Genomic DNA, 72,089 nt, shown 5'->3' on the forward strand with positions numbered 1-72,089 from the left:
TCCGAATGAGAGGTAGTGGAGGGGTATATATAGGCATCTCCATAAATCCAACCGTTACAACATTATTGCCCAACTCAGTGACACCAAAATGAATGTGGGTGGTACCGAGTTTCACTAAATGGGGCAAATTTTGAATTCTCGGTGACACTGATATATAAATACCGGTTGTACCAGTTTGATGACCTAGGGCAGTTTCCAAATCTCGGTGATACCAATTTCAAACTCAGAAATTCATATTCTTGAAATAGAGATATGAGGGAGTTGGTCACTGACTTTTGGTGGCACCGATATGAAAGTTGGTGGTTTCGAGCGATTAGGGTTTGGCAAAGGTTCTTTCACTAGGAAAATCGGTAGGGCCAAAATGGAATTCCCGGTGGCACCGATTGTGATGTGAAGGCTTTGGAAAGAGATATTTGTGAGTGAAATGTTCAGTATTTTTGGTGGCTATTCGTAAGCACTTGATAGGACAATCCATCTGTCGGGGAAACCGACACCTATAGGAAAATCGAGGAGTCCATTGATCGTTCGGCGGGGAGAGAGAGGTACGGCGTGACGAGCGGAGCTAGCGATCAACACTGGCAAGGTATTTTGCCCAGGTTTGGGCCGCTTGGTGCGTAAAACCCTACCTCTGCTTTGTTTGTATTATGTCCTTACTGTAGGGTGATTTTCTACAGTAACTTAGTAGGTGATTAGGGAGTCTCCGATCCCAAAAGTCCCACCTCTGAGAATGAGCCTTGGGCCACCTTTTATAGGCAAAGGGGTCACCAACAGTGTGCTCACGGGGTGCATAGTGAATAGTGTTCACCGCTCTTCTTCTTTGGTGGTGTCAGGGGCAGTAAATGCCTTGTCTGACCCCTGACCTACCGCAAGGTGGTCGTGACACCTACCAAGTTGAATCGACACCTGGGTCTTGTGCTGGCAAATGAGGGATGCGCTGGAGCGGTCGGATTGTGGTAGAAAGGGGGGAGGACACCTAGCGAGCGGAAGGGGCTTGCTGGCGTGGAGTCTTTGTCGGACGACTGGGTCACCTTCCCAGCAAGGAGGGCTTTCCGGGAGCTTGAACACTTTCCCGACAAGGAGGGCTTGCCGGGATCCTCAACAATCTGTGTGATCCTTCCCAACAAGGGAGGCTTGTCGGGGTCTTGCTAATGTTTGGGAGTTTCCCGGCGAAGTGGGCTTGCTGGGGCCTTGCATTTGGAGCCCTTGTACTCCATGCCCGTGAAGAGAGGGAAAGGCATGGCGTTGGTGGGTCTTGAATCGCCTTCCTGCAGTTCTTCCCTGTGCACTGCTGTCAGGGGCGTTGCCGATGCCCGTGCACAAGTCTGGGGCACAAGGGACCCCAGTCTCTAGTGCACCGACAAGAGCCCCCGGGCCTGGGCCACGCATGTGCACGGGGTATTGTTGGGCTAGGCCCAAAGTAGTGCATGGGCTTCCTTGGCAGGGGATTCTGGAGTTTCAGAGCCGTTGTAGACGACCCTTCCCCATGTTGCACATTGAATGCACGAAGTGGGGAGGCGTGGGCACAGTGGCCAAGGTTGCCACGCGCATGTGAGCCGTTGGTTGGGTATGCAAGGGTCGGCCAGTGCGCCCACCTTTCTTCTCATAAGAAAGGAAAACACAGCCGCACAAGCCCTTCATTCCTTCCCAGTTCTATTCAATCCCGAAAACGTTGCCCCATCCCTCCTACAGCTGAAGTTCCCTCCCCACCTCCACCTTTGCCCCTGAGGCTGCACTCCGAATGGCCGCAGCTTCCGCAGTTGCCATGGAGCCTAAGGGAACAAAAGGCAAGAAGGGGAAACCTGTCGTCGCGGAAAATTAGTTGGCGAAGATGCGGAAAGAGCTCGCCTATCTCCCCCAGGCCCCGACGCATTATTCCTGAAGGAGCGCTATCAGCAGATGTGGGCAGCCAAGACAAAGGCGCATCTGGCCACCCAATTGACCCCGGGAGAAGCTGGCAGTGCTCCAAGTTCTTCATCGACATCATGCACTCCTACAGCTTCCACCTTGTGGAATTCACGCCGAATGCGTTGACATGCATGTGTATATTCACGAATCTCTTCGAGAATTTGGTTGGGATCAGCCCCAACACCGCCTTCTTCCGCCACTATTTCATTCCCCACATCCAGGGAGGGGATGCTCTTTCGGGCTCCATCACTTGGATTCCGAGGACAGGATACAAGGAGATGTATCTGGATGGGGCCCTTTGGGAGAAGTGGAAAGAATGGCGCGGGGGTGGTGGAGAAGTATCTGCCCTTCTACGAGCCGAGGACCGCCAAGATTGACCCCCGCGACAAGAATTGGAGCAACCTCGACCCTGATGATAAGAAACTGACTGTCGCCGTCAACAGGATCCTGCGTCTTAGGGCTGCGGGGGTGACGATAGATATGGCGGGTGCCGACTTTATCCGCAGCCGTATCGCCCCCCTCCAGAATAGGGGAGGAAGGCTAGCCTCAGCCTTTGTGAATGCCGTGGACATCATGCGACTACGGACTGGTTGCAACAACAATCTGACGGTGATGGGGCATGCCTTCATTTGCCAGAAGTTATTCAAGTCGGACATGAGGGCTCGGCTGCCGCATGGCGTCGTACCCTTGTGCAACGATTCTTCCTTAAGTTCACTCCTGGCAATGATGCCAGAGTGTAATGCTCGTGGCGTGGTTGCGACTTGGATCAAGCCCAAGGAGGAGGATGTCTTGTCCTTCTTTGACTGGTTGTCGGAGAAGCCCATCAGAAAGAGACCGGCCTCGTCCGCAGACCACCGACGAGGAGGTGGCGTACATCGCTAGCCGGGCCGAGGAGAGGGCCCTAGCCGAGGCAGCGGGGAGCGTCGGCTTCTATGACGAGGGAGCGCCCTATGAGGAGGCCTGCAGGAGGAGGAGCTTGCCGGAGAGGCCAGCAGCTCTATGACTGGGGGTCCTTCGAAGGGACCGGCGCTCGACGCAGAGGAGGAGGAGGAGGAAGAGGAGGGACTCTAGCTTGCCGGAGGCCCAGGCGAGTGCTTCGAAACGCTAGCTCTAACATCCCCGTCCGGCAAACTCCGCCTGCCACGCCCGTCAAGCGTTCCAGATCCGCGCATCCCACGACAGATGCCGAGGAGGACATGGATTTTGATTTCTCGGCCTTTAGATCGAGGGAGGACGAGGAGTAAGTGTTTGACTTTTACCCCATTTGAAGCCCTCGCCTTGTGCTCTTACTCTTCAGGTGCCGGTTCTTTTTCTCAAGGACACGGAGACGTTGGTCGAGAGGATGGCAAAGAAGGCCAAGGCGTCGGTAGGGGGAGGTCCTTCGACGAGCACCTCGGAGGAGCTACCGGTAGCTTCCACCACTCCGGTGTCCAGCCCCCGGCAGATCCCCCAGCGGGAGTCGCACAGGCCTGGGACGCCCGAGGACGAGCCCCGGGCAACCGATGTTGTCGAAGAGGGGACAGCTGCCCCTCACCAGCTTGACGAGGGTGAGTGTCCTCGCAAAGGACGTCTGAAAGTTTCTCCACCTGTTTTCTTGGATGTTTGCCTCGTTCTAATTGTCTTTTTCTTTATCTTGTACCCCAGGCTTCTCCTCCGCGGAGGAGATGAATGTCGACTTCATCATAGAGGAGACCGCGCGGGATGCGGCCGCTGAGGCCGATGAGGTTGCCGCGAGCGAGTCTACTGCGGAGGCGCGGGATCGGGCCACCCTGGAACCAATAGAGGATTTCACCGAGGGTCCCGGGGCGTGCACCGGTGATCCTCCTACCGTTGAAGGTTTGGGGGCAGCGCTAGATGAGGATCCCCCTCTTGCCGATGAGGATGTTGGTGGCGACCAGCCTCCCACGCCAGGTCCTCCGCCAGCCAGGGAGGATGCTAGAGGCGACCAAGCTCGTACGTCTGGGCCCGTGCCAGCCCGTGAGTATGTTCGCGCCGGCGAGAGTCGGTACATCAATCCGCCAGGGGTGTGCCATACCAGGATAGTCGTGGAGGGGGAGAGTTTTGACGCCGAAGTCTCCACCAATGTCGGGCTTGAGATTGTGGATGGATTGGGGGCCTGCGGTGGGAAGCTCAGTGAAGAGCATCTCTTCATGTCCATGAGGGACAATGTTAGCTAGCTCTAGGTCCTTTACCAGGCCTGAAAGGAGAAACTGGCTTCCGGGTGGCGTTTGTCGAGGCAGTAGAGGAGGCCTTCGAGAAGCGCTTCGAGGAGACACGGGCGCACTTCGCCGGAGGCGCGTTAAGGTGGATCACAAAAAGCTGAGGGGCGAGCAGGACAAGCTCCTCCTGAAGTCGTCTGACATCCGAAAGGAGGAGGAAGAGGCTCGGCGCCGTATCTCCGACGAAGACGCTCGCCTTAACGTGCTTCAGATTAGCCTCGAGTCCCATGAGGAGGAACTTGTCGATCGCCAGAAGGCGCTAGATGGCAGGCTCCGCGCCAAGGAAGAAGAAGTTTAGAAGCTCATGGTGCGACATACCCAAGAGCTCATGGATCAGCATAAGGACGCCCTTGGTGCCTAGGCCTTGGAGCACGCTGATGAGTTGCAGGAGGTTGCCGAGAAGGCTGCCGGTGCTGAGGCTGCCAGGGAGGAGCTTACTGGAAAATTGAAGAAGCTGGAAAGGTAACTTGAAGGCCTCAGCAAGAAGATCTCCGCCCTCGCAGTAGAGAGAGAACATGCTCTCACTAACTTGATGGAGACCTAAGCTGTCATTTCCGACAAGATTGCTCAACTCTGCTCCGCCAACGTCTCCCTTGCCGCCTTGCAGGATAAACTGACCCCTCTAGACCGGGCTCTTGAAGAAAGCAAGGCCCGCGAGGAGGTCTTGGCTCAATAGCTCCTTGGCATGACGAAGCATCTCGAGGCCGCCTCTGCCGTCCGTGAGGGTTATCCGCGCAGCATGGAGTTCTGGACTGAGCGTCTTGTCAACGTCGCGGAAGGGATCACTGCGCAGCCGTCTTCTATGTATATCCAGGGTTTTGGTTATTCCCCGGACCTGGAGGTGTCTTCAAGCGCCAAGCTCACCTTGTTCTTCAAAAGCGCAATCGACGCTTTGAGGCAGATTCGGGCCAGCGAGGTGGCGCGCCTGGCGAACGAGTCTCGAAGGTTGTGCTGGGGCGCCCTCCTCAAGGTCCTCACCAACTTGGCGTACAAGAATCCTGGCATCGCCTCACCCTGGGGCATCTGCCAAAAGAGGCGAACCTCAAGGAACTCGAGAATCTGGTCAAGCCTATTGTCGACAAGGTGGACCAGATCAAGAGGGTGCAGGGCCTACACCGGGATTAGTTCTTCTGCTGCTGAGATTCTCAACCGAGAGATGTTGTACCTTGTTTAATACTGTTAGTATTGTAATATACATTTTTCAATGAGTACTACTTTCGCCCCTTGCTGTTTTTGCATGGTTCGTTCTTGTGTTCCGCTGAGGGTTCGCTAGCTCAATTGGCTTTGCTGCAAGCGCTCCTGAGGGGTGGCTTTTTCCAGAGTCGTCAATGCCGGCAAGGTGCCTTGCTTTCCTCTGGATTTAACCATAGGTTGTCGAGCACGCTCCCTAAGCGGAAAGGGCACGCGAGGTGGGCCGCTTAAGCTATCAGGCACGCTCCGAGACATCGTTTAGGAGGCCTGCAGTGGAGTTCCCTTGCACACAAGTTTACCATACAAAAATTTGTTGGTGACATGTAAAGGGTCGTGTCTGCCCGAAGGCTTACTTGAAGTTTTCGCAACTTATCTTTAGGCCCCGGTTCTTCTTTATGTCTTGGGTAGACCGTCCTTGTTCTTTCTGTTGCCGTGGGCGTCCCCACTATCTCCCCCCCGGAAAATTTGTGCGTGGGGTTGCATCTATCTTTTCAGAAAAAGAAAGAAGAGAAAATATGTGTCGGGACCTCGGCAATCCATTAGCTCAGCGTTTCACAAAATCTTAGATTATGCATGTATATGATCTAACATGGAAATCTAAATGATGCTGCGGAATGCTATGTTTTATTCAACTGCGCACAGGGTCTTTGCCTGGCTTTGTACAAAGGATCACATGCAACTTCGACAAGACTTGTACAGAGGGTGGTCGCCGGGAGGCCCGACGACCTCTCCCTACGGGTAGAACTTTCGAAGATGTTCAATGTTCCAGGAGTTGTTCACCGGTGTGCCATCTTCGGTCTCCGGGCGGACAGCTCCGGGCCTGGTGACTCGTACTACCCGATATGGGCCCTCCCACTTTAGCGTCAACTTGTTTGAATTATTGGCCGACTCAACGTGCCGAAGAACAAGGTCGCCTTCCTCAAGACTTCTGGCTCGGACCTTGCAGCTATGATAGAGACGCAAGGCTTGCTGATAGTGAGTAGCTCGCAGAGCTGCCTGAATCCGGGTCTCCTCGAGGAGCACTGTGTCGTCTTGGCGCAATTTTTCTTCCTCAAGCTCATCATAAGAGAGCACTCGGGTGACCCAAAAATGAGTTATGTGGGAAGAACTGCGTCCGCCCCGTAGATCCGGGAGTAGGGTGTCTTGCCGGTGGCTCGATTTGGCGTCATTTTGATTGACCAAAGAACCGCCGATATATCATCAATCTAGTGCTTTCCATGCCTCCTCAGCTTGTAAAAAGTTCTTGTCTTGAGCCCCCGGAGTACCTCGGCATTTGCTCTTTTAGCTTGCTCGTTGCTCTTTGGATGGGCAACAGAAGCAAAGCATATTTTGTTGTCGAGGTCTTGGGCGTAGTGCATGAAGGCGTGGCTCGTGAACTGGGTGCCATTGTCTGTGATGACCCTCTTCGGGCCTCGAAACGGCACACAATTCCTTTGAAGAACTTGACGGTTGACTGGGCGGTCACCTTTCTTACCGGCTCCACCTTTGGCCACTTTGTGAACTTGTCGATTGCAATGTACAAGTACTCAAAGCCCCCAATAGCATAGGGAAAAGGGTTGAGAATATCAAGCCCCCAGACCGAGAATGGCCAGGAGAGAGGGATCGTCTGGAGAGATTGAGCTAGCTGATGAAGCTTCCTCGAATAAAACTGGCACGCTTCACACTTGGTTACTAGTGCAGTCGCATACTGGAGGGCCGTGGGCCAGAAGAAGCCTTGTCGGAATGCCTTGCCGACAAGGGCTCTTGACCCAATGTGGGAGCCACATATCCCCCCATGTATCTCGGCCAACAGCTCCATCCCTTCCTCTTGGGGAATGCACTTCAATTTCATACCATTCAGTCGCCTTCTGTATAGGGCATCATCCATGAATTGGTACATGCTGGACTGACGGGCTACTCTTTCCACTTCTTCCTATCCTGCAGGCAGGTCCCTAGTCTGGAGGTAGTGGACTATGTGTTACGCGCATGCCGAAGAGTGAGGTTCGATAGCAAGGACTAAAGGCATCTCCTGTGTCGGGATGGTGTCTTTCCCGCCAGGCTGTGTATCTCCCCCGGCAACTTCCTTTCCGGCAAGGTCCTTTCCGGGGTCCCTTGGAAGGTCCACCATAAAGTACTTGCCAAAGTTTAGCCTTCTCCTCTTTTCCGCCTTGGTGGATGCTGATACAGAAGGTTGAGTTAGTCGTAGCACAAAAGTTCCCGGTTCCACAGGTAACTTAAGGGCTGCACACTTCGATAGGTCGTGAGCGATGGTGTTTTCGGCACGGGGGACATGCTCCGCCTGTAGACCATCGAAGCGCTCTTCCAACTTCCTCACTTCCTTGACGTAAGCTTCCATCAACGGGCTCTGGTAGTCCTTGTTGACATGTCGGACTACCAATTTAGAGTCTCCCCTAACGATGAGCTTCCTGATCGCCAGATCTTCCGCGATCGTGAGACCCACAAGCAGCCCTTCACAGTCAACGGTGTTGTTGGTGGACTTCTCCTAGGGAAGGTACATCTGGATTATGTATTTGAGGTGTTATCCAGTAGGTGCAACTAGTAGCACGCTGGCTCCAGCACCTTGCAGTGAGAATTCTCCATCAAAGTACATGATCCATTCTTGGTTGGATTCCTTTCTCGGGAGGGTTGATTCGGGTATTTCCTCGTCTGGCGTCGGGGTCCATTCGGTAATGAACTCTTGAAAGTGCGTTATATCGACTAGAGGGGGGTGAATAGGAGATTTTTAGAACTTCATCACTGAGGAAATTCCTTTTGAGGAAATTTCTCACTGATGACTAACTTGCAGCGGAAACAACAAAGGATCAGGGGTGCAAAGTATGACTACAGCAGTTTTCAAGATGAGGAATACGAAAAACATTATGCATAGTACGCAGGCACAGAGAAAGTAGGTGAGGATTAACTCGCGTGAAGAATTTGAGGTTGAGGATTTTCAGAGAAAGTCTTCAGAAAATTCTTCAAAGAGTAAAAATAAAAATCTTCAACATACAATATTGAGGAATTGAAAGAGTTGAAGAAATAGAACCCGTATCACAGTGAAGACAATGGTTGATGACCGAGTTCCAACTGTTGTGACAGTTGTACGTCTGGTTTGGAGCGACTTGGTATTGAAACCAAAGGACACACAGTCCCAGGACACACAGTCCCTACCGTATTATCCTTTAGCTAAGGACACACAGTCCTCGCCCAACACTCGTGGTAAGTCTTCAGGGCAGACATCCAAGCCCTCACAAACTTGGTTAACCGGCGATCCACAATTGATTGCTGGATTGCTCTAGACCATTACGCCTAACCGTCTGGAGGATGCACAGTCCTCAAAGGTAAAAGGGTTCAGTCCCACACATGAACAAATTCTTCAGTGATGCTCAATCACTTGGTTTTTGGTTTGTGGTTTGGTGTTTGGGGTATTTCCTCACTGATGATTTACTCTCGAACACTCTGAGGAATTTGGGTTGCTCTAAATGACAAGTTTCAGTTTCTCATGGAGCAGCCAACCCGCTAATGGTTGTGGGGGTGACTATTTATAGCGTGGGAGCATCCCGACATGATTTGACATTAATGCCCTTATATAATATGACCGTTGGTGTGGATAAGATCGGTGATGTGGCGTGAATTGAGTCAACGGTCGCGACCCTTAACTGTGAGAGTCCTCATGTCTCTCATATTCCTCACTTGAGGCTTTTGGTAGGATTAGGCTTGGGTTGAGCATCATGAGGAAATTAATTCCTAAGTGTTACCTCGACCCCCTTTAACAGTACGGTGTTCCTATGACTCAATAGTGAAGAAAATGAAACAGAAAGAATAAATCTTCACGCTTCAAAGTCTTCGGATTGATTTTCTTCAGGACACACCGAATTCCTCATTTTCAATATCTTCATGAGGAATATCAATTTCATCGCAATTTCTTCGCGATCAAAGTCTTTAGCAGAAGACCAATTTCTTCAGCCGAAGATATACATTTTTAGGGGTTGATATTCATTGAATATTTCAAACTCCTCAGCGACTTATAGATCCTATGTACACTCATGAAAACATTAGATACTTAACCTATACGTCTTCAAACCACCAAAATTATTAAGGGGCACTAGATGCACTTACAATCTCCCCTTTGTTGGTGGTTGATGACAATTAGGTTAAGTTTTCAACGGGGATATAAATATGAAGTGTAAATACTGATTTGAGGAATTTGAAATGAAGCTATAGAGAGACTCCCCCTGAAGATGTGCATATCTTGAGGATTTTGCTTTTCACATCAAATGCACATTGATGATTTATATCATGGAGATCTCCCCCTGAGTCTTGTAAATCATGCATACATATGAAATATGAAGAATTTGAGAATGCATGATGAAAAATGGTAACTGACGAATTTCAACATGCGTGCATTAATATTTTGAGGAATGAGCATGCGACGAAAAACGTTCAAAAGCGTCAGAGTACCATCGGGCTTAAGTTACAACTCATTACATAAAACACTTCATAAGAACCAAGAGTTTGTAACTTAATAATGTTCATAAGCCCCAAAATATATCCCGCGTGAAGACTAACTTTTAGATTTCTCCCCCTTTGTCATCAAGTGACAAAAAGGGACAAAACTGAGGACTAACGCCCCATGAAGACTTTCACTTCTTGGGTGATGAAGAAGACGCATGAGGATTCTTGGAGGGCTTCTTCCTTGGGCCGGTGACAGTGTCTTCTTGATCCTCATCAGACTCTGTAGTGCGGAATGAAGAAAAGGAGCTGTCCTCAATATCCGGAACTGGGATTGGCTTGATTTTCCTCTTGGGAGGCCATGACCAGTCGAAGTCCTGAGTAAATTCCAATACATCAAGTTCTTCTTGAGTCTTGAGATGAGCCAAAGTGGCCCAGGTGCGATAAAAAACCTCATCAAGATAATAGTGATTTTTCTTCACTACATTCTGAGTCTCATTGAGGGTTTTCACAATGGCACTGAACTGACGTTTGACCCATTTGTGATTGTGATCGACCTTCTGATGAATACTGAGGAGTAGTTCTCTGTTAGTCATCACCCTTGGGGCAATTGGGCTTGGCGGCTCCTGAGTTTCAGTGTCATCCCATGAAGAACATGCATCTAGTTCACGAAACTAGCCATCAAGGGGCCGATGACCTTCATCAATGACAGATTTTCCTTCTCCTTCAACAGGCTCAAAAGTCTTCTTGTTGTCTCTGATAGGAGGCATATATCCAATGTGATTATTGAAATCAGTATGATACTTGATGTCTGACCAGCATCTAATGAATCTCATGATCCATGGAGCGTAAATCTTCAGGTCAAAGCGTGACATAGCATTGTCAGCTAGAGTCCTCAGGAAGAAGTCGTGAAGGTTTATTGGGATGCTATGGATGATGTTGAAGAGGATATTCTTCATGATGCCTACAACATCTTCTTCTTCATCATGGCCCTTGATTGGAGCAATGACACTACACAGAATCCTGTAGATAGTCCTGGGTTCATACTTCAAATCTTGAACCACAAAAGTTGTTCTTGGAGGCTGATCCTTGGGCAAAGGCTTCATGAGGACTTCCATCAGCTTATTGGGCAACTCCCGTTCATCATACATCTTCACAACATGTTCTGAGGGAATTGAAACCGAAAGTACTCGCAGCAGCTCATTAGCAGGGGCCTTGTAGTGTGTGTGCTGAGTCATCCAGTCCAGTAGCCAAGTGTTGATATCCTTCGTGTCTCCAGAGATGTGCAAAGTTGCGTAGAATTGAAGAATGATATCGATGTTCCAATCACAGATATCAGTGCAAAGTGGCAGTAGTCTTGCTTCATGAAGAACATTGAGGACTGGGGCAAAGCAAGGAATTTCTTCCAATTCAACATGAGGTATATGCGTGTGCTGAAATATTTTGTTTCTTCCGTAGAGTATAGATGCATAATAGTTGAGTTGAGTCCTTGTCCATAACTTCATGTGCCTGATGCGAAGCTTGTCATAAGGATTGTCGCCGATAAAATACACACGTTCTTCATAGAACGCTTCCTTCTGAAACTTTGGCCTCTTTGAAATAGGCTGATTTTGCATAGGCTGAAGATTATACTGCTTCCCTTGAGGAGATACTATCATTGCAGTCTCAGTGTTGACCACCAAAATAGTAGTTTCAGTATTGGGTGCAGGAGCATTTTCTTGAGCCTGTACCTTAGGTTGAGGATTTTCTTCAGCCTGAACCTCAGGTTGAGGATTTGCTTCAGGTTGAGGATTTTCTTCAGGATGAGGATTTTCCTAAGGTTGAGGATTTTCCTCGGGCTGAGTTTCTTCTGGGTTTTCCTCAACTTGAGGAATTTGCTTGGAGGAGGAGGCAAAATCTTCAGTTGTTGCAGCTGATCCTTGTGCAGTTTCATCGGGCCTCTTGTGAGGAACGAAGGACAGAGGAATGTCATCAATTTGAATTTCCTCATCCATGGTTTCTTTAGAATCAACGTCCTTCATTTCCACATCAACCGGGATCTCCTCATCTTCTTCAGGAATGACATAGTCAATTCCGAAAGGGACCATAGTGTATGATGGAGCCATCTTCAAAGGCACAACACCTAGTGGAGCAGTTTCATCAAGAGTCTTTTGACGCTTGGCCTCTGATGATTCTGGAGTTAAAGAAGCTTTTCTTTTCTTTGCTTCTTTCTCAGCAGCCTTGGTTTTTGATATGTCTCCAACGTATCTATAATTTTTTATGGTTCCAAGCTATTATCTTGTAAACTTTGGATGTTTTGCACGCAGGAATATGCTATTTTATCTCGTTTTTGGGACTAACCTATCAACTCACTGCCAAGTGCAAGTTTCTGTTTTTTCCGTGTTTTTGACATTTTTCAGAGGAGAATATAAAACGGAGTCCAAACGGAATAAAACATGCGGAATGATTTTTTCCATAACAGAAGGCACGCAGGGGACTTGAGAACCAAGGCAAAGGACCCTGGGGGAGGTCACAAGAGGAAGTTATGGATAGTATCGGGGGGTACTAGCCATGGGAAAGTGAGAATACAGTAATCTAACATCAACCTAAATAGAAATCAAGTTTACTACAGTACCTAAAGAGTTGGTAGTTTGTTTTCTTATGCTAATGATATCACGAGTTTCTATTTATGTTTTGTGTTGTGAAGTTTTCAAGTTTTGGGTGATGTTCTCATGGACAATGGGATAAAGAGTGGAATGGTCTTAAGCTTGGGGATGCCCAAGGCATCCCAAGCCTAATTTAAGGACACCAAAAAGCCTAAGCTTGGGGATGCCCCGGGAAGGCATCCCCTCTATCGTCTTCAATCCATCGGTAACGTTACTTGGAGCTATATTTTTATTCACCACTTGATATGTGTTTTTCTTGGAGCATCGTGTACTATAGGAGTCTTTTATTTTTGTTGTGCCAAAATCATCCTTGATGCACACCTTTTGGAGAGAAACATGCACTCATCGTGAATTTGCTACAATACTCACTGAGCTTCACTTATATCTTTTGGGTTAGGCAATTTAGCTCGCATGTGCTTCACTTATATCTTTTGAGCTAGATAATTTTTCTCTAGTGCTTCAATTAAATCTTCTTAGAGCATGGCGGTGTCATATTTTTAAGAAATAAAAACTCTCGATCTTCACTTATATCTTTTTGAGAGTGCTCTCTCTCAGTAACTTGGTAATTGGCTTGTGCTATGAAAGTAGTCCTAAAGATGATAGGCATCCAAAGAGGATATAATAAAAACTTCCATAATTCAAGTGCATTGATTAGTAAGAGAAGTTTGATTCCTCACAATTAGTTTTGAGACATGGATTTGGTAATATTAGAGTTATGTTAGTAGGGTGTTGTGAATCTAGAAATACTTATGTTGAAGTTAGTGATTCTCGTAGCATGCACGTATGGTGAACCGCTATGTTAGGAAGTCGGAGCATAATTGATTAATTTCACTGTCATCCTTTGTGTGGTGTTCGGGATCGCGCGATGGTTAACACCTACCAACCCTTCCCCTACGAGTATGCGTTTAGCACTTTGTTTCGATTACTAATAAAACTTTCAGAATAGGTATATGAGTTCTTCATGACTAATGTGAGTACATGGTATAGATGCACTTTCACCTTCCACCATTGCTAGCCTCTCTAGTACCGTGCAACTTTCTCTGATGCGCAAACCCACCATATACCTTCCTCAAAACAGCCACCATACCTACCTATTATGGCATTTTCATAGCCATTCCGAGATATATTGTCATGCAACTCCCACCGTTCCGTCTCATGACTTGTGCCGTCACTTACATATTGCCATTGCATGATCATAAGATAGCTAGCGAGATGTTTCAATGTCATACGCTAAGCTAGATCGTTGCACATCCCGGTACACTACCGGAGGCATTTCCTATAGAGTCATCATTGTTCTAAGCATTGAACTGTGAGTAAATAAAAGTGTGATGATCATCATTATTAGAGCATTTACCCATGTGAGGAAATAAAAAAAGAGGCCAAAGATGCCCACCAAAAAAAATAGGCCAAAGAGCCGAAACAAAAAAAGGAGATAGAAAAAGAGAGAAGGGACAATGCTACTATCTTTTTCCACACTTGTGCTTCAAAATAGCACCATGTTCTTCATGACAGAGAGTCTCTTGTTTTGACACTTCCATATACTAGTGGGAATCTTCATTATATAACTTGGCTTGTATATTCCAATGGTGGGCTTCCTCAAAATTGCCCTAGGTCTTCGTGAGCAAGCAAGTTGGGTGCACACCCACTAGTTCTCCTTTTGAGCTTTCACACACTTATAGCTCTAAGTGCATCCATTGCATGGTAATCCCTACTCATTCACATTGATATCTATTGATGGGCATCTCCATAGCCCGTTGATACGCCGAGTTGATGTGACCATCTCCTCCTTTTTGCCTCACAACCTGCACGACAGTCTATTCCACCTATAGTGCTATATCCATGGCTCACGCTCATGTATTGCGTGAGAGTTGAAAAAGTTTGAGAAAGTAAGAGTGCCAAAACAATTACTTGGCCAATACCAGGGTTGTGCATGATTTAAATTCGTTGTGTGGGGATGATGGAGCATAGCCAGACGATATGATTTTGTAGGGATAACTTTCTTTGGCCTTGTTATTTCAAAAGTTTATGATTGCCTTGCTAGTTTGCTTGAAGTATTATAGTGTTCATGTCAATAGTAAACTATTGTTTTGAATCTTACGGATCTGAACATTCATGTCACAAGAAAGAAGTTACAAAGGAAAAATATATTAGGTAGCATTCCACATCAAAAATTCAGTCTTCATCACTACCCTACTCGAGGACGAGCAGGAGTTAAGCTTGGGGATGCTTGATACGTCTCCAAGGTATCTATAATTTTTTATGGTTCCATGTTATTATCTTGTCAATTTTGGATGTTTTGTATGCATGAATATGCTATTTTATATATTTTTTGGGACTAACTTATTAACTCAGTGCCAAGTGCCAGTTTCTGTTTTTTCCTTGTTTTTGACCTTTTTCAGAGGAGAATATTAAACGGAGTCCAAACAGAATAAAACTTGCGGAATGATTTTTTCCATAACAGAAGATATGCAGGGGACTTGAGAACCAAGGCAAAGGACCCCAGGGGAGGTCACAAGCCCCCTACTTCTTCCGCCTATAAATTCTCCAAAAATTTGAAACTGTGAGAGAGAGCCACGAAAATACTTTTCCGCCGCGGCAAGCTTTTGTCTCCGCAACATCCCATCTGGGGACCGATCTGGTGCCCTGCTGGAGTGGGATTCGAACATGGAGGGCTTCTTCATCAACACCATTGCCTCTCCGATGATACGTGGGTAGGTCACCACAGACCTTCGGGTCCATAGCTAGTAGCTAGAAGGCTTCTTCTCTCTCTTGGATCTTTAATACAAAGTTCTCCATGATCTTCATGGAGATCTATCCGATGTAATCTTCTTTTGTAGTGCGTTTGTCGAGATAAGATGAATTGTGGATTTATGACCAGATTATCTATGAATATTATTTGAGTCTCCTCTGGTCTCTAATATGCATGATTTCGTATCCTTGTAATTCTCTTCGAGTTGTGGGTTTTGTTTGGCCAACTTGATCTATAATTCTTGCAATGGGAGAAGTGCTTGGTTTTGGGTTCATACCGTGCAGTGTCCTCACCCAGTGATAGAAGGGGTAGCGAGGCACGCATCATGTTGTTTCCATCAAGGTTAAAAAGATGGGGTTTATATCTATTGCATGAATTTATCCCTCTACATCATGTCATCTTGCTTAAGGCGTTTCTCCGTTTGTTATGAACTTAATACACTAGATGCATGTTGGATTGCGGTCGATGTGTGGAGTAATAGTAGTAGATGCAGAAAGTATCGGTCTACTTGTCTCGGACGTGATGCCTATATGTATGATCATTGCCTTAGATATCATCATGACTTTGCACGGTTCTATAAATTGCTCAACAGTAATTCGTTCACCCATCGTAATACTTGTTATCATGAGAGAAGCCTCTAGTGAACACTATGGCCCCCGGGTCAACTTCACATCATATTTTCAGCTCTACACTTTTACTTTCTTGCACTTTCCACCTTCAGATCTCACCTTGCAATTAATCGTGAAGGGACTAACACCCTTTATAGCGTTGGGTGCAAGTTTGTTTGTTTTTGCGGAGGTACTTTGGGGACTTGTCTTGATACTCCTACTGGATTGATACATTGGTTCTCAAACTGAGGGAAATAATTACTGCTACTGTGTTGCATCACCCTTTCCTCTTCAAGGGAAAAACCAACGCAAGCTCAAGAGGTAGCAGTTTTCTTCACGTCTGATGCAGACAGAACCATTTCCTTCACCTTTGAGGATTGAGGTGAAGAATTTTCTCTTCAGGAGCTGGTGCAGTATCAGTCCTGGCAATTTGCTCAGCTAAAACGTTTTCTTCAGCTGGAGCAGATTCATCAGCTGGCATGGATTCATCAGTTGGTATGTCCTTAGTTATTTCCTCAATAACGGGTGCATGAGCACGACTTTCTTGAGGCATTTTCTCAGCAGGGGTTGCTTCTTCTTCATCTTCTTCTGTGAGCGGAACAGAATAGCTAGGCTGAGAATGCTCAGGCTCCTTTGGTTCTGCTCGAGGAGCAGCCTTCTTGTTGTATTCATCAACTGCATTGGTTGCAAACTTGATGAAATTGGTCTTGAGACTTTGACGATCAGATAGTTTGGTATACTTGTCGGTCAAAGTCTTCAGTTCCGCTTGGGTTGACACAAGAGCTTCAGTCGTCAGGTTTAGGAGATTCTGTTTGAGGAATTTCTCCTTCTTTAGCTTTGCAGCCTTTGCTTGCTTGGCTTGCGTCTCCTTCCATTTGGCCTCATTGATGAATGTGGCCACCATATGGCTGATACCGGGGGGAAGCTTCAAGACATCAATGGGTGTGTTAGGGTCATTATACCAGACATTGATGTAGTCTAGCAGGACCTTTGGGTCCATGTGAAGAGGAATAGCGTTGTCTGAAGTTTGTGCAACGTGTTCCTGCTTGTTTCGGATGATGGCTTGAAGAGTTTCATCATCATATTCATCACTTCCTTCTGATGCAGAAGGAACTTTGATGACTTTGCTTGGGGTGGGTCTGATGCCTCTTCCAGTAGTCATTTTAGTCTTCCAAGGTGTTGGTGAGGATTTGTCTCCGAGCTCGTGGCAGATGGAACAGAGGAGCTGGAGTGAGCAGGCTGTTGCTTGACAATCTGCTTGTGTTCAGGCTTTGATGCCTGTGTGGATGTTGAGGGTTTTGGCGCACGCGCTGGCGCAACCCTCTGAAGAAATTGCTCTTTAGCCTTTGAAGCCTTTGGTTTCTGTGGCACATGCTTCACTTGAGGAATAGCTGTGCCTAAAGCTTCAGCAGCAGAGGAGGTGGCTGCAGTAGCAGCAGCAGATTCCTCATTGAATTTTCTCACTGCAGCTTCTGCTTTCTTCTGAAGCTTTGATAAGTGTTTGTCTTGCTCCTCAGGATAGTCATCAATAGTTTTTAGGCTTGAAGGATGTGCAACTTGATGATCCTAGAGAGGAGGCCTTTTGCCAGGTGGCTTAAGGGCGAATTTCTTCGCATACTTTGGAGTGAAGAAGCGGTATTCGTTCCACTCCTTCGCCCACCTGTGTTCTATCTTTTGAAGCCTGATTTTCCTTTTCGGCATTGGTTCTTGCTCATCTGGCATGCAATAGTCAAGGTATGTATCCTCAGGGATATCAATTGCAGTGTTTTGTTCAAGTTTCTTCCCACCCTTTAGCTTTTTCTCATCTTCCATTTTCTTCGGCTGAGGATTTTGCTGAGGAATTTGCACTCTTGAGGATTCTGATGACACTAGCAAACTTTCTTCGAGAAATGTTGCAAATGGGTTAAGTTGATGAGAACCTAGAGATTCATAAGCTGACATTTTGTACCTGTGAACAGAGTATAGGTGCGAGGAATTTGGAGAGGTCATATATGTTCTCAGATTTGAAGAAATTGAAAAAATTAAAGTTGAGGAATTTGACCAGTGGATTGAGGAATTTGTCTAAGCACTCTAATCTTGGGTTCTAGAGTTGTACAGATTCAAAAATTTGCACAATTGAGGAATCACGTGAAGAATTTTAGTTGCTTAGTGAAATTCATCAAGTGTTTGAGGAATAGAGTGTGTGAGGCTGATAGACACTTAGGAAAAACAGATTTCTCGAATCTAAGGTAAAATAGTTGATCGAAAGGGACCGTAAAAATAGGATTTTATTTACCCTATATAGCAAGCACGAAGAACAGAGGTAGCAACAGTAGAGGCTCTTCGGTGCGAGTCCACTGCGCCCTAACTTGCTAGCAGAAGACGGCTACGACGGCAGCGGATGAACATGTTCCGCTTCCGACGTGAGCTCGGCGACGGAGAGGTCGAGGTAGTAAAGCTTTTCCTCCCCGACGATGAGATTTATAGCGGTGGCGCTAGGTTTTGCTTGTGGCAGAGAGAAGGTCAAGAGAGAGAACGAAGAGTTTGGACAGAAGGGGTAAGGGCATATTTATAGCTCAGGTGAAAACTGTCCGACCGATTCTTTCGGACCAAACTACCCTTTCCTATTCGTCTTTGCACGACACATGTAGCCTGAGTTTAAAGAGGTGGAGATCGTGCTTATGTGATCGTGGGAAGTGGGGATGAGTTACTGTGTAAGAATTTAAAATTATTTTTGAAGATTTCAGGATTTTGTTGCAAAATCATCAGGTGACAAGGACACAGTGAGGATTTTGAACAAAGTTTCAAGTAGAACGCATATGAAGAATTGAATAGACTGGGTGAGTAAAGCATAAGGGGGAAGTAGGGTCCGATCACATTCACTTAGATGAAATATCAGATTGAAGAAATTGCTAAAAGTGAATGATGTTGAGGACTTTGAAATCACAGTCTATCTATCTATCTATCTATATATATATATATATATATATATATATATATATATAGACAAATAAAAACCATCAAGTGTTTTGAAGATTTTGACTTACTTGAGGATTTAGTGACAAAGCGTCAGGTTGATGAATTTCAGCTTTGAAGAAAAAAGAAGTTTGAAGAAAATCAACTTTGAAGAAAATCAACTTGAGGAATTTCAAAGTTGGGTGGTGGCGTGACCCACCGTATAAGAATGATGATTTCAGGCACCGCGTACAATTGTTGTAGGGCCCTGAGAACCAAATTCGTCATTAATTTCCTCACACTAAGAGTGATATTCTTCATTGGTTGAAGAAAATCGATTCTTCGTGTGTTGCACATCTAAGTCATCAATTTTGCATAGGTTTTATGATGTGTGCACATTTTTACAAAATATTTGAAGATTCTAAGTTATTTAACTCACACCGCAACTTGCAAAACCTTTTCTCATCCAAGGGCTTGGTGAAGATATCCGCTAGTTGATCGTTGGTCTTCACATGGTCGATGATGATATTGCCCTTGAGAACATGGTCCAGAAGGAAATGATGATGAATCTGGATGTGCTTAGTCTTCGAGTGTTGTACTGGGTGTATGGAACCTTGATTGAACTTTCATTGTCGCAGTAGAGAGGCACGTTCCTCATGTTGATGTCGTAGTCCTTGAGGGTTTTCTTCATCCATAGCAATTGAGAACAGCATGATCCAGCAACAATGTACTCAGCTTCGGCAGTGGAGAGAGAAAGGCATTTCTCCTTCTTTGAGGACCAGCACACTAATGATCTTCTAAGGAAATGATGCGTGCCAGAAGTTGATTTGCGATCCACACGGTCACCAGCATAGTCAGAATCAGAATATCCCACAAGATGAAGATTTGAGCCTTGGTGTACCATAATCCTAGTGTTGGTGTGTGAGCTAAGTATTGAAGAATATGCTTCACAGCCTTATGGTGTGATTCCTTCGGTTTTGCTTGAAAACATGCACACATGCAAACACTAAGCATTATATCTGCCCTAGATGCACATAAATACAGTAAAGAGCCAATCATTGAGCGATATACCTGCTGATCGAATTCATTACCATTTTCGTCAGTGCAGAGATGGCCGTTTGTAGTCATGAGAGTCTTGGCTCCTTTGCATTCATGCATGTCGAATTTCCTCAGAACATCATTGAGGTATTTCTCCTATGATATGAAAATGCCATTGCGCTGTTGACGAATTTGAAGACCTAAGAAGAATTTCAGCTCCCCCATCATAGACATCTGATATTCTTCACTCATCATGTAAGCAAATTCATCATTGTAACGTTTGTCAGTACAACCCAACACGATGTCATCGACATATATCTGGCACACAAATAGTTCATTATCATAGGATTTTGTGAAAAGAGTTGGATCGAGTGAACCAGGTTTGGAACATTGCTTCATGAGGACTTCCTTCAATGTATCGTACCATGCCCGAGGGGCTTGCTTGAGACCATAGAGCGCCTTTTTGAGTCTGAAGACTTTGTGTGGATTCTTTGGATCCTCAAGACCTGCGGGTGAGCAACATATACTTCTTCCTCCAGCTTAGAATTCAGGAATGCACTTTTCACATCCATTGATATAAGATAATGTTATGATGATTAGCATAAGCAAGTACTATTCGAATAGCTTCAAGTCTAGCAACATGTGCAAAAGTTTCATCGAAATCATTTCCTTCGACCTGTGTGTAGCCTTGGGCTACAAGTCGTGCCTTATTCCTCACCACTTGACCATCCTCATCTTGCTTGTTTTGGAAAATCCACTTGGTGCCAATGATATTGTGCTTGAGAGGATCTAGTCGTTTGACGAGCTCCCACACGTCATTTAGCTTGAATTGAAGAAGTTCGTCTTGCATGGCTTGAATCCACTCAGGTTCCATGAAATCCTGAGCAACTTTTGAAGGTTCTATGATAGACACAAAGGAAGAATGCCCACAAAAGGTAACTAAGTGTGAAGCTTTTGAGCGAGTGAGAGGACCTGACGCATTGATGTCATCGAGGATTTGATCAAGTTCTACTTCATTTGCAATGCTTAGATGAACTGGTTGAGGATTTCGTCTAGGCTGAGGAATTGGTTCTCGAGCAATTTTCTCAGGAGCATCTTCTTGATTTTCATCAATATTGGGAGTGATTTCTTCAGCAATTTCCTTAGTAAGAACAATGTATTCAGTAGCTTTGAGCTTTATTGCTTCCCCACGCGATAGCTTATCTGGATCAGGAGGCAATTGCTCTCCTTGCGAGCCATTAGTTTCATCGAACCGCACATCTACAGTTTCAACAACCTTGTTGTGATAGGTGTTGAGGACTCTGTAGGTGTGCGAGTCCTTTCCATAACCAAGCATAAAACCCTCATGTGCCTTAGGTGCAAACTTTGAGCTATGGTGAGGATCTCTAATCCAGCATTTTGCACCAAAGACTTTGAAATAACTTACATTGGGTTTCTTGTCAGTGAGGAGTTCATATGAGGTTTTCTTGAGGAATTTTTGAAGATATACTGTGATAACCCGAGACCGACGTTCCATAAGATTCCCCCTTTAGTCTGTGGTTGCCGTGTGTTTATTTTTATTTGTCGCATCATCATGGCATCATGCACATCATCTGAATTGCATCAGCATTTCGTTGCCGCCAGTTTTCAAAACATGCATCCATTATTAATTGCCAGTTCTCGTTGTTGCCCGTTCTGAGCCCAACCACACTTGCACGCGCCCACGGCATCGTCAAAAAAACCTGCTTTTAAAAGTGTGTACAAAACTTTCTGTGATTGGGTTGAAACTTGACGCGCGGTCTTATTTAGATATAGGTAGGCCGCCTGTCAAATTTCGTCGCAATCGGAGTCCGTCTGGTACCCGAACGGTCGACTGTAGCAGCATCGTATTCGGTCTATCGTCGAACGTGTTTCGGTGTTTTAAATCATGTTGCCGCGCCGCGCTATTTCCCTCTCATCCCTACATAGCCCATCTACACAACCCGTTAGTGCCACCTAGCCACTTGCTCCGTTAATGGTCGTCGGATCGCGATAGGACGGACGAGGTCCACCCCATCATAGACCAACCCTATATAAGAACCACCCCATGGAGAGACCCCTCTAACTTCACTAGGGTTCCCCCTAGTCATTTTTGCAGCCACCCCCCTCAAAAACCCCACCTGCTAGCCCCATCTCCTCTCTCCCCCGAAATCCCGTCCCAAGTCAGATCTGGACCATTGGATTTCCATCCACAAGCCCAGATTCGTCCAAAACCCCTCCTACCGGACATGTCCGTGGCCAAGTCGGACATGTCCGGGTGACCGCAGTGCCCTTGCTCCGGATCGGGGAGGAGCCCCTGCCCGAGCAGAGCAGTCGCCCAGGCGTGCGTAGGATCCGCTGCCTGCTGCCTCCAGCACCTTTGCCCCGCCGCCGGTCACCTTCCGTGCGCCGCCCCGCGCCGGATCTTGCCGCCCCTCAGCCTCCCGGACGCGTGCCGTCCCGCCCTCGCCAGATCTGTAGGGCGTTGCCGCGTCTGTGCCTCGAGCGAGAGAGGAGGAGCCTCCCCGCTCGACCCTTCCTTGCACTCGCTAGCCTCGGACGTTGACTGCCCCGTCGCAGCACCTGGTCGCGGCCCAGGCAGCGTCCCGCGCCACCCCCTTGGTCCACCAGGCGACCCCAGGTCTCCTACAGGCCAGCAGCACCCCCCCCCCCCGCGCGCGCTAGATGGGCCTCGCGCCGGCCCAACGCCGGCTCCCAACGGCCAGACCAGCTCCAGCAACCGAGGACCAACCTCCTCCTCTCCAGGCCGGACCCAGAGGCCCCAAGGTGTCGTGGTTTTGTCACGGCAGATGTTCTCGTGAGAGAACTTAGGTGTGAGGCCATCGCAACCATGTGGCACCTTGAAGGGGTTGGTCAGAATCGAGAGACGCGAGTTTACCCAGGTTCGGCCCCTCCGATGGAGGTAAAAGCCTACATCCTGCTTGTGTTCCATTGATGGAGATGATGATCTCGATTACAAGGGTGCAGACTCGCCACCTCTAATCTCGTGGGTGTCTAATCTTTCTATCTCATGATTTGTCTTGTCTAGACCTAAGTTGTGAATCTTGTCCCTCTTGGGGCGCCTTACCCCTCCTTATATAGGTGGAAGAGGTAGGTTTACACGTAGAGTCCTACTAGGAGTAGGAATAGGACTAGTCTCTCTTGAATCCTAATCCGGGTCTTGTTTCCTTCTTGTGGGAGTCTTTCCTCTTCTTGGGCCTTCTCTTGTGAGTCGGCCCTCCTGGCCTCTCTATGAGTCGCCCTATGCCAGGGTGCACGCTGGGCCTTGGGCCTTCGTCATTTATCTAAGTCGTCTGTGGGGACAAGTATGAGTCGCCCGCCAGGTCACTGCTGAGTCGCCAAGTCCTTTGGCGGGTCATACTCCAAGCCGGGTTATACTGCGGGGTATATCCCCGACATTAGCCCCCGAGGTTAGCTTGAATTTATTCATGGTAAGCTCCTTAAATAAGAATAATAAATAAGTTAATGGACCGGCTTGCTCCTCTGGCCGGCTTGATTTACTGAAGTGGCTCCTTGAAAAATCCGGGTTTCTTCGAGCCGTCTTCACAATCATCTTGTTGGTACGTGTCCTTTGTAATAAAATACATATGCCATTGAGTCGGCCTCCAATGCTTTGGCTTGATGAAAATTTGGGAAATAAGAAATCCACACAATGTTGAACTAGCTTCTCTTGCTTCGGTGGGTTATGATTGATAATGGCGGGTCATGGTTGACAATGGTGGGTCATCATTATTAGTAGTGCCCCGTCAAACAACTGAACTCCAATTGACAAATCCGTGTGATGTTGAGGCGGTCTTTCAGTGCTTCAACTAGATAAAAATATGTTGAACCGGTCTCCCAATACTTCACCTCCATGACAGAATGAAATGTGCTCTTCAATTTTTTGATATATCCATATTACCTGTAGCCCCCAAGGGCCGGGTCATCAGGGTGTGATGGGCCGGGTCTTCAATTTGAACCTCATGATCTATGAAACAACTTAGTGCTGTAGCCCCCAAGGGTCGGGTTGTCTTGCCTGAAGCAACTTGGGACTTTAGAAATTATGATCTCAATAGTGTAGCCCCCAAGCGATGGGTCGATTGCTTGCGACGACTCGGGACTTCCACGTTCTTCTCCTTTGAAAATAAAACATCATATGATGTAGCCCTCAAGGGTCGGGTCATTATGCAATAATGAGCAGGGATTTCCTTGAATCCATATTTGAATAAAGAACGACCTGTAGCCCCGAGGGTTGGCTTATCTCCTTCAAATAGTTGGGTATGTTGATGATGTGGTGATTTGAAAAGCTGATTGCATTAGCTCCCAAGTGTCATGGTGCATGCTTGCAGTGACATGGGACTTTCATAATTTGATGTAATCTTGATTTGAATAATGTAGCCCCCAAGTGCCGGGTTGTCTGCCTGCAGCGACTCGGGGCAATTCCTTCCACTCTAGAATAAAATCATATCCACTCTGTGAGCTGATGATGCCTTTGTAATAAAAGAAATCCTTGACTGTGGTTGCAATGTAACCTAGCAAAAACATCCTTGAGAAATCCATAAGTGTTGTAGTTTACTACTAAGCACAAGTTGAAGAAATCCAAGGGCCGGTCAATTAGATAACCCGACATTTATATATGATAGGGCGGCTCTTCAATAATAGACAATTATTCCGAGCTGGCTTAAAAACCCCAATCGTTTAACACTGGTTATGATAAACCATCACGAAAATGCAGCCAAATTGGCTATTCAAAGATTTATTTGGACCTGCAATAATTTATGCTTTGACCCAGTTTTGAAGACCGAAATGATATGTATGTATGATGCATGATGCAATGCTAGATGATGCATGTATATGATATGATAAGTATGGCATTAAGCTATTTTAAATAAGCCAGCTCAGTGAGTCACGGTGGCTAGCACCTCAGTGGGTAATGGGTGATAACAAATAGCAATCGACCCAAGATAGTTTAAGGCGAGTCAGAAAAAAGCCTGAAAAACCTTGTGACAGTACGAGGAAGGTAAATAAATAAAAAATAGCAATTTCGTCGGCTCATAAGGTCGCGACAGGATGGGGCGAGTCAGAAAGCTCAAACGCCACCCAAGAATGATTTTTTGTCGGCTCATAAGGTCGCGACTGGATGGGGCAAATCAGAATAGCTCAAGCGCGCATCCTAGATGATGGTTTCGTCGGCTCATAAGGTCGCGACAGGATGGGGCGAGTCAGAAAGCTCAAGCGCCACCCTAGATGATGGTTTCGTCGGCTCATAAGGTCGCGACAGGATGGGGCGAGTCAGAAAAATCAAGCGCGCACCCTAGATGATTTCATCGGCTCATAAGGTCACGACAAGATGGGGCGAGTCAGAAAGCTCAAGCGTGCACCCTAAATGATGGTTTCGTCGGCTCATAAGGTCGCGATAGGATGGGGCGAGTCAGAAAGCTCAAGCGCCACCCTAGATGATGGTTTCATCGGCTCATAAGGTCGCGACAGGATGGGGCGAGTCAGAAAGCTCAAGCGCGCACCCTAAATGATGGTTTCGTCGGCTCATAAGGTCGCGACAGGATGGGGCGAGTCAGAAAGCTCAAGCGCCACCCTAGATGATTATTTCGTCGGCTCATAAGGTCGCGACAGGATAGGGCGAGTCAGAAATCTCAAGCGCGCACCCTAAATGATGGTTTCTTCGGCTCATAAGGTCGCGACAGGATGGGGCGAGTCAGAAAGCTCAAGCGCCACCCTAGATGATGGTTTCGTCGGCTCATAATGTCGCGACAGGATGGGGCGAGTCAGAAAGCTAAAGCGCGCACCCTAAATGATGGTTTCGTCGGCTCATAAGGTCGTGACAGGATGGGGCGAGTCAGAAAGCTCAAGCGCCACCCTAGATGATGATTTCGTCGGCTCATAAGGTCACGACAGGATAGGGCGAGTCAAACAAGCTCAACCGCCACCCAAGGAAGACTTTTGTATCAAAAGCTCAAGTATTTAGACCGGCTTAATTTTTCTGTAATGACCCGGGGTTCTTGAATTATTCATCCCAGTTGAGCCTGCCGAGCCATGTCCATGTAGCCCCCGAGTCTTAAGTCGACTCAAGGAGGCGGCTTGAGAGTCTCCATACTTGATTGTGGCATAAACCGGCAGAGAAAAGATATTGGTACTCGCTCCATCTCCGAGATATAAAGCCACTGCACCGGCATGTTGATGTTGTCCGGACCATGAGGGTGGCGACTTGCGTCCTTCTGTTGGGCGGCTCGTACAGGCGAGCATTGGCCGGCAGGTTGATGTAATCCGGGCCGTGAGGGCGGCGTCTTGCGTCCTTCTGTTGGGCGGCTCACACAGGTGAGCACTGCACCGGCATGTTGATATAAACCGGACCATGGGGGCGGCGACTAGAATGCGAGAGTTGTCTGGCGTTTTGGCATGGACTCGAGAATCGGCCGCGACATTGTAAACCGCCTTTATTCATGCGGACGTGAGAGTTGGCCATGATATTTTAAGTGGCCTTGGTCGCGCGGATGTAAAAGTTGGTCGCGCTATTGTAAGCCGTCTTGGTCGCGCGGACGTGAGAATTGACCGCGTCATTGTAAGCCGTCTTGGTCATGCGGACGTAAGAATTGGCCGCGTCATTGTAAACTCGGATTGATGTAGCGTGGATGTATGCCAGCGCGTGATTAACGTGAGCTCCATATCCGCAATATTATATCGTCTTTGTAATGACCGCTTGTTCTGCACAGAACAATATCATGGACGAAGTAATTGTTTTCAAAAATAATAATAATATGTGTATTGATAAAACAAAATGGATAAATATCACCTGATGTTTTTTCATGGCAGATGATGTGTGCACATATGACTGCATTGATCATGGGTCAGATGGATTATAATCTCATAGTATCTTGAAGCCGGTCTTCTTCTTTCTCTACTCAGCATGCTTGTTCTCCCTTTCTCTTCATACTCTGACAGCCGACAGGGGCGCCGGGCGAGGTGAACCCGGAGCAAACCCAGCACGGAGCGGGTCGAACGGTGATGGGGCAGGCGCGGCGAGGTGAGGCGAGGTCGAGCCGAGCGACTACGGCTGCGGTAGGCGTGGCGTCCGAGGCCGGTGGGCGATGGCAAGTCGTCGAGCACGACAGCAGCATAGGCGGGTCGCGGTGGTGGCTCGACTGGAGAGGCTTGTCAGCGCCGACCCGCGGCAAAGGCGGAAGTCTCGGCGGCGGCTCGACCGGGGTGGTTGACGGCGCCACCCCGCGGCCGAAGCGGAGGAGCAGCCTGGTGGCTCGGTGGATGCGGCGAGACGAAGTGGAGCGCGGCGGCAACACATGCGGCTCATGGTGGTGACTCGGACGGGGCGGCTCGTCGACGCTGACCCGCGACAGGGGGTGGAAGAGCGGCCCGATGGCTTGGTGGACGTGACGGCGGTGGCTCGGTGAGCTGGCGTGGGCGAGCTTTGTCTCCATGGCCTTTCACAGCCACCGCGTGCACCTCATCGGGTCTGCCCTTCTCTCTTCTTCTTGATGTATGATCGGGTTACTCCGTGATGGATGGATGTGGTGTGTGGACGACGAGGTGGCCATGGCGAGGCGCAGCAAGACGAGGCGAGGCCACTGCGGTTTGACGCAAGGCGAGTGGAGGCGAGCCAGCGTGCTGGAGCGCACACGCGGGTGAGCAGAGGCGAGCCGGCATGGCTTGGATCTGGTCTGCCACATACATCTATTTTGTTCGTCTAGACTGCGAGCTTCTTTTTTTTTTACTTTCCTTTTGTATGACAGAGCAGATTTTGCTGGAGTCCGTGACCATGTCCATCTCCTGGGCAAGCGGGCCAGGATGAATCTGCTGGTATGCTATCTGTGTGGAGACTGCCGCCGTCTTGGACTCTGTCATCGGATTCTTTTGTGACTTTCAACCTCTTGTTCTCATCGGATTGCTAGTAATGTAACCAGAAAACAATTGCAGCCATCGCTTATATATTTGTCAACTCTAGTATACTTCTTGGTCACGTGTTTGCATAGTTGTACTAATACGAGGAAAAGGGTTAATTCCTTTGCCCTTGGAGTTTTGGATGCTTGCGTGAAGTAGTCTGCCGTTGTTTGATCTGATGGCTTGATGGTGACATCCGGCTGATAGCGTCGAAAATATCCTTGTGTAGATCGATCAAGTGCTTGGACAGAGACTTGCTTCGGCTTGATCTCACCTGGACTAGCAGCGATATAACAGATCGCCTAAAAACTTGAAACCAGTACGTGCAGCAACACAGGTTTGATGGATCGGAATAAATCGGATACACCTTGTATATGAACGTACGCGGACGGACACCTGCCGGATTTGGCTTCTTGCAGCTGCTTTAGCAAAATCGATCTCCGACTGAATTCGTTGGTATGCCCAGACGCGCGTGGCCGCGGACATAACCTTAATCTCTCTTGAACTTAAAACTCATATTGTCAACTCCAAATCAATACAAATTCTAATCACAAACAATGAGCTTGCAGGGTTATCCAATGCAACTGATCTTTGCCGACTCTTGTTCATCCGATCAATCGCGAGCTCCTTGATCCCTAGAAATTTCCCTCCAAGAACACAATACCACCGTACGATCTGTCTCATGTGGACGCCAACTGTCGTGGTTTTGTAACGGCAGATGTTCTCGTTAGAGAACTTAGGTATGAGGCCATCGCAACCATGTGGTGCCTTGAAGGGGTTGGTCGAAATCGAGAGACGCGAGTTTATCCAGGTTCGGCCCCTCCGATGGAGGTAAAAGCCTACGTCCTGCTTGTGTTCCATTGATGGAGATGATGATCTCGATTACAAGGGTGCAGACTCGCCACCTCTAATCTCGTGGGTGTCTAATCTGTCTATCTCATGATTTGTCTTGTCTAGACGTAAGTTGTGAATCTTGTCCCTCTTGGGGCGCCTTACCCCTCCTTATATAGGTGGAAGAGGTAGGTTTACACGTAGAGTCCTACTAGGAGTAGGAATAGGACTAGTCTCTCTTGAATCCTAATCCGGGTCTTGTTTCCTTCTTGTGGGAGTCTTTCCTCTTCTTGGGCCTTCTCTTGTGAGTCGGCCCTCCTGGCCTCTCTATGAGTCGCCCTATGCCAGGGTGCACGCTGGGCCTTGGGCCTTCGTCATTTATCTAAGTCGTCTGTGGGGACAAGTATGAGTCGCCCGCCAGGTCACTGCTGAGTCGCCAAGTCCTTTGGCGGGTCATACTCCAAGTCGGGTTACACTGCGGGGTATATCCCCGACACAAGGTGAGCCTTTCCCCTGAGCCCACTATTCCTCGCCTAGTCATAAAATAGCTATGTTGCGCCTCTTATTTCGGCCCGTTTTGTATTTAGGATATTATCCCCCCGAATTTAATAATTTCAAGGAATAGGGTATATTTCAAACGCGTGTAACTTTTTAACCCTGACTCGGATCGCGATGTATTGTATATGTAAAACGTGTAGTTTTTCACGTACATTAATAATTTGTAACTTGCATGCATGTTGGAGGTAGTTTGACCCACCAAATGCCTAGTTTTGCATGTTGTCCCAATAGGGAGTTGATCTATATTTATTATTCGCGCCTGTCCGGATTGCTCGAACTCCGTAGATAAAATGCTCATGTTTTTAGGGTCCCTTTGCCAAATATTTTAGAGTAGTTGTTTGTATTTTTGTATGTAGGATTCCATCACTAGTTTTTTATACCGCGTTTAGGACGTATTCTCGCATATACGTGTGGCGATATTATTGTTTTGCAACGCCACATGTTATATATGTTTTCGGGATAGAATTTAACTGTGCATTTAGTTTTAGCTTTCGAGCAAGTTAGTGCGCGTGATATTTTGCCATGTTGCCCTTTTGTTTATTTTGTGGGATTTAATCCGTGCATGATATGAAGAAGTTGTCAACTAGAGGTTTTCCCTTGGATGTGTAGACTAGCTCGTGGTAATTTTGGTTGCAATAGATATCCATGTTCAGGTGTGGTTTGCTTGCTCTCAACATTCTAGGAAATAGTGCTGATTTGGAGTTGCTGAAATATTTCTAAGTCTGAGATCTGTTATATTTTCTTGTTGTCTTTGCATGCGTTTATCTGGTGTTCTATAGCTCTTTTGAGGTTGATGCAATGGAGTTAGTTGTAGACTTTAGGATTCTCTAGCATGCTGTCAATTTTCATGCCGTTTGGAGTCCTGTAGCTTATGGTTTTGCTGCTGTCAATATGCCTTCAGAATGAAAACTGCACTTTCATAAACTGTGGTTTTCACTAAGTCTGAAACTGTGTGTGAGAAGCCATTTTGTGACTTCTTTTCCTAGTGATCCATGCTTCCATGCTAAATGTTATTAGTTGTACGTTGTAGTGCATCTTTCCCTCTATTGTCTCATGCCTTGTTTGAGCAAATTGGTTTTCTGTAGCTCGTAGTTGTGGGGTGTAGAAAATGCTATGTGGCTGATTTTGGCAGATTGTAGTGATTTCTTGTTTAGCTCGTAGTTGTTGAACCGTTGCTCCGTTTTGATTAGAATCTCGTTTTGTTTCATAATATCTTGCTAGTTGTTTGTTTTGAAGTACTTGTGACTTTCGCTGCACACATATTGCATTCATGCCATCACATGTTGCGGTGTTCGTATCTTTTGAACCATAGCTCCGTTGGAGATGTTCTCTATGTGTAAATTGGTTGAAATGACGTGTAGTATCACGTGAACATATTTTTTCTGTTTAACAAATACTTAAACATGCTAGTTCAGATCTATACAGAATTATAAATTAACATATGGGGTCATCTCGGAGTTGCTATATGTCATTTCCGACCTTATTTAAAGTGCCTAGATAGGTAGTTTAATTACGCTTCGCCTCTTGCCATGTTTAATCACATTTAATATTTTTGTGTACTTAATCGGGATAGAACTAAATAATTCGTATGTGGAGTTTCGTCAATATGCAACTCGTTGCATATTGAACTTCACTTAATGTGTAGTGTTTGATTGATGTGATTTGCCATGCCATGTCTTGCATATATGTTACCCTTCATACATCATATGTGTTGTGCATCGTTTGGTGTATTTCATGTCTTGATGCTTGTTTCCGGTTTGCTTCGTCTTGATAGAGTTGCGCAAGCGTGTCGGAATGTGAGGACCAGTTCGACTACATCGGTTCGTCTGCTTCACGGAGTCTTTCTTCTTCCAAGCGAGATCTCAAGCAAGATGACCATTTCCCCAGATATCATTACTATCATTGCCATGCTAGTTTTACCGTTTCTGTCGATATGTCTCATTGCCTACCACATGTTAAATGCCAGCCTCCCAACATTGCCAGGACAACCTTCAACCTGTTCACAACCTAGCAAACCACTGATTGGCTCTGTTACTGCTTGCTAACCATGTGTTACCATTCCTAGTTGCAGGTGCAGTTGCTTCCATGTGATAACATGGGTTCCTTGTAATATATCCCTATTAATGCTATTTAATTAATGCACCTATATACTTATTAAAATGTGGAAGGCTCCGCCTTTCTAACCTCGTGTTTTGTTCCACCTTTGCCCCCTTAGTTTCGGCTACCGGTGTTATGTTCCATAATTGAGCACTCCTAACACGATCGGGGTTGTTATGGGGACCCGCTTGATAATTAGTTTTAGATTAAAACTGGTCTGGCAAGGCCCAACTTTGGTACTACATTTTCCTAATAACTAATGAACCGCATAGGGAGTAATTAACCCGAGGCGACTTAATGAACCCTCGGGCCAGTGCTCCTCACGAGTGTTGGTCCAACCCAGAGCACTGTGCGGGGACAATCCAGGGCAACTTGGGCGATTTCTATCAGGCCACCGTATGCTTAGCTTATCCGTCTTGTACTAAGAACGAGATACGCGGCTCCTATCGGGATTGTCGACACAGCAGGCGGCCTTGCTGGATTAGTTTTACCTTTGACGAATGTCTTGTGCATCGGGATTCCGGTGAAACTTTGGGTAATCTCAGAGTTGAGGTTTTCCACTAAGGAGTCCGACGAGATCGTGAGTTTCGTGATCGAGCATTTCTATGCGGTTTGTGGTAATTTGTGATGGACTAGTTGGAGCAACCCTACAGGGTTAAATCTTTCGGAAAGCCGTGCCCGCGGTTATGAGCTAACGTGGAAACTTTGTTTAACACTGGTTCTAGATAACTTGAAGAGAACTTAATTAAAATATGCCAACTGTGTGCGTAACCGTGACTCTCTCTTTCGCGAGTTCCTTCTCCGATCGAGGACACGGGTGGGGTTATGTTTGACGTAAGTAGGTGTTTAGGATCATTTATTTGATCATCAGTAGTTCACGTCCGCTGTGCGTAGATCATCCCCCTCTTTATTTCCTGTACTCGGAAGTTAGCCATTAAATAAATGCTTAGTCGCGTGCTGCAGCCTCACCACTTAACCTTACCTCACCCATTAAGCTTTGCTATTCTTGATACCTTTGGAAATAAGATTGCTGAGTCCCTTGTGGCTCACAGATTACTACAACACCAGTTGCAGGTACAGGTAAAGGTTATTTGATGTGAGCGCGTTGATTGTTCATTTGGAGTTGCCTCTTCTTCTTCTTCTTCATCGTTCTAGGATGGGTTCCAGGCCAGCAACCTGGGATAACAAGGATGGACGACGTTCTTCTGTTCTCGTTTGTTTTCATCTGTAGTCGGACCCTCCTCTTCTTCTTGATGTTTATGTATTGTACTGATGTGACTCTAATGTAGCTTGAAGCGAGTGTAAGCCAATTCCATATACTCTTCTCTTCATTACATGTACTTGTAACGATATCCATTCTTGCGAAACGACGAGATGCGCTTCTATCGCTGACAAGGCCCTCATGCCAAATTAAGGATAGGGTCACATCTTGGGTGTTACATATACCCTGTTGATTATATGGCAAGCAATGTTGATTGCTTCAGGCCAGAAACGATGAGGAGTCTGATATTCTTCAAGCATGGTTCCTGCCATCTCAACCAGAGTCTTGTTCTTTCTTTCAACGATGCCATTCTGCTAAGGAGTATAAGGAGCAGACAATTCGTGAGTAATACCATGTTCATCAAGATAATCATCAAGATAAGTGTTTTTGAATTCTGTTCCATTATCACTCCTGATGTGTTTGTTCTTGACGCCGAAGTTCATTGAGGCCCTTGAGGAAAATCGTTTGAAGACTTCCTGCACTTCAGTTTTATACAGACTGTTGTGCACCCAAGTATATCTAGAGTAATCATCAACTATAACAAAGCCGTATAGAGATGCTGAATTTGTTAGAGTGGCATAATGAGTAGGTCCAAATAGATCCATGTGAAGCAATTCAAATGGACGAGTAGTGGTCATGATAGTCTTCGAGGGGTGTTTGGATCTGGTCATTTTTCGAGCGTCACAAGCACCGCAGAGGTGGTCCTTGAGGAATTTGACTGATTCAATGCCAATGACATGCTTCTTCTTTGCCAATGTGTGCAAGTTCCTGATGCCTGCATGACCAAGTCTTCGATGCCATAGCCAGCCTTCTGAGGTTTTTGCTAATAAGCAAGTGGCTGTTTGAGGACCTGTCGATAAACCAACAATGTACAAATCCCCTCTTCTAACACCTTCGAATACTTTGGATCTGTCAGATTCCATGATGACAACACGTCTATATTTTTCCAAGATAGCAACCATATCAAGATCACAACACATTAAGACTGACATGAGGTTAAACCCAAGGGATTCAACAAGCATCACTTTGTCCATGTGCCTGTCCTTGGAAATAGCCACTTTGCCAAGTCCCAATACCTTGCTTTTACCTTTGTCAGCATAAGTGATTTGCTTCAGGGGTGATGGAGTTAGTGGCATTTTCATGAGCAAGATTTTGTCACCAGTCATGTGGTGTGTGTAGCCACTATCAAGAACCCACTCAATACTCTTGGGTTTGTCATCCTGCAGATGAATTAGTACAACTTACCATCTCATATGCTTCACACTTGAAGAATATGATATTAATTTCATCAGATAGGAATTTCATCATAAACAGTAATTTTGAGGACGTGTGAAATGTTTTCATTTCATCAATGTTAGCTTGCGTCCTATCAAGCATTTTCCTCAAGTCTCCAGCAAATTCTTCAGATGATGATTTTCATCTGGAGACCTGTCCTGCAGAAGTGATCAGTTCAATTTCTTCACCACCCACATCTGAAGGGGTGGTAAAGAGTTCATCATCCTGCGAGCACCATATGATAAAGGGGGCATTGAAGCTAATGCACTTATCTTCACAGTAGGGGGGTTAGAGTACTCAAAAGAACATAATGATTTGAAGAGTAATGCTCATATTCATATCCCTTGTAATTTCCCTGCATATTAGAAGCATTAGCACGGGTACTAGCATAGTTTTGACCAGTTAAGGATTTTGATCCTCTTGAAGACTTTGGTCCAACTGAAGAATTAGATGTGGGGTTCAAATTCTTCACAGGTGATGTCATTAAGACATTCACCAGAAGATTTTGAAGGCAACTTTTTGGGACCCATATTTTCCTCAGGGGTGGTCCATTCCTGAAGTTAGGTCCAACATATTGAGCAAATACTTCACCTGATTGATTTTTGAACAGTTTATAGTTGGAGTCAAATGACTCATCTGAGCAATAGTATAATTGACATGCAAAGCCTATTAGATTGGATGGATCAATAGGAGGCCCTTTGGCAGCAACCCAAGAGGTTTTGGAGTACTGCTCAGGTTTCCAGTATGATCCATTAGCATTCAATTTCCTCTCAAAGGCAATTCCTTCTTTCCTGGGGTTCCTGTTCAAAATCTGCTTTTTGAGCACATCGCAAAGGGTTTGGTGCCCTTTGAGACTCGTGTACATGCCTGTCACATACAGTTCCTTCAGCCCTGCATTATCATCAGTGAAATTTGTGGTTTCCTCAAGTGAGGAATTTGATACCACAGGAGCAGTTGAAGTATTTGTAGCAATAGAAGCATTTGATGATTCTGGTGAAGAATTAGCAGTTTCACATTCGATGCATTTAAGACATGGAGGAATGAATTCAACCTGAGCGGCACTCATCTGTTGAGAGAGTAATGAATCATTTTCCATACGAAGATCATCTTGAGAAATCCTCAGCTTCTCAAGATCAAGTTTCCTTTGAAGAAATTCATAGGAAAGTTTCTAATGATCAGCGAGGAGTGTGCCATGACGATCTTGAAGATTATCAAACCTGGACTAAAGACTTTTCATATCTTAAGTGAGGATTTAGGTAAGGTTCATTTCATCATTCAACACATCATCGCTTCTATCTAGCAGTTTCTGAAGCTTTTCGAGGGAAGTTTGTTGTTTAGTTGCAATGATAGCAAGTTTACTGTAACTGGGTTTTTTATAATCATCAGGTTCACAGTCACCTGAATTAGAGGAGGAAGCATCATTCGGTACCTTTGAACCTTTTTCCATGAAGCAATAGGTTGGAGCGAAGTCATCAACATACTCATCAGTGTGGATGGTGTTGTCATTTTCTTCATGGTTGAAGATTGACTTGCTGACGAATGTGCTTGCTATGCAAGACTAGCCTGTCCAAATTCTGAGTCTTCTTCAGAACCCTCCTCTTCATCACATTCCTCGGATTCTACCTCAGAATCCATTTCCTTGCCAATAATTGATCGAGCCTTTCTGAAACTAGTCTTCTTGTGCGATGAGGACTTTGAGGATGATGATTTTGAAGAATTCTTCTTTTTCTTCGAGTCGTCAGAACTTTCATCCTTGTATTTATTCTTCTTTGATTCCTTCACCCAACGAGGACAATCAGCAATGTAGTGACCTGATTTCTTGCATTTGTGGCAGGTTCTTTTCTTGTAGGTCTCAGATGAAGATTCTAATTTCCTCATATCTCTTCTTGAAGATTTACCAAATTGGTCACGTCTTGTACACTTCTGGAATTTACACACGAGCATTCTAGGTCCTGTCGAAGTTCTTCAGGATCACCAATGCTGCAATCCGAGTCTTCTTCTTTAGATGAGGAAATTGCTTTGGCCTCCAATCACGAGGTCTAGGGTAGCTTCGTCCATATAGATCTATCTTTTGTTCTTGTTGTAATTCATGAGTATTGAGTCTTTCAAGTATATCAGCAGGATCATGCATCTTGTAGTTTGGTCTTTCTTGAATCATCAGAACCAAAGTATCAAATGATGAATCCAAAGATCTTAGCAGTTTCTTCAGAACTTCATGGTCAGTAATGTCTCGAGCTCCGAGTGCTTACAGTTTATTTGATATGTTAGTGAGACGATCAAAGGTATCCTGGCAGCTTTCATTGTCAAGCCTCTTGAAGAGATTGAAGAGATTGTGAAGAACGTCAACACGAGAGTCATGTTGAATTGATACTCCCGCATTTACTTTGGGCAACCTTTCCCAGATTAGTTTTGCCGAGCCCAAAGCACTTACTCTGCCATACTGACCTTTGCTCAGATGACAACAAATGATATTCTTCGCTTGAGAATCAAGTTGCTTGAATTTCTTCACATCAATGGCAGAGACAATAGTAGTGATGAGAGGAACACCATGTTCCACAATATACCAGAGATCATTGCCAATAGCTTGTAGATGCATATGCATCTTGGTCTTCCAGAAGGGAAAGTCCTTTCCTTCGAAAGTAGGACATCCTACAGTAACCTTGATCTGCGTGCAGTCGACATAACTAAATTGAAAGTGGCTTAAACCAAAATCACACAGAACAAGGGAGTACCTTGCTCTAATACAAATTGAAAGTGGCTTATATCGACTAGAGGGGGGTGAATAGGAGATTTTTAGAATTTCATCACTGAGGAAATTCCTTTTGAGGAAATTCCTCACTGATTACTAACTTGCAGCGGAAACAGCAAAGGATCAGGGGTGCAAAGTATCACAACATCAGTTTTCAAGATGAGGAATATGAAAAACAGTTTGCACGGTACGCAGGCACAGAGAAAGCAAGTGAGGATTAACTCGCGTGAAAAATTTGACGTTGAGGATTTTCAGAGAAAGTATTCAGCAAATTCTTCAAACAGTGATAATGAAAATCTTCAACATACAATATTGAGGAATTGAAAGAGTTGAAGAAATAGAACTCGTATCACAGTGAAGACAATGGTTGATGATCCAGTTCCAACTGTTGTGACAGTTGTACATCTAGTTTGGAGCGGCTTGGTATTGAAACCAAAGGACACACAGTCCCTACCGTATTCTCCTTGAGCTAAGGACACACGGTCGTCGCTCAACACTCGTGCTAAGTCTTCAGCACAGACTTCCAAACCCTCGCAAACTTGGTCACACGGCGATCCACAATTGACTGCTGGATTGCTCTAGAGCATGACGTCGAACCGTTTGGAGGATGCACATTCCTCAAAGGTAAAAGGCTTCAGTCCCACACAGGAACAAATTCTTTAGTGATGCTCAATCACTTGGTTTTTGGTTTGTGGTTTGGTGTTTGGGTTATTTCCTCACTGATGATTTACTCTCGAAGACTCTGAGTAATTTGGGTTGCTCTAAATGACAAGTGTCAGTTTCTCATGGAGCAGCCAACCTGCTAATGGTTGTGGGGCGGCTATTTATAGCCTGGGAGCATCCCAACATGATTTGACATTAATTCCCTTAAATAATATGTTCGTTGGTGTGGATAAGATCGGTGATGTGGCGCGAATTGCGGCAACGGTCGGGACCCTTAACTGTGAGAGTCCTCATGTCTCTCATATTCCTCACTTGAGGCTTTTGGTGGGATTAGGCTTGGATTGAACATCATGTGGAAATTTAATCCAAAGTGTTACCTCGACCCCCTTTAACAGTACGGTGTTCCTATGACTCAAGAGTGAAGAAAATAAAACAAAAAGATTAAATCTTCATGCTTCAAAGTATTCGGATTGATTTTATTCAAGACACACCGAATTCCTCATTTTCAATATCTTCATGAGGAATATCAATTTCATCGCAATTTCTTCACGATCAAAGTCTTCAGCAGAAGATCAATTTCTTCAGCCAAAGATATACATTTTAGGGGTCGATATTCATCGAATATTTCAAACTCCTCAGCGACTTATAGATCCTATGTATACTCATGAACACATTAGATACTTAGCCTATAAGTTTTCAAACCACCAAAAGCACTAAGGGGCACTAGATGCACTTACAACTCTACCAAAGCCCTGCTTTGGACGGTTGACGTGCTTTCGAATTTGAGGCCGAAACTGCACAATTCCAAAGCCCACTCCTTGATCCTGCCAGTTGCATCAGGGTTCTGCAAAACCCTTTGCAGCGGAAAGCCAGTGACGACGGTGATCTCGTGTGCTTGGAAGTAGTGGCGCAAATTCCTCGAGGCCAAGAAGGCCGAAAAGCAAGTTTTGCACCCTGGAGTATCTCGATCTGGCCCCCTGCAGGAGGGAACTAACGAAATAGACCTGGCGCTACACCATCTTCTTCTTATGCACTAGCTCACCTATTGGGAGGGGTTCCTTCTGATTACCCTTGGATTCTTCCGGGGCTCCTTGGTTGCTGGTGTGCGCTTCCTCATCTGGTGGCGTCGCCTTAGCTGGATTACCTTCGTCATCTTCCCTCTGGGCCACTAGGGCAGCACTAACCACCTGGGTGGTTGCCTCTAGGTACAGGAGCAGTGGTTCTTGTGGTTTGGGTGCTACCAGGAGTGTCGCAGAGGAAAGGTATCGTTTCAGGTCTTGTAGCGTTGTTTCCGCCTCGGCGGTCCACTCCATTGGTCCCGCCTTCTCCAATATTTTGAAGAAAGGCATGGCACGTTCGGCGGACTTGGAGATGAACCTGCTCAGGGCGGCTACACAGCCGGCAAGGCGTGGCACATCCTTGACACGCTTCGGTGCCTCGATTTGTACAACGGCCATGATCTTGTCGGGGTTAGCTTTGATCATGCATTAAGACACGAAGAACCCGAGAAGCTTGCTAGATGGAACATCGAAGATGCACTTTTCAGGGTTGAGCTTGAGGTTAATCGTGCGTAGGCTGGCAAATGTCTCCTCCAGATCTTGCACGAGCGTTGACCTCTCTTTGGTTTTGACCACTATATCATCCATGTAGGCTTCCAGGTTCCTGTGGAGTTGGGGCTAAAAACCAATCTGGATCACTCTTCCAAAGGTGGGGCCAACATTCTTCAGCCCGAAGGGCATGCGTACAAAGGAGTATGTGCCACATGGGGTGATGAAAGTGACTTTCTCTTCATCTTTCTCGGCCATGTAAATCTGGTGATACCTTCAATAGGCATCAAGCAAGGACATCAGGTCATAGCCAACGGTTGAGTCGACAATATGGTCGATGCACGGCATGGGAAAAGGGTCTTTTGGGCAAGCTTTATTGACATCGGTGAAATCGATACAAAGTCGCCACTTCCCGTTTGCCTTGCGCACTCCAATCGGATTGGCCAACCAGGTGGGATGGATGACTCCCCTGACGAGTCCTGCTCCTTCTAACTTCTTGATTTCCTCGGCGATGAACTCCTGCCGCTCCAAGGCTTGCTTCCCCACTTTCTGCTTGACCGACCGCGCGTGGGGGCAGATAGCGAGGTGGTTCTCAATCACCTTCCTTGGAAACACCGGGGATATCTAATGGTTGCCATGGAAAAAACATCAAGATTCGCCCGCGGGAAGGCGATGAGCGCGCTTTCCTATTTGCTGTCAAGGGCGGAACTTATGTTGAAAGGTCCACCCGTGTCATCCTCTCGGGCGGGTACCTTCTTGGTCTCTGGTGGCGCAGCCTTGGACTTCTTGTTCCGGGTAGGATTTCTTTCCGGTGCGTCTTCAGCGACAGCAAGGTACTCCGGAGAAACGTGCTTGCTGGGATCAACGCGGGAAGCCCTCTTGCCAAGATTCTTCTCTCTGGGGGACAGTACCTTGGCGGCAGGCGCTGCCACTGCCTCCCAGTAGAGGCGGTTTGTGCACATGAGCGCATCCTTCTTGTCAGCGTTGATGACGATGACGCCGACCGGACCGAGCATCTTCAGGGTGTTGTAGGCGTAGTGGGAAGCCGCCATGAACTTAGCCAGTGCAGGGCAACCGAGGATCCGGTCGTATGCGATTGGATTGTCACCAACATCGAAGACGATCTTCTCCGTTCGGTAGTTTTGGTCACTGCCGTAAGTCACTGGCATCATGATCTTCCCCTTTGGTTGAATCTTCCCTCGGTTGATCCCTTGGAACGCTCCCGTTTCCTTGAGATCTTTGTCGGGGATCTATAACCTCTAGATACCCTCGGGGGAGATGAGGTTTAGACCCTACCCGCCATCTACCAACATCTTCGTCACCTTGAGGTTGCGGATCATTGGGGAGACCAACAACGACAAACACCCGACTGTCGTAACACGGTCTGGGTGATCCTCTGAATTGAAGATGATCGGTGTGTGTGACCACTTCAAGGGCCTATGAGTGCCGATGGAGGCCTCCGCCGTGCTCACCTCATGCGCCCACTTCTTCAGATGGTAGTGGGAAGAGTGAAGCGATGCCCCTCCATCGAGGCACATCATATGTGTGGCCTTCTGGAACACGTGGTCTCTTGAGTCGTCGTTTGGGCAGTTTTCATCCTCATCTTCCTCCTTCCTTTCCTGCGCTGGCGCGGGCTTCACCTTCTTATTCTTGAACTTGCCGGGGGAACCCCCTTGGCTGCCCTTCTTCCTACGTGATCCTTCGCCACCATCTCAGGCCTTTTCTTTGTCGCGTCTCTGGTACTCTGCACTCTGCTTCTTGGCAAGTTGTTCGACTTTCCGATAGTGTTGGAGGTCGTGACCCTTGGTGCAGTGGATCTTGCAGTACTGGGCATCGAAGCCCTCCAGCTTGTCGGCGGCCGCCAAGGCTTGGCAAGAGCTGCATCCATCGGCATCTTTGCAGGAAGCCTCAGCCTTCGCCTTCTTAGAGGCGTCGCTGCTGCTGGATGTTTCGACGGCAAACACGGCTTTCCCCTTCCGTTTCTTCTTGCGCTGTTTCCCCCTCTTCATGGCGGCGTCGGCGTCTTCATCTTCGGGGTCGGCCTCTGCACTGGCGTCTTCGCCAGGAAGCCTTCTCCCTTCTTCCGCTCGAGCACACTTGTCCGCCAGAGTGTAAAGCTCGGCGACATCATGGACCTTGTTCATCGCAAGATCCTTGTGCATCTTCCGGTTCCACACGTTATGATGGAACGCGCTGATGCATGCGGCTGGATGAACGTTCGGGATGTTGTGCTGTATGCGGCTGAATCTCTGGAAGTACTTGTGCAGAGTCTCACCCTCCTTCTGGGGATGATTTGCAAGTCGCTCTCCTGGCCAGGGGCCCTATGGCCACCCGTGAAGGCGCCAACGAAGTCCTGACACAAGTCCTTCCAGAAGGAAATGGAGTTCTTGGGTAGGTGCATCAACCACGACCTGACGTTCGGATTGAGCACCTGTGAGAAGTAGTTGGCCAGTATCTTGTAATTCCAACCACCACCAGCATGCACCATGATGGTGTAGATGCTTAGGAACTCAGACAGGTGGGTCTTGCCATCGTACTTCTCTGGGATTTCTGGCTTGAAGGTACGGGAGCTGGGCCACTGGACGTGCCGCAACTCGCGGGTGAATGTCGGGCGACCCACCTCATAAGGTAGGTCGGCAGGATAACCGATGCGGGAGTGTCCGCAACGGCTTCTGCTCGTCTATCTGACTGACAGCACGTCTCTCGTAGTCGCTCGATGAGAGTACGCGCGTCCTCCTTGAGCCGCTCGTGAAGGACATCACGTTGATCGCGACGGGTCTGCGGGTCAGGAGACTCGGTCGGATCTTCACAGATTATGACCCTTTGCCGCCGCCATGGGGGGAGTGCATCGTGGCGGTGGCAGCTCCAGTCTTCTCGGTGCGGTCGTGGGCGCCTTTCCTGGAGGGCCGTTTCAAGAACCCCGCCTGCTGGGGCCCGTCCCCATTGGCGAGGGCGAAGAGACTCTGGATGGTAGCCCTCCACTCCTTGAGCCTGTCCGCTATCAGTGAGAAGTCCAAGAGTAGTTGAGCTTGCTTCACGGCTTCCGCCGGTGTGGGCGGCGGCAATATGTGCGAAGACCGCGAGGGGCTCTTACTCCTAACTACGCTAAAATGAGCACCCCCTTGGTCCCGCGGTGTCGCGTCACCCTCGCCGATCACGGAGCGTGCGTGTTGGCCCTGTGAATCTTGGGAGGGAGGTCCTGGAGTCCTTCGCGGGGGCGGTGACCCGCCGCCGCTCCGGCATGGTCTGCCGTGTGCGCCCTGGAAGGCCGTGGACGGTCCATCCGCGTCGTTGTCCTCGAGGATGTCTTCACATCCTTCAGGGTAGCGGCGCCAACCGTGGGCTGTGCAGCTGCATCTTTCAACGTCCCGGCGCACGGATGGTCACCGTGGTCGCGGATGATACCACTCACCCGGGTCTGCTCTCTAGAGTGTTGTGGAAGTTCGGGACCTCCGCCTCCTTGTCCCGCGCCCGCACCCACGCCTGTCTGCGCCAGGGCAGGAGTGTTGGGCGCGGGTGTGTCTGTCGCCAGAGCACCCCTGTTCTTGGGGGCCATGGCGGTGAAGAGGAACTAGTGTGCTGACGGGTAGGTTGGATCAACACAACCTTCACCCCCTACCTAGCACGCCAAATATGTCGGGGAAACCGACACCTATGGGAAACTCGAGGAGTCCCTGGCTCGTTCGGTGGGGAGAGAGAGGTACTGTGTCAAGATCGGAGCTAGCGATCAACACCGGCAAGGTCTTTTACCCAAGTTCGGGCCGCTTGGCGCGTAAAACCCTACTCCTGCTTAGTTTGTATTATGTGCTTACTGTAGGATGATTTTCTACAGTAACTTAGTAGGTGATTAGGGAGTCTCCGATACCAAAAAGTCCCACCTCTAAGAATGAGCCTTGAGCCTCCTTTTATAGGCAAAGGGGTAACCAAAACTATGCTCACGACGTGCATACTGAACAATGTTCACCGCTGTTCTTCTTCCATGGTGTCATTGGCAGTAAATGCCTTGTCTGACCCCTGACGTGCCGCAATGTGCTCGCGACATGTACCCAGGTGAATCGACACTTGGGTCTTGTGGTGGCACATGAGGGATGTGCTGGAGAGGTTGGATTGTGGTAGAACTGGGGGAGGACACCTGGCGAGCGAAAGGGGCTTGCTGGCCTGGAGTCTCTGTCGGACGACTTGGTCACCTTCCCAGCAAGGAGGGTGTAAGTGCATCTAGTGCCCCTTAGTGATTTTGGTGGTTTGAAGACTTATAGGTTAAGTATCTAATGTTTTTGTGAGTGTACACAGGATCTATAAGTCATTGAGGAGTTTGAGATATTTGAAGAATATCGACCTCTAAAAATATATGTCTTCAGTTGAAGAAATTGGTCTGAAGCTGAAGAAATGAATCGCGAGGAATCTGCGATGAAATTGATATTCCTCATGAAGATACTGATATTGAGGAATCTGGTGTGTCCTGAAGAAAATCACTCTGAAGAATTTGAAGCATGAAGATTTACACTTTCTGTTTTATTTTCTTCGTATTTGAGTAATAGGAACACCGTACTGTTAAAGGGGGTCGAAGTTACACTTTGGAATGAATTTCCTCATGATGCTCAACCCAAGCCTAACCTACCAAAAGCCTCAAGTGAGGAATACGAGTGACATGAGGACTCTCACAGTTGAGGGTTCCGACCGTTTCGATAGCCACGCCAAGTCATTAGTATTATCCACTCCAACGGTCATATTATTTAAGGGCATTAGTGTCAAATCATGTCGTGATGCTCCCAGGCTATAAATAACCACCCCCCACAACCATTAGCTGGTTGGCTGCTCCATTAGAAACTGACACTTGTCATAAGAGCAACCCAATTCCTCACAGTCTTCGAGAGTAATTCATGAGTGAGGAAATACACCATACACCGAAAACACAAACCAAACCTAGTGATTGAGCATCACTGAAGAAGTTGTTCCTGTGTGGGACTGAAGCCTTTTACCTTTGAGGACTATGCATCCTCCAGACGGTTAGGCGTCATGGTCTAGAGCTTTCCAGCAGTCAATTGTGGATCGCCGGGTGACCAAGTTTGTGAGGGTTTGGAAGTCTGTCCTAAAGACTTACCACGAGTGTTGGGCGAGGACTGTTTGTCCTTAGCTCAAGGAGAATACAGTAGGGACTGTGTGTCCCGGGACTGTGTGTCTTTTGGTTTCAATACCAAGCCGCTCCAAACCAGATGTACAACTGTCACAGCAGTTGGAATTGGGTCATCAACGACTGTCTTCACTGAGAAACGGGTTCTAATTCCTCAACTCCTTACTTTCCTCGTGTTATGTGTTGATGACTTTCACGCCTACTGTTTGAAGAATTTGCTGAAGACTTTCTCTGAATTTCCTCAACCCCAAATTCTTCATTCAGTTAATTCTCATATGTATTCTGCGTGCCTCCTCACAGTGCAATCTGTTTTCACATTCCTCACTCCAAAAAACTGCTGTTGTGAAACTTTGCACTTCTGATCCTTTACTGTTTCCGCTGTAAGTTAGTCATCAGTGAGGAATTTCCTCAAAAGGAATTTTCTCAGTGATGAAATTCTAAAAATCTCCTATTCACCCCCCTTGTTCTGTGTGATTTTGGTTTAACCACCTGGAATTTTAGTTATGTCGACTGCAGGCATGTTTAAGGTGACTGCAGCATGTCCTACCTTTGAAGGAAAGAACTTTCCCTTCTGGAAGAACAAAATGCAAATGCATCTACAAGCTATAGATATTGATCTGTGGTATATTGTGGAACATGGCGTCCCCATCATCTCTGCCAGTGTCTCTGCTGCTGATGTGAAGAAATTCAAGCAACTCGATTGTCAAGCAAAGAATATCATATGTGGCCATTTGAGCCCAGGCCAGTTTGGAAGAGTAAGTGCTTTGGGCTCTGCAACACTGATCTGGGAGAGACTGTGCAAGGTAAATGAAGGAGTATCAACCTAGCGTGACTCTCGTGGTGATATTCTTCGCAATCTCTTCAATCGCTTCAAGAGACATGACAATGAAAGCTGCCAAGACACCTTTGATCGCCTCACTGACATATCAAATGAACTGCAAGCACTGGGAGCTTGAGACATCACTGATCACGAAGTTGTGAAGAAACTGCTGAGATCTTTGGATTCTTCATTTGATACTTTAGTTCCGATGATTCAAGAAAGACCAGACTACAAGATGCTTGATCCAGCTGATATACTCGAAAGGCTAAATACTCATGAATTCCAGCTAGAAGAAAAGAAAGATCTATATGGACCAAGCTATAATCCAGACCATGTGCACTGAAGGCTAGAGCAATTTCCTCATCTGAAGAAGAAGACAGAGATGACAACATTTGTGACCCTGAAGAATTTGGACAGGAGCTTGCAATGCTCGTGAGGAAATTCCAGAGATTTACACGACGTGGCCAGTTCGGTAAATCTTCAAGAAGAAATATGAGGAAATCAGAATCTTCATCCGAGGACTACAAGAAACGAACCTGCCACAAGTGCAAGAAATTGGGTCATTACATTGCTGATTGTCCCCGTTGGGGAAAGGAATCAAAGAAGAAGAAATTCAAGGATGACAGTTCTGATGACTTGAAGAAGAAGAAGAAATCTTCAAAATCCTCATCTTCAAAGCCCTCATCACACAAGAAGACTAGTTTCAGAAAGGCTCGGGCACTTATTGGCCAGGAAATGGACTCAGAGGCAGAATCAGAGGAAGGTGATGAAGAAGAGGGTTCTGATGAAGACTCAGAATCCGGACAGGCTAGTCTTGCACTGGCAACCACTTTCGACAGCAAGTCAATCTTCAATCTTGAAGAAAATGATAGCACCATCCACACTGATGACTATGCTGATGACTTCGCTCCAACCTATTGCTTCATGGCAAAAGGTTCAAAGGTACAAAATAATGCCTCCTCCTCTGATTCAAGTGACTGTGAACCTGATGATTATAAGAAGCCCAGTTACAGTAAACTTGCTATCATTGCCACTAAACAACAAACTTCCCTGGAAAAGCTTCAGAAACTGCTGGATAAAAGTGATGATATGTTGAATGATGAAATGAACCTTACCCAAATCCTCACTGAAGATGTGAAAAGTCTTCAGTCCAGATTTGATAATCTTCAGGATCATTATGATACACTTTTCACTGATCATGAGAAGCTTTCCTATGAATTTCTTCAAAGGAAGCTTGATCTTGAGAAGCTGAGGATGTCTCAAGATGATCTTCGTATGGAAAATGATTCATTACTAGCTCAACAGATCAGCGATGGTCAAGTTGAATTCATTCCTCCATGTCTTAAATACATTGAACGCGAAACTGCTAATTCCTCACTAGAATCATCAAATGCTACCATTGCTACAAATTCTTCAACTACACCTGTTGTGTCTATTTCCTCACTTGAGGAAAACACAAATGTTACTGATGAAAATGTAGGGTTGAAGGAATTGTACGTGACAGGCATATACAAAAGCCTCAAAGGACATCAAATCCTTTATGATGTGCTCAAAAAGCAGATCTTGAACACGAACCCGAGGAAAGAAGGAATTGCCTTTGAGAGGAAATTAAATGCTGATGGATCTTATTGGAAACCTGAACAGTATCCCAAAACCTCATGGGTTGCTGCTACTAGGCCTCCTTTTGATACATCTAATCTAACTGGATTTTCATGTGAATTATCCTATTCCTTAGATGACTCATTTGACTCCAACTATAAACTGTTCAAAGATTAATCTGGTGAAGTATTTGCTCGATATGTTGGAACTAACTGCAGGAATGGTCCTCCCCTGAGGAAAATCTGGGTTCCCAAAAGTTGTCTTGAAAATCTTCTGGTCAATGTCCTCATGACACCACCACTGAAGAATCTAAACCCCAGATCAAATTCCTCAGGAGGACCAAAGTCTTCAAGAGGATCAAAATCCACAACTGGTCAAAACTATGCTCGTACCCGTGCTAATGCTTCTATCATGCAGGGAAACTAGAAGGAATATGAATATGACCGTTACTCCTCAAATCATTATGTTCATAAATCCTCAAACCAGTTCTCTGCATATTCATATGAGTATTTTAATCCCCCTACTGTTAAGAGAAGTGCATTGGCTTCATTGCCACCTTTCTCATATGGTGCTCGGAGGATGATGAATGGTTTGCCACCCCTTCAGAGGTGGGTGGTGAAGAAATCTAACTAATCACTTCTGCAGGTCAGGTCTCGAGAAGAAAATCATCATCTGAAGAATTTGCTGGAGACGTGAGGAAATGCTTGATAGGACGCAAGCTAATGATTGATGAAATAGAAATATTTCACACGTCCTTATATTTCTGTTATGATGAAATTACAGATCTGATGAAATTAATATCATATTCTTCAAATCTGAAGCATATGAGATGGTAAGCTGTACTAATTTATCTGCAGGATGACAAACCCAAGAATACTGAGTGGGTTCTTGATAGTGGCTGCACACATCACATGACTGGTGATAAAAGCTTACTGATGAATATGCCACTAACTCCATCACCTCTGAAGCAAATCACATATGCTGACAAAGGTAAAAGCAAGGTACTGGGGCTTGGCAAAGTGGCTATTTCCAAGGATAGGCATATGGACAAAGTGATGCTTGTTGAATCCCTTGGTTTTAACCTCATGTCAGTCTCGATGCTTTGTGAGCTTGATATGATTGTTATCTTTGGTAGATATAGATGTGTAGTCATCATGGAATCTGACAGATCCAATGTCTTCGAAGGTGTAAAAAGAGGGATTTGTACATTGTTGATTTCTCTACAGGTCCTGAACCAACCACTTGCTTACTAGCAAAAACCTCAGAAGGATGGTTGTGGCACCGAAGACTAGGTCATGCAAGCATGAGGAATTTGCACACGCTCGCGAAGAAGCAGCATGTCATCGGCATCGAATCGGTCAAATTCCTCAAGGATCATCTCTACGGTGCTTGTGAATTTGGGAAAATGACCAGATCCAAGCACCCCTCGAAGACTATCATGACCACTACTACTTCCATTCGAATTGCTTCATATGGATTTATTTGGACCTACTCACTATGCCACACTAACCAATGCAGCATCTTTATATGGCTTCGTCATAGTTGATGATTATTCTAGATATACTTGGGTGCACATCATAGTGTATAAAACTGAAGAGCAGGAAATCTTCAAACGATTTTCTTCAAGGGCCTCGACGAACATTGGCATCAAGATCAAACATATCAGGAGTGATAATGGAACCGAGTTCAAAAACACTGGTCTTGATGATTATCTTGATGAACTTGGTATTACTCATGAATTATCTGCTCCTTATACTCCTGAGCAGAATGGTGTCATCGAAAGGAAGAACAGGACTCTGGTTGAAATGGCAAGAACTATGCTTGAAGAATATCAGACTCCTCGTCGCTTTTGGCCTGAAGCAATCAACACTGCATGCCATATCATCAACACGGTATATCTTCACAAATTCCTCAAGAAAACCTCATATGAACTCCTCACTGACAAGAAACCCAATATAAGCTCTCTCCTGAGGAAGCAATAAAGCTCAAACCTACTGAAGACATTGTTCCCACTGAGGAAATTCGTGAAGAAACCATCCCCATCACTGATGAAAATCAAGAAGATGCTCCTGAGGAAATTGCACCTGAACCAATTCCTCATCCTAGACGAAATCCTCAACCAGCTCATCCAAGGATTGCAAACGAAGTAGAACTTGACAAAATCCTCAACGGCATCAATGCGCCAGGTCCTCTCACTCGCTCAAAAGCTTCACACTTAGTTAACTTTTGTGGGCATTTTTCCTTTGTATCCATCACAGAACCCTCAAAAGTTGCTGAGGCTTTTCTGGAACCGGAGTGGATCCAAGCTATGCAAGACGAACTTCTTCAATTCAAGTTGAATGACGTATGGGAGCTCGTCAAACGACCAGATCCTCGCAAGCACAACATCATTGGCACCAAGTGGATTTTCCGAAACAAGCAAGATGAGGACGGTCAAGTGGTGAGGAACAAGGCACGACTTGTAGCCCAAGGCTACACCCAGGTTGAAGGAATAGATTTCGGTGAAACTTTTGCACCTGTTCCTAGACTTGAAGCTATTCGAATACTACTTGCTTGTGCTAATCATCATAACATCATCTTATATCAAATGGATGTGAAAAGTGCATTCCTCAATGGTAAGCTTGAGGAAGAAGTATATGTTGCTCAGCCCCCAGGTTTTGAGGATCCAAAGAATCCAGACAAAGTCTTCAGACTGAAAAAGGCTCTTTATGGTCTCAAGCAAGCCCCTCGGGCATGGTATGATACATTGAAGGAATTCCTCATGAAGAAAAGCTTCAAACCTGGTTCACTCGATCCAACTCTTTTCACTAAATCCTATGATAATGAGCTATTTGTGTGTCAAATATATGTCGATGATATCATATTTGGCCGTACTGACAAACGATACAGTGATGAATTTGCCAACATGATGAGTGAAGAATATCAGATGTCCATGATGGGGGAGCTGAAATTCTTCTTAGGTCTTCAAATTCATCAACAAAGCAATGGAATCTTCATATCACAGGAGAAATACCTCAAGGATGTTCAGAGGAAATTCGATATGCATGAATGCAAAGGTGCCAAGACACCGATGCCTACCAACGGCCACCTCGGCACTAATGAAAATGGTAAAGATTTCGATCAGCAGGTATATCGTTCTATGATTGGTTCTTTATTGTATCTGTGTGCATCTAGGCCAGATATAATGCTTAGTGTTTGCATGTGTGCACGTTTTCAAGCAAAACTGAAGGAATCACACCATAAGGTTGTGAAGCATATTCTTCGATACTTAGCTCACACACCAACACTAGGATTATGGTATCCCAAGGGCTCAAATCTTCATCTGGTAGGGTATTCTGATTCTGACTATGCTGGTGACCGTGTGGATCGCAAGTCAACTTCTGGCACATGCCATTTCCTCGGAAGATCACTAGTTTTCTGGTCCTCAAAGAAGCATAACTGCGTATCACTCTCCACTGCCGAAGCTCAGTACATTGCTGTCGGTTCATGTTGTGCTCAATTACTATGGATGAAGCAAACCCTCAAGGACTACGACATCAACATGAAGAATGTGCCGCTCTACTGTGACAATGACAGTGCTATCAAGATTGCATACAACCCAGTACAACACTCGAAGACCAAGCACATCCAGATTCGTCATCATTTTCTTCAGGACCATGTCCTCAAGGGCAATATCCTCATCGACCATGTGAAGACTGATGATCAACTGGCAGATATCTTCACTAAGCCCTTGGATGAGAAAAGGTTTTGCAAGTTGCGGTGTGAGCTAAATATCTTAGAATCTTCAAATGTTTTGTAAAAACATGCACACATCCTAACACTTATGCAAAATTGATGACTTAGATGTGCAACACATGATGAATCGATTTTCTTTAATTAATGAAAAATGTCACTCTAAATGTGAAGAAATCAACGAAGAAATTGATTCTCAGGGCCCTACGACAATTGTACGCGGCTTCTGTAATCAACATTCTTATATGGTGTGTCACGCCACCGCCCAATGTGAAATTCCTCAAGTTGATTTTCTTCAAATGTTCCATTTCCTCAAAATGTGTTTTGCTTCAAAATAGTTGTTCTTCAGTTTGATGATTTATCACAAAATCTTCAAAAACACTTGATGACTTTCTTTTGACTAGATAGACTGTGATTTCAAGTCCTCAACAACATTCACTTATTGCTATTTCTTCAAGTTGATATTTCTGCTAAGTGAATGTGATTGGACCCTACTTTCCCTCTATGCTATACTCATCCAGTCTATTCAATTCTTCATATGCGTTCTACTTGAAACCTTGTTCAAAATCTTCACTGCGTCCTTGTCAGCTGATGTTTTGTAACAAAAATCCTCAAATCTTCAAAAATTGTTTCTTTAATGCACAGTAACTGAACCCCACTTCCCACGATCGGATAACCACGATCTCCACTATCTCCACCGCCTCGTTCGGGAACTACATGTGTCCTGCGGAGACGTAGAGGCAGGGGATGTTTGGTCCGAAATCTTCGCGCCAACAGTAATTGTCTGGCTATAAATATGTCCTTATCCCCCTCGGCAAACTCTTCTTCGCTCAATCGCTCTCCTACTACATCAAACACCACCGAACCCTAGCGCCATCGCTGGTAGTCTCGTCGCCGGTGAGGAAGAGCTTCACTGCCTCGACTTCTCCGTCGCCGAAACCACGCCGGTGTCGGACCATCTTTGTCTGCCGCCGCCGTAGACGTCCTCTGTCGCCGGGTTAGGGTGCATTGGACACGGGACCGAAGAGCTTCTCTACACACCTTTCTGTGTTCTTCGTGCGCACCTTCCAGGGTAAATAAAATCCCAATTTTACCACAAGTTAGATCTAAAATTTTACATCTTCTATGTGAAATCTGTTTTTCCTCAAGAAGTGATAAGCACTTGATTCCTCAAACACTACCTATCACCACATCATTGATGAACTATGCTAAGCGTCTAAGATTTTCACGAGATTCCTCAATTGTGTGAATTTTCGGATCTGTACAACTCTCGAACCCAAGAACAATATGCTTAGGCAAATTCCTCAACCACTGGTTATATTCCTCAACTGTCAAACTTTTTCATTTTCTTCAAATCTGAGAACACATATGACCTCTCCAAATTCCTTGCAACTATACTCTGTTCACAGGTACACACATGTCAGCTGCTGAATCTCTCGGTTCTCATCACATTAACTCATTTGCAGCATTTCTGGAAGAAAATCTTCAAGTCTCATCATAATCCTCAAGAGTTCAATCTCATCAGCAAAATCCTCAGCTGAAGAAAATGGAGGATGACAGAAAACAGAAGGGAGGAAAAAAACTTGAGAAAAACACAGCTGTGGATATCCCTGAGGATATTTACTTGGACTATTGCATGCCTGATGAAAATGAGACAATGGCCAAGAGAAACATATGGTTGCAGAAGATAGAACGCCGATGGGCAAAAGAATGGAAGGAATACAGGTTTGTGAATCCCAAGTATGCGAAAAAATTCGCTCTAAATCCCCCTGGCAGACAGGCCCCACTTGAGGATCATCAAGTAGCACATCCCTCAAGCCTCAAGAGCATTGATGACTATCGAGATGAAAAGGAAAAGCATCTGGCTGAGCTCAAAAAGCAGGCAGAAGCTGCAGTGAGGAAATTCAATGAATCCTCAGTTGCTGCCTCACCTGCTGCTACTTCCTCTGCCGCTGAGACTTCTGGTTCAGAAATTCCTCAAATGCAGTCTGTACCGTCAAAACCAAGGGCTCCAAAGCCTCAAGAGAAGTCTGCTCAGGCTTCAGTCACAAAACCCTCAGCACCAAAACCTTCAGCACCAAAACCATCAGCGCCAAAACTCTCAGTGTCAATCTCCTCAGCTCCAAAATCCTCAGCACCACCACCAAAGCCTCAAGAGAACCCAGTACAGAAGAAAGTCATGAAGCCTATGACCGCCAGCTCCAGCTCCTCACTCCCAGCTGCAACCAGCTCGGAGACAAAGTCTTCACCACCTCCTGCGAAGACTCGGGTGTCTGCTGAACGTGCAACTCTGCCAAGCCCCAGCAAAATCATCACCGTCCCGTCTGCATCAGAGGGCAGTGATGAATATGATGATCAAACACTGCAAGCCATCATCAGAAACAAGCAGGAAAGAGTAGCTCAAGCATCGGGCAGTGCCATTCCTCTGGCAATGGACCCCCAAAGTCCTCCTTGACTACATCAACATGTGGTATGAGGACCCAAACACTCCGCTTGATGATTTGAAACTTCCCCCTGGCATCAGCCACATGGTGTCCACTTTCATCAATGAAGCCAAGTGGAAAGAACAGCAGGCCAAGCAGGCCAAAGTTGCAAAGCTTAAAAAGGAGAAATTCCTCAAGCAGAATCTCCTCAACTTGACTCCTGATGCACTGGTATCAACACAGGCAGAGCTGAAGAAATTGACTGACAAGTACTCCAAGCTGTCAGATCGTAAGAGTCTCAAGAGCAATTTCATCAAGCTGGCCACTAGAGCTGTTGATGACTACAATAAGAAGGCTGCACCCCCAGCACCAACTTCTCAGCCCTTGATTGAGGAGCCAGCTGACGAATCTCCTCATGATGAGGAAACTCCTCAAGTTGAGGAAGTACACCAAGAAAGCCGTGCGGATGAACCGGCTATTGAAGAAATCATCATGGAAACTTGAGCTGATGAATTTGCTGTAGCTGATGAGACTGCCCCTAACCCAGCTGCTTCATCAAAGCAAGTTGATGACTCTGTTACAGCTGGTTCCTCAATACCAGCTGAAGAATCTCTCGAGAGAACCCCTTCACCAAAAGCTTCAACTATGAAGAAGATGACTCCGTCTGCATCAGACGTGAAGAAAACCAGGGCTGCTGATAAGGAAGCCAAAAAGAGAAAGGCCTACTCAGCAGAAGAAGAAACAGAGGCCAAGCGCCTCAAAGCACTTGAAGAAACTGCTCCTCTGGACCCTGTGCCCCTGAATGTCGCTCCTTCTTATGAAATGGTCATCATTGATGATCCAGCGAGAAAGGCAGATGAGGAAATGAAGGATGCCGCCTCTCAGGAACACACTGAAGAGGAAATTCATATAGACGACAGTCCTCAGCCTTTCATTCCTCAGAAAGACACTGCTCAAGCATCAGCTGCACCAGCTGATGAAACTGCATCTGCCACCAAGCCAGCTCAGGAAGAACAACATGAAAATCCTCATGCTGATGAAATTCAACGCTGTGAGCAAAATCCTCAAGATGAGGAACAGGCTGACCCAACTCCTCCAACTGAGCAAGAAGAAGCTATTCCTCAGCCTGATGCACAGCCAGAGCAAGCCCCTCAGCCTGACGCCCAGCCAGAGCCATCTCCTCAGCCTGAAGTACCAGTCGCTGAAATTCCTCACCCTGAGGAAAATGATGAGGAAAATGTACCGGACCAAGACAATGCATTCGTCGTGCTCAACCCAGAGACTGCCATTGTTGTCTCCCCTCCTGTTCCTCAGCAAAATCTTCAGCCAGTTCAACGTCAGCCATTCTCCAAGCATCCAAAGTTTCAAAAGGAAAATTTCTTTGAAGAACGCATGTACATCATTGGAGAGAACCCCTATGACAAGCCTCGAATGAGGGATCTAAAGTTTTGGACTAGGACACAGATGAATTACTATGCCTCTGTGCTATGTGGACGAAACAAGATATTCCAGCACAGGCATATTCCTCATGTTGAACTTGAAGCTATACCTTGCCTTGAGCCAGTCCTGAATGTACTCCATGATGCTGGTTTACTACCAATGTGCTCCGACATCTCTGACTGGAACAGTGAGCTAATTCTTTAGTTCTATGCCACTCTTCACATCTTTGGCAACCCTGAAGACATTAACACTTGGGTGTTTGACTGGATGACACAAAACACTCACTACAAGGCGCCTGCTACTGAGCTCCTCTGTGAACTGCCTGTACCAATTCCCTCAAATGAGGTTGTGAAACTTTATGGTGAGTGTGAGCTGCCCAATGGGATGATGGAAGTCCTCATGAAGCCTTTGGCTGAAGGAAAACCTCCGAGAACAACCTTCCTCATCCACGAGCTCAAGTACACACCCAGATCTGTTTACAGATTCCTCGGCAGTGTGCTCGCGCCAATCAAAGGCCATGATGATGAAGAAGATGTCGTAGGCCGCATGAAGAATATCCTCTTCAACATCATTCATGGTATTCCTATCAACATCCATGATTTCTTCTTGAGGACATTGGCCGACAATGCTATGTGTCCTTTTGATCACAAGATATATGCCCCGTGGATTATGAGATTCACCAGGACAAGGATAGGAATCAACTTCCACGCTGATTTCCAAAACCATGTTGGTTATATGCCTCCTATCCGGGTCAACAAGCAGACTTTCGAGCCCATTGAAGGAAAAGGCAAATCAGTGATTGAAGAAGGCAGTAGACCCCTTGATGGCCAGTTCAGAGAGCCAGAAGCTTATTCTTCATGGGATGATACTGAGACTCGTCCGGCAAGCCCCCTTCCTCCTCGCGTGATGAATACAAGAGAGCTCCTCCTCAGTCTTCACCAGAAGGTGGATCGCAACCACAAGTGGGTCAAACGCCAGTTTGGCGCCATTGTGAAAACCCTCACTGAAACACAGAACTCTGTGAAGCTCAACCATCATTATCTGCATGAGGTTTTTGATCGCACCTGGGCTACACTTGCACATCTGAAGACTCAGACTGAGCTTGAAGAAATGGACTTTGAGCGAGACTTTGAATGGTCGTGGCCTCCCAAGAAGAAGTTCAGGCCTATTCCAGTTCCAGACCTTGAAGACAGCTCCTTTTCTTCATTCCGCACTGCTGAAACTGATGAAGAACAGCTCGACACTACTACCTGTCCAAGGACGAAGCCTACTCCCAAGAAGCATCATGGCTCTTCCTCAACTGCCAAGAAGTGAAGTCTTCACGGGCGTTAGTCCTTAGTTTGTCCCTTTTTGTCACTTTATGACAAAGGGGGAGAAACTTGAGAGTTAGTCTTCAAGCGGGATATTTTTGGGGCTTATGAACTATATTTAAGTTACAAACTCTTGGCTCTTCTGAAGTTTTCCTGTAATGAGTTTTAACTTAAGCCTGATGGTACTCTGACGCTTTTGAACATTTTTCTTCGCATGCTTATTCCTCAAGTTTTAATGCACGCATGCTGGAATTCGTCAGATACCATTTGTCATCATGCATTTTCATTTTCTTCATATGATAAGTTACATGAATGCATGATTTATATGACTCAGGGGGAGATCTCCTTGATTTAAATCATCAATGTGCATTTGCTGTGAAAAGCAAAATCCTCAATATATGCATATCTTCAGGGGGAGTCTCTATGAATCTTGATTTCAAATTCCTCAAATGAGTATTTACACTTCATATTTTTTATCCCTGTTGAAGACTTAACCTAATTGTCATCAACCACCATAAACGGGGAGATTGTAAGTGCATCTAGTGCCCCTTAGTGATTTTGGTGGTTTGAAGACTTATAGGTTAAGTATCTAATGTGTTTGTGAGTGTACACAGGACCTATAAGTCATTGAGGAGTTTGAGATATTTGAAGAATATGGACCCCTAAAAATATATGTCTTCAGTTGAAGAAATTGGTGTGAAGCTGAAGAAATGAATCGCGAGGAATCTGCGATGAAATTGATATTCCTCATGAAGATACTGATATTGAGGAATCTGGTGTGTCGTGAAGAAAATCACTCTAAAGAATTTGAAGCATGAAGATTTACACTTTCTGTTTTATTTTCTTCGCATTTGAGTAATAGGAACACCGTACTTTTAAAGGGGGTCGAAGTTACACTTTGGAATGAATTTCCGCATGATGCTCAACCCAATCCTAACCTACCAAAAGCCTCAAGTGAGGAATACGAGTGACATGAGGACTCTCACAGTGGAGGGTTCCGACCGTTTCGATAGCCACGCCAAGTCATTGGTATTATCCGCTCCAACGGTCATATTATTTAAGGGCATTAGTGTCAAATCATGTCGTGATGCTCCCAGGCTATAAATAACCACCCCCCACAACCATTAGCTGGTTGGCTGCTCCATTAGAAACTGACACTTGTCATAAGAGCAACCCAATTCCTCACAGTCTTCGAGAGTAATTCATGAGTGAGGAAATACACCATACACCGAAAACACAAACCAAACCTAGTGATTGAGCATCACTGAAGAAGTTGTTCCTGTGTGGGACTGAAGCCTTTTACCTTTGAGGACTGTGCATCCTCCAGACGGTTAGGCGTCACGGTCTAGAGCTTTCCAGCAGTCAATTGTGGATCGCCGGGTGACCAAGTTTGTGAGGGTTTGGAAGTCTGCCCTGAAGACTTACCACGAGTGTTGGGCGAGGACTGTGTGTTCTAATTCCAAGCCCTCAATACCAAGCCGCTCCAAACCAAATGTACAACTGTCACAGCAGTTGGAACTGGGTCATCAACGACTGTCTTCCCTGAGAAACGGGTTCTAATTCCTCAACTCCTTACTTTCCTTGTATTATGTGTTGATGAGTTTCACTGCTACAGTTTGAAGAATTTGCTGAAGAATTTCTCTGAATTTCCTCAACCCCAAATTCTTCACGTTAGTTAATTCTCATCTGTATTCTGCGTGCGTGCTCACAGTGCAATCTGTTTTCACACTCCTCACTCTGAAAAACTGCTGTTGTGAAACTTTGCACTTCTGATCCTTTACTGTTTCCGCTGTAAGTTAGTCAACAGTGAGGAATTTCCTCAAAGGGAATTTCCTCAGTGATGAAATTCTAAAAATCTCCTATTCACCCCCCTCTAGTCGATATAACGCACTTTAAGAGGGCTTCCGGGGTCTTGAACACTTTCCTGGCAACGAGGTCTTGCCGGGGGCCTCACCAATCTGTGCGAGCCTTCTTGGCAAGGGAGGCTTGCCGGGGTCTTACTAATATTCGGGAGTCTTCCTAGTGAAGTGGGCTTGCCGGGGCCTTGCATCTGGAGCTCTTGTACTCCATGCCCCTGGAGAGAGGGAAAGCCGTGACCTTGGTAGGTCTTGAATTGCCTTCCTGCAGTTCTTCCCTGTGCACTGCAGTCAGGGGCGTCGCCGATGCCCGTGCGCAAGTCTGGGGCACAAGGGACCCCATTCTTTACTGCACCGACACCATCATTAATACCTCACCCCCTTCTAATAGTATTAGCTTTCCAATGGACTTGGAAGTGATTTCTCAGAAATATAAAATGTAGAGTCCTCTTGCTTGAAGCTTGGCCAATCATATTCCTTTCCTTGCATCAAGGGGTTTCTCCTCACAATCCTTTAGCCAATGCATCTTTGAACTTTTGTGAAATATACTTGGACAAATTCATTAGTTCAATGATACATATGTTGATATTAATTACCAAAACCAACATAGGGAGCAATTGTTCTTTTAGACTCTCCCTTTTGGGTAATTGAAGACAACATATATATCAAATCTTCGACAAAAGATATAATCAATGATTAGAATAGACGCTTTGAGAATATGTGAAAAGCAAGAGATCCCCCTAAATTTGTGCATTATTTTAAATTTGGGTTTGAATGCAGATGCACAATCGATTAGGATCATGGGTCACTCTTCTATGTCACATACAACTTGGTAGTGCACATAACTAATATGAATGAATAGTAATGCACATAACACCAAATAAATAAGTGAATGATCATCATGCAGATATCTCAGAGGTATAACATAGTAGCATCAAAAATCAAAGTGTATGATTAAACACGGAAGTTTAAGGCATCAAATGGACCAATTGACCAAATGTTTTGTAAAACCAAACAAGCTAAAAATAAAAGGCAAATTTCTATCTCTCTCGAAACCCTAATTGATCTATACACTTCTCCCCCTTTGGCATCAAGTTACCAACAAGTTCAAAGGTCTAGAACTAAGCGTCGCTCTGAGATCGATCTCCTCTAGTAGTAGTCGATTGAGTAGACACGAGAGCGTTAGGGAAGGCTTCTGTGGATGTCCTTGGAGGTGGAGGCGTAGACACTGGAGGTGCAAGGGCTGGAGATGGAGCTGAAGGCATTGATGCTTGACCTGATGAAGTTGGTCTTGCTTCCATCACTGCATTGTTGCACACATGGACTTGGTCCTGAACTAAGTAGTCGTAGGAAGAGGCGACTCTTCATCATCACAACTGGAATGGGATATATGCACTACATGAACATCATGTTGGAGCTGCTCAACAGCTGTAGCTAACTCTATTACTTTGATATGCAGGTCATGAAATTCAGTCTCCACGATCCTCTCAAGGCTATTTTGGTTCAGCAAGATCTCTAAAATACTCTTTCCCATCCCTTGGATGGTGTTGACAAGAAATGACATATGTTCCTCTCCACTTCTGAGTTGTGGAGCTAGAGCATCTATGTTTGCCTCTTACTTTGCTGCCTTTGCGTGCTGACGCGTTGTAACTGAGCTGGGATGGTCGGGGTCCATCACAACTTCATTGTCCTCGAACTCTGGCTGGAGCGGCAGGCGTGGACGATCAAGTTGATATGCATGCTTGCAAATCTTGGCATTGATGAACATCTGAATATATGGTGCATACCCACAAGATCTCTTTTGATCTGCAGCAGTCCTCCTGACAGTCTCTACTATGAGATCCATCACTCTGATCCTGGTGTGGTTGTCTAACTGGTGCAGCATGTTGATGGAATACCCTGTGATCATCTTGTCATCTCCTGATTTAGGCATCAGGGTATATCTCATTATGGTGTTCGTAGTTGGTATCCATGCGTCTAGAAAATTGAGAGAGCCAAATTTGTGTGTCTGCCAATACTCATGGGGCACTCGATTGTTTGCCATAGTGTTATGATTCATCTTGCACTCTAAGTACACATCCAAATCTCCCTCTTGCGTCTCAGCGGCACCAATGATAGTGGCCCACTCATCTACGGTAGACTCATACTAGTGACCTTCCGTCATCCACACTATTCTTCCATCTGGATAGAAATGAGTAGTTGAATAGAATTGCATAATTGTCTCATCATTCCAAGATGTCATCTTTCTACCAACAAAATCTTCGATATCAATCAACCTAAAGTTCTGTGTCACGTGAGGGAAGTAGTCGTCATGTTCCTTGATGTAATCCCAACCAACATATCTCATGTCACTCAATGTGGCAATCTTGTCCAACAACACTGTCTCATACAAGTCTTGTTGTTTCTTAGTGTGGAAACGAGGATCAACAACAGTTCTTCTCCTAACAGCATATGGATCAACACACCTCCACTTTCTCAGACCTTGATCTCTCCTCTTCTTCATGTCTTCAGCAACAGGATGAGCAGCATTGTGCAATGGCAAGTGTGATCTCAATTTTCTCAGCACAAATGCATCTTCTTCCTCCTCTACAGCAGCCTCTACGGATGCAGATCTCTTGTTCTTCTCTGTTGCAGGTATGTCCCTAGTAGTCTTATTGGGAGCTACTAGCTTATTGGGCTTGGGAGCTGAAGGTTGAGGTGTAGACCTTCTAGGCATAACATCTGCCATCAGGTTGTTCTTCTTAGGTGGAGGTGCATTAGCAACAACCTCTTCTTCCTCTTCCTTAGTAGCTTATGCTAGATCTTCATACATCGATGTGTGCCTTCCCATAACGTGCACCACTCTCTTCCTGGATCTTTTCGGCCTTCTTTTCTTAGCCTCCTTGGAAGATGGGTTCTCAAGTATAAGCCCCAACCCTCTCTAAGCAGCCTCTGGAACTCCCATTCAATCTGGTCTAGTATACTCTTTTCTCATAGTCTTTTTGACTGTGACTCTCTCCTTTTGCTTCTGTGGGATGCTCCCCTCTAGGATAAAATCAACATCTTCCTCATGAGAATTAAGCTTCTTCCTAGACCTGGTAGTTGCCTTTGGAAAATCATGGGAACTAGGAGTACCTGGGTCACAAGCTGTCCTCTCAGGACTAGTGCGTGAATCCATCTCAGCACAAGGCTCTCTGAAGTCATTCTGACTGTCCTGTGGACCAGACATGCTGACAAACAACCAAGCAAACAAGTTGACCCTATGAACAGAATTAGAAGAGCAGGAGTGGATGAGCATCACAAAAATTCAAAAGTTTTTGAAAGTTTGAACTCTGAAAATCTTAAGTTTAACTTTCTGCAAAAAAGGATATCAGTTCCACTAAGATAAAAAATTCGGAGCCACTGATACTGAGAATCTCCTCAACATAAACTTGGCACACTTTTTGGTTCCGCCAAAAAATGTAACTCGGTTTCACCGAGACTATTTTGAGTAGCCCAAAACTAAAATCACTAGGAACGATTTTTCTCACTCGGTGACACTAAGATTCGGTTTTGCGGACTATTAACCCTAAAATTTCCATTGTTCTCTAATCTATTTGAAGCTTCTTCTGGATAGAAATATTTCAATCTTGAACTGAAGATGGCAGATCCTAAATGCACAATATTTAGACTTGGATGCACAAGAATGGGCCGAAACCTTACTCTAATGTGGTGAAGGTTCTGCTACGACCAGGACGGCGGCGATGATTCCCGTCGACGGTGCAGATTCCTGTGGCGAGAGCACGCTGGAGACTAAGTAGATGTCCTTGAGTCTAGGGCATGAGAGTGAGGAGGTTCAGGGAGGTGAGGTTTGAAGGGATGTTTCAAACGTTGGGTCCGCGAGGAATATATACCCCGTGAGTGTCGGTGACACCGAGTTGGATTTTTCGGTGCCATCGAATTTCATAACTGTCACGTGACAGTGAAACTCGGTGAGGCCGAAAACGTCCTATCGGTGGTGCTAAGATTGGAAAACCAGATCAACCATAGGCTTTGGTGGGACTAAGTTTTTGAGGTTGGTCACACCGAGATGCACTTTGGGAGGTTTTGGAAGTCCGCCCTTCTCGAGACGGATCTCCGAGTGCTCCTCACACAGAGTGTCCTTAAAGTGCTTGTTCAAATTTTGTGATGTAGCATGAATAGAATTTGAGACGAGAAAGCATAAATATCTATAGAGAGGTACTTAGACATTCTTGTATTTCATGTTGGCCAAATAAAATATAAAGCCAAATAACAACAATTGGATATCCTCGAATGAGAAAGACTATGCATACCAACATGCTCACACAATAAGATGTCAAATAAAACATGGTGAAACATGCACAAACACTCTAGTATCTACGAAGCACTTTGGCGATGACGAAGTCATCTATATATGAGTATATTGACATAGGAGCCAAGCAAGAATAATTGATCATAGGTTATACTCATCATTTAAACACAAGTGTGGTTACCACTTCTACATAAAGCTTTTAATGTGTTCACATATTAAAAGATGCTTATACTCAAGTCTTAGAGTAACGCTCCCCCTTAATGTGACATCCCCCTAAGAGGGATAAACTAACCTTGGGTTTTGTCGTAGAAGACTTCATGTAGGTGTAGTAGTGCTGGATGTTCATTGTTGATGATGAGCATCTTGAGTAGGGAGCAATCCTTGTTGTTTCTTACTCTTCTCACCTACATGGGTTAGTCCCAAAACACAAGTAACACATGCAAGAATATATATGGACATGGAGTGAAGTGCATGTGAGATGATGTCCAAAGATACATTTATTATTTTGTCCATTTCTTACTTTTGAGGGAATGTGTGACTCCTTGAACTAATGCATGTGGTTGGAATTGATTGCATATAGTTCTTGCCAAAATGAATAAGATTGAATTTCATTGGCGGAGTCACCCTTCAAGAACTTCTCTAGATCTTGTTCTTGGGGACCCACATCAACTTGATGGGGATCCTTGGAGTTGTGTTAGTCTACTTGGGAATCCACTTGACCTTGGATTGGAGTTCTTCCTCATATGAGACAATCTCCTCTTGAAGCTTGCCCTTGCCTTGTAGTATTGTGGTAGAAGGTCATCTTGAGAGCTTGTTCCCTTGCGGAGAGTGGGATCATACTTCTCCTATTGGGGAACAAACTTCTAGATGGGGTATTGACCTTATTCCCATTCAACTCCGTCGACATTGAAGTAGCAAACACCTTGCTTCTTCTGATGTCCTCCTTGCTTGCGCACAATTTCCTTGAATTGCTTACTTCAAGCAAGACTCTTGAAGACACCTCTCTCTATAATTCATTTCAATATATCATTTTCTTGGTCAAGTGTAACTTGGCTAAGAGAATCATTAGTGGAATCAAGAGATCTACTAGCAATAATGTCATTTGATTTTAGTTTAGAATTGTTGTTACTAGATGAAGAAACTTGCTTGCCTTTGTTAATACTCCTCTTAGATTGTGGAACAAAAGTAGACAAGAGCAATCGTTTTGCTAAATAATAAGAACTCTTCTTTAGAAGATCATCATTGATTGCTTTTAGAAACTCATGCTCTCTCTCCAAATTTAGCTTGTGGAAGCGTAGCTTCTCATGAGTTCTTGCAAGCTCTCTATGATATTCTAGAGTAGTTTCATGAGCTGACTTAAGAGTGTTTAATTCTTTAGTTAATCATTCAATCTCTTTCTTATCATCATGATTTGACTTCTCTTGACTAGCATGATTACTATCAAGTTCATTTTTCTCATTGTAACCAGCTTTATCAATGAGCAAGTCATCTTCTCATAACAAGTCATCCTCATCACTATCAAAGTCAAAGTACTCGAGGTGTGATACCTTAGGGCCTTTTGCCATGAAGAAGTTTCCACTCCCATCATTTTGTGAATCAACTATGTCGTAGAAGTTGGAGAAAATGAGTGAAAGACTGGCAACATCTTCATCTTGACTATAGTCAGAGTTGGAGTGGTAGCTTCTCTCTGATTGGTTGTTGGACTCGGAGTTAGATACACATTTACCAACATGATCTTGATGTCTTCTTCTTGAATGGCTCTTGGTGTACTTGTCCTTTTTCTCTGATTCCTTACTTCTTCGGGAGTGTCTTCGTTCATAGCGATCTTCTCTACTCCTTTTCTCTCTGCGAGGTGACTCTTCTCTTTGTTTGTGGGGAGCCGAGAACTCACTAGAATAGTGCCCAGGCTTTCCACAAATATAGGAGTTTCTGTCACGACTAGATGAACGCTTCTCTTCATGTCTTGATCTAGAGCTTCTCTCTTTCACTCTACCCTTGTAGAACTTTTTGAATTTCGTGACCATGATTCTTATCTCTTCATTGGTAACAAGGTTTTCATTTGAAGTAGTAGGAGTATCACTTGAAGCTTTGTAAGTATCGCTTGACTTGTTGTCTGGCTCATCTTAGTCCTTGAGTGACATTTTATGAGAGAAAATACTTCTAATGACTTCTGTTGGCTTGAGATACTTGTACTTTGGCATCATTTAGATCAATGTGCACACGGTCTCGTTTCTTCCATCCAAGGCTCTAAGTATCTTTTTGATAACGACTTTTTTCGGTCATCTTTTCGCTTCCTAATACGGCAATCTTATTTCTGATGAGATCTAGCCTAGAGTACATATCAGTGAATCCTTCACCATCCTTCATATTGAACTTGTCAAGTTGGCTTTGTAGCACATCCGACTTGTATTCCCTGACAAATTTTGTACCTTCATGCATATCAACCAAAGTATCCCTAATTTCCTTTGCATTCTCAAGACGGCTGATTTTGTTGAATTCTTTCGGACAAAGGCAGTTGAAAAGAATGTCGCACGCTTGAGCATTATATTGCAACATCTTCAATTCTTCTGTTGTAGCATCACGATCCGATTCCCTTCCATCACTGAAGAAATCACCTTCCACACCAACACAAACAACAACCCAAACAGCAGGGTTATGACCAAGAATATGACTTTTCATCTTATGCTTCCAACTAGCAAACTGTGTACAATCAAAATATGGACCTCTATGGTGGTAATTTCCCTCACTAGATGCCATACTCTCCTAGGTTGTGAAACCAATGCAATGGAGACCAAAGCTTTGATAACACTTGTAGGATTCGAAATATGTCTAGAGGGGGCTGATTAGACTACTTGACCAAATTAAAAACTTAGCATTTTCACAATTTTAGTCGTGGGCTAGTTTTAGCAATTATGTCCAGTCAAGTTCACCCTACACATGCATATCTACGAGTATAGCAGCGAAAAGTAAATACATGCAAACGTAAGTAGAGGATGTTGGGTAACGTAGCAAAAAATTCAAAATTTTCCTACGCCATATTCAGATCTTCCTATGGAGAGACCAGCAACGAGAGAAGCGTGAGAGCATCTTCATACATTTGAAGATAACTAAGCGGAAGCGTTGCTAGAACGCGGTTTCAGATCATGGTGTGATTCTGATCTAGTGCCGAACCACGACACATCCGCGGTCAACACACGTGCATCCCGGTGACGTCTCACGCACCTTGATCTGGAAAGGAGGAGGGAGATGTTGGGGAAGAGCTCTGGCAGCACGACAACATGGTGGCGATGGAGCGACGAGGTCTCCCGGCAGGGCTTCGCCAAGCACCGTGGGAGACGAGGAATAAGAGAAGCAGGGCTGCGCCAAGAGAGAGATGAAATTTCGTGTCTCCAATGGCCAAAACCCTCACTATATATAGGGGGAAGGGGAGGGTGGCGCCCCCCTTAGGGTTCCCACCCCTAAGGGGTGTGGCAGTCCTAGATGGGAGGCCAGGGCGGCAGCCACGAGCGGAGGAGGGGGTGGCGCACCCCTTGGTGGGCCTAAGGCCCACCTGACTTAGGGTTTCCCCCCTCCCCTCTCTGGGCGCCTTGGGCTGGGTGTGGGGGGCGCACCAGCCACCTAGGGTCTGGTTCCCTCGCACACTTGGCCCATGTAGCCTTCCGGGGCTGGTGGCCCCTCCTGGCGGACCTCCGGAACCCTTCCCGTGGTCCCGATATGTTGCCGAGGGTGCCCGAAACATTTCCGGCATGCAAACCCATCCATCCTATATATCAATCTTTACCTCCGGACCATTCTGGAGCTCCTCGTGATGTCCGAGATCTCTTCCGGGACTCCGAACAACCTTCGGTAACCACATATAACAATTCCCTATAACCCTAGCATCATCAAACCTTAAGTGTGTAGACCCTACAGGTTCGGTAGGCATGCAGACATGACCGAGACACCTCTCCGGCCAATAACCATCAACTAGGTCTGCATACCCATGGTGGCTCCCACATGTTCCACGATGATCTCATCGAATTAACCACGATGTCAAGGATTCAATCAATCCCGTATACAATTCCCTTTGTCAGTCGGTATAGAACTTGCCCAAGATTCAATCATCGGTATACCTATACCTTGTTCAATCTCATTACCGATAAGTCTCTTTACTCATTCCGTAGCACGTCATACCGTGACTACCTCCTTAGTCATATTGAGCTCATTATGATGATGTTCTACCGAGTGGGCCCAGAGATACCTCTCTGTCACACAGAGTGACAAATCCCGATCTCGATTCGTGCCAACCCAACAGACACTTTCGGAGATACCCGTAGTGCACCTTTGTAGTCACCCAGTTACGTTGTGACGTTTGATACACCCAAAGAACTACTACGGTATCCAGAAGTTGCACAATCTCACGGTCGAAGGAAAAGACACTTGACATTAGAAAAGCTTTAGAATACGAACAACACGATCTAGTGTTATGCTTAGGATTATGTCTTGTCCATCACATCATTCTCCTAATGATGTGATCCCGTTATCAATGACATCCAATGTCCATGATCAGGAAACTATGATCATCCATTGATCAACGAGCTAGCCAACTAGAGGCTTGCTAGGGACACATTGTTATCTATTTATTGACACATGTATTACTGTTTCCTGTTAATACAATTATAGCATGAACAATAGACGATTATCATGAACAAGGAAATATGATAATAACCATTTTATTATTGCCTCTAGGGCATATTTCCAACAGTCTCCCACTTGCACTAGAGTCAATAATCTAGTTACATTGTGATGAATCGAACACCAATAGCATTGTGGTGTTGATCATGTTTTGCTCGTGGAAGAGGTTTAGTCAACGGGTCTGCAATATTCAGATCCGTGTGTACTTTACAAATATCTATGACTCCTCTCTGGACCTAGTCCTGGATGGAGTTGTAGCGGCGTTGGATGTGCTTGGTCTTCCGGTGAAATCTGGGCTCCTTGCCTATGGCAATGGCTCTAGTGTTATCACAAAAGAGTGTCATCGGACCTGACGCGCTTGGAACCACTCCAAGGTCGTTGATGAACTCCTTCATCCAAATCCCTTCATGAGCCGCTTCCGAAGTAGCTATGTACTCCACTTCACATGTAGATGCTGCCACGACGTCTTGCTTGCTGTTGCACCAGCTCACTGCCCCGCCATTCAAAACATACACGTATCCGATTTGTGACTTAGAGTCATCCGGATCTGTGTCGAAGCTAGCATCGGCGTAACCCTTTACGACGAGCTCTTCGTCACCTCCATAAACGAGAAACATCTCCTTAGTCTTTTTCAGATACTTAAGGATATTCTTGACTGTTGTCCAGTGTTCCATACCGGGATCACTTTGGTACCTCCCTACCAAACTTATGGCAAGGTTTATATCTTGTCTGGTACACAACATGGCATAGATTAGAGAGCCCACGGCTGAAGCGTAGGGGACAGTACTCATCTTCTCTCTATCTGCTGCCGTGGTCGGTGACTGAGTCTTACTCAATCTCTTACCTTGCAAAACTGGCAAGAACCCCTTCTTTGAATTTTCCATATTGAACTTCTTCAATATCTTGTCAACGTATGTACTTTGTGAAAGACCTATGAGGCGTCTCGATCTATCTCTATAGATCTTGATGCCTAATATGTATGCAGCTTCTCCAAGGTCCTTCATTGAAAAATTCTTGTTCAAGTAGGCCTTTATGCTCTCCGATAACACTATATTATTTCCCATCAATAATATGCCATCCACATATAGTATGAGAAAAGCTACAGAGCCCCCACTCACTTTCTTGTACGGATAGGCTTCTCCACAAACATGTATGAACCCAAACGCTTTAATCACCTCATTAAAGCGAACGTTCCAACTCCGAGATGCTTGCACCAGCCCATAGATGGAGCGTTGGAGCTTGCATACCTTGTTAACACTCTTAGGATTGACAAAACCTTCTGGTTGCATCATATACAACTCTTCCTTAAGATACCCATTAAGGAACGCTGTTTTGACGTCCATTTGCCAAATTTGTGCAATTGCTAACATGATTCGGACTGACTTCAGCTTCACTATGGGAGAGAAAATCTCATCGTAGTCAACTCCTTGAATTTTTCGAACACCCTTTGCGACAAGCCGAGCTTTATGAACAGTCACATTACCATTTGCGTTAGTCATCTTCTTGAAGATCCATTTATTTTCTATGGCTCGCCGATCATCGGGCAAGTCCACCAAAGTCCATACTTTGTTCTCATACATGGATCCTATCTCGGATTTCATGGCCTCAAGCCATTTGTTGGAATCCGGGCCCGACATTTCTTCTTCATAGTTCGAAGGTTCACCTTTGTCTAACAGCATGATCTCCATCACATGGTTGTCGTACCACTCTGGTGCGGAACGTACCCTTGTGGACCTTCGTGGTTCAGTAGCAACTTGATCCGAAGCTTCATGATCATTATCATTAACTTCTTCTTCAGTTGGTGTAGGCGCCACAGGAACATTTTCCCGCGCTACGCTACTCTCCGGTTCGAGAGGGGGTACAATTACCACATCAAGTTCTACTTTCCTCCCACTCACTTCTTTCGAGAGAAACTCTTTCTCTAGAAAGGATCCGTTCTTGGCAACAAAGATTTTACCTTCGGATCTAAGATAGAAGGTATACCCAATAGTTTCCTTAGGGTATCCTATGAATACGCATTTCTCCGCTTTGGGTTCAAGCTTCCCTGGTTCAAGTTTCTTCACATAAGCATCGCAGCCCCAAACTTTTAGAAACGTCAGCTTAGGTTTCTTGCCAAACCATAATTCATACGGTGTCGTCTCAACGGATTTAGACGGTGCCCTATTTAAAGTGAATGATGCAGTTTTCAATGAGTATCCCAAAATGATAGCGATAAGTCGGTAAGAGACATCATAGATCGTACCATACCTAATAAAGTGAGATTACGACGTTCAGACACTCCGTTACGTTGCGGTGTGCCAGGCGGCGTCAGTTGTGAAACAATTCCACATTTCCTTAGGTGTGTGCCAAACTCGTGACTCAAATATTCTGCTCCATGATCAGATCGTAGATACTTTATTTTTCTGTCACATTGGTTCTCAACCTCACTCTGAAATTCCTTGAACTTTTGAAACGTTTTGGATTTGTGCTTCATCAAGTAGATATACCCATACCTACTGAAATCATCAGTGAGAGTGAGAACATAACGATAGCCACCGCGAGCTTCAACGTTCACTGGACCACACACATCAGTATGTATTATTTCCAATAAGTCGGTTGCTCTCTCCATTATTCATGAGAATGGAGTCTTAGTCATCTTGCCCATGAGACACGGCTCGCATGTGTCGAATGATTCAAAGTCAAGAGACTCTAATGGAGTTTCTTCATGCGCTTAACACCGATATGACCAAGGCGGTAGTGCCATAAGTATGTGGGACTATCATTATCAACTTTACATCTTTTGGTATTCACACTATGAATATGTGTAACATCACGACCGAGATTCATCAAGCATAAACCATTCACCAGCGGAGCATGACCATAAAACATATCACTCATATAAATAGAACAACCATTATTATCTGACTTAAATGAGTAGCCATCTCATATTAAACAAGACCCTGATACAATTTTCATGCTCAAAGCTGGTACTAAATAACAATTATCAAGGTTTAAAACTAATCCCGAAGGTAGATGTAGAGGCAGCGTGCCGACGGCGATCACATCAACCTTGGAGGCATTCCCGACACGCATCGTCACCTCGTCCTTGGCCAGCCTCCGTTTATTCCGCAGTTCCTACTTTGAGTTGCAAATTTGACCAACAACACCGGTATCAAATACCCAGGAGCTACTACGAGTGCTGGTAAGGTACACATCAATAACATGTATATCATATATACGTTTAACGTTGTTGGCCTTCTTATCCGCTAAATACTTGGGGAAGTTCCGCTTTGAGTGACCTTTTCCCTTGCAATAGAAGCACTCAGTCTCAGGCTTGGGTCCATTCTTTTTCTTCTTCCCTGCATCTGGCTTATCGGGCGCGGCAACGGCTTTGCGTCTTTCTTTAAGTTCTTCTTACCCTTGCCTTTCTTGAAACTGGTGGTCTTATTGACCATCAACACTTGATGCTCTTTCTTGACTTCTACTTCTTTAGATTTCATCATCGAGTACAACTCAGGAATGGTCTTCTCCATCCCTTGCATGTTGTAGTTCAGCACAAAACCCTTGTAGCTTCGTGGGAGAGACTGGAGGATTCTGTCAATTACAACGTCATCCGGAAGTTCGACTCCAAGCGGAGTGAGACAACCATGCAACCCACACATTTTGAGAATATGCTCACTAACAGAACTGTTCTCCTCCATCTTGCAGCTAAAGAACTTATCAGAGACTTCATATCTCTCAACCCGGGCATGAGCTTGAAAAACTAGCTTCAGCTCCTGGAACATCTCATATGCTCCGTGTTGCTCAAAACGCCTTTGAGCCCCGATTCTAAACTGTATAGCATGCCACACCTAACCAGAGAGTAATCATCACTCCGCGCTTGCCAGACGTTCTAAACATCTTGGGTTGCCGCAGGAACAGGGGGTTCACCTAGCGGTGCATCAAGGACATAAGCCTTCTTGGATGCAATGAGCATGAGCTTCAAGTTGCGGACCCAGTCCGCATAGTTGCTACCATCATCTTTCATCTTGTTTTTCTCTAGGAACGCGTTGAAATTGAGGTTGACAGGTGCGTTGGCCATTGGATCTACAATATTTGTAAAGACAACTTTTAGACTAAGTTCATGATAATTAAGTTCATCAAATCAAATTAAGTATGAACTCCCACTTAAATCGACATCCCTCTAGTCATCTAAGTGATACATAATCCATGTCGATTAACCCGTGTCCCATCATCACGTGAGACGGACTAGTCGTCGATGGTGAGCAACTTCATGTTGATCGTATTCAACCATACGACTCATGTTCGACCTTTCGGTCTCTCGTATTCGAGGTCATGTCTGTACATGCTAAGCTCGTCGAGTCAACCTAAGTGTTTCGCGTGTGTAAATCTGGCTTACACCCGTTGTATGCGAACGTTAGAATCTATCACACTCGATCATCACGTGGTGCTTCAAGAGAACGATCCTTCGCAACGGTGCACACTTAGGGGAATACGTTCTCGAAATTTTATGAGGGATCATCTTATTATGCTACCATCGTTCTAAGCAATAAGATGAAAAACATGATAAACATAACATGCAATCATATAGTGACATGATATGGCCATTATCATTTTTGCTCCTTCGATCTCCATCTTTGGGCATCGCATGATCATCATCATCACCGGCGTGACACCATGATCCCCATCATCATGATCTCCATCATCGTGTCTCCGTGAAGTCATCACGCTAACTACTACTACTATTACTACAGCTAACCGTTAGCAATGAGTAAAGGTAGTAACCACATGGCGTTACATCTAATACAATAAATTAAGACAACTCCTACGGTTCCTACCGGTTGTCATACTCATCGACATGCAAGCCATGAATCCTATTACAAGAACATGATCATCTCATACACCACACATGTAACATCACATCCTTTGGCCATATCACATCACATGTCAAACCCTGCAAAAACAAGTTAGACGTCCTCTAATTGTTGTTGCAAGTTTTACGTGGCTGATTTGGGTTTCTAGCAAGAACACCTTCTTACCTATGTGACAGCCACAATGATGATATACCAAAGCTATTTACCCTTCGTAAGGACCCTTTTCATAAAATCCAATCCGACTAGAGTGGGAGAGATAGACACCCGCTAGCCACCTTATGCACCTAGTGCATGTTAGCCGGTGGAACCTGTCTCACGTAAGCGTACGTGTAAGGTCGGTCCGGGCCGCTTCATCCCACAATACCGCCGGAAAAGAATAAGACTAGCAGCGGCAAGCAATTGACAAAATCAGCGCCCACAACCTTTTATGTCTACTCGTGCAAATAATCTACGCATAGAAAATCTGGCTGTGATACCACTGTTGGGTAACGTAGCAAAAATTCAAAATTTTCCAATGCCATATTCAGATCTTCCTATGGAGAGACCAGCAACGAGAGAGGGGTGATAGCATCTTCATATCTTTGAAGAACGCTAAGCCGAAGCGTTGCTAGAACGCGGTTGATGGAGTCGTACTCGCTGTGATTCAGATCGCGGTGTGATTCCGATCTAGTACCAAACCACGACACCTCCGTGTTCAACACATGTGCAGCCCGGTGATGTCTCCCGTACCTTGATCCAGCAAGGAGGAGGGAGAGGTTGGGGAAGAGCTCCGGCAGCACGACGGCGTGGTGGTGATGGAGCGACGGGGTCTCCAGGCAGGGCTTCGCCAAGCACCGTGGGAGACGAGGAAGAAGAGAAGCAGGGCTACGCCGAGAGAGAGATGAAATTTCGTGTCTCCACTTGCCAAAACCCCCACTATATATAGGGGGAGGGTAGGGTGGCGCCCCCTTAGAGTTCCCACCCCTAAGTGGTGCGGCAACCCTAGATGAGAAGCCAGGGCAGCGGCCAGGAGGGGAGGAGGGGGTGGCGCACCCCCTGGTGGCCCTAAGGCCCACCTGACTTAGGGTCCCCCCCTTCCCTCTCTTGGCGCCTTGGGATGGGTGTGGGGGAAGCACCAGCCCACCCAGGGGCTGGTTCCCTCTCACACTTGGCCCATGTAGCCTTCCGGGGCTGGAGGCCCCTCCCGATGGGCCTCCAGAACCCTTCCGGTGGTCCCGGCACGTTGCCGGTGGTGCCCGAAACATTTCCGGCGTCCAAACCCATCCATCCTATATATCAATCTTTACCTCCAGACCATTACAGAGCTCCTCATGACGTCCGGGATCTCATCCGGGACTCCAAACAACCTTCGATA

The sequence above is a fragment of the Hordeum vulgare genome, chromosome 1H (assembly GCF_904849725.1).
Source record: "Hordeum vulgare subsp. vulgare chromosome 1H, MorexV3_pseudomolecules_assembly, whole genome shotgun sequence".
Taxonomy (NCBI): domain Eukaryota; kingdom Viridiplantae; phylum Streptophyta; class Magnoliopsida; order Poales; family Poaceae; genus Hordeum; species Hordeum vulgare.